The sequence below is a fragment of the Schistocerca cancellata genome, chromosome 10 (assembly GCF_023864275.1).
Source record: "Schistocerca cancellata isolate TAMUIC-IGC-003103 chromosome 10, iqSchCanc2.1, whole genome shotgun sequence".
NCBI lineage: Eukaryota > Metazoa > Arthropoda > Insecta > Orthoptera > Acrididae > Schistocerca > Schistocerca cancellata.
In genome coordinates, this window is record NC_064635.1 from 71,055,153 (window position 1) to 71,127,241 (window position 72,089).

At 44.5% G+C, this 72,089-nt stretch overlaps 1 protein-coding gene across 1 annotated transcript; it reads left to right on the top strand.

The window, feature by feature from the left end:
* Positions 1–10,525: 10,525 nt before the first annotated feature.
* Positions 10,526–57,829, top strand: LOC126106124 (myogenesis-regulating glycosidase-like). Its single transcript, XM_049912369.1, has 6 exons — positions 10,526–10,551; positions 29,246–29,358; positions 33,015–34,003; positions 46,609–47,043; positions 52,167–52,323; positions 57,630–57,829. Exons 2-6 carry the CDS (start codon positions 29,247–29,249, stop codon positions 57,827–57,829), a joined length of 1,893 nt encoding a protein of 630 aa, XP_049768326.1. The 5' UTR covers positions 10,526–10,551; position 29,246.
* The last annotated feature ends 14,260 nt before the right edge of the window (positions 57,830–72,089 follow it).

Below are 72,089 nucleotides of genomic sequence, written 5' to 3' on the forward strand. Positions count from 1 at the left end.
TCTCTTTTGGGACGAAAAAGGTGTCATTTTGGAGCATTGCGTGCCTAGAGGGACCACTGTTACCAGTGCATCATACACAGATCTCCTAAAAAATCATCTGCGGCCTGCAATCAAATCAAAGCGAGGTGGATTGCTGTCAGCAAGTGTTCTTTTGCAACATGACAATACAAGGCCCCACACTGCCCGTACAACAGTTGCAACAATCACAGACCTGCATTTTGAGTGTTTTCCTCATCCACCATACTCACCAGACCTTGCCCCAAGTGATTTCCACATGTTTGGACCACTCAAAGACGCAATGGGAGGAAAGGATTTCTGTTCTGATGAAGAGGTACGCCACGCAGCGCATGAGTGGTTGCGCGGATTACCAAAAGAATTTTTCTCTAAAGGAATTTATGCATTTCGTAAGCACTCGAGGACTTGCATTGACCGTGGGGGAGATTATGTTGAAAAGTGATACAGCTTTGTACCACTTCTGCACAATAAATAATATTTAAAAAAATATTTAAGGTTTTCATTTGACACACCCTCGTACGTACTACGCCTCAAACAATGTACAGTGCGCTCGCCTGTGAGGGATGTTGCTACCAGTTCTCGAATGAGGCGTCTGCTGTTGTGAAGTCTGTACGCAGCTTTCAGCGACACGAACAGCACTGACTAAATGTTCCAGTCAGATGTCACATTGTTAATGTTATAGCAACTTGCGAAAACTTCATAATTTTTTGGTATTTATCACCTGATTTCAGTCAATATGCTATACTAATCAACGTAAGTGTAGAGCTCTCCGGCACGTGAAGTGACTGCAAGTTCCTCTAAGATGCATGTTTTGTGTGTCTACTCATGAAACAGAAAGATGAGTTTGAGGACATGTTGCTATAAGTAAGAGAGTGAACAAGGGGGATAGTGACCAGAAGACAAGCTCTGGCTCATAGTGTAGATATGAAGGAATCTGTAAAAATCTTCATAACACTTCTGAGAAACCAATCTTCAAACATGGGATGGGAGAGTGATTTCATTATACGAGTATAAGTGAAATGTCAGTTAAATTACACCACCATCAAAGAAATTAGTACACCTGGGAAGACGACGTCGGTTTTGATCCAGTGACGGCATATGCCACCTAGAGGGATAGTAGATCTGTCTGTACCCTTTAATAGGGAATCTTCGTAGCCAGAAGACTCAGTGTGCTGCAGACGTGTGAAGCAAGCAGACAACCATGCCACAGAGACAAACTTGTGCTTCCTACAGCCAAATGAGCGAGTTTGAAGGGGATCAAACTGTGGCGGGATAGTCGTTTTGGGGAATAAAGACAAAAATTGAACGTGCCGCGCTGACAAACAGAAATTATGCGAAATGAAAGCAGCTGTCAGAAGAACAATAGATCCTTTTAACGAATTTGAAAGCAATATTTTATCTGCAGATTCTAAAAGTAACCCCAAAAAATTTTGGTCGTACGAAAAATCTATGAACGCTACAAATATTTCAATACCTTCTCTTGCTGACAGTACGGATAATGTAACTGATGATGATAAACAGAAGGCCGAAATTCTAAACCTAGCTTTCAAAAACTCGTTTACAGTAGAGAACTGCAGCACCGTTCCCCCTTTCAGTTATCGAACAAACGAAAGGATGGCTGCAATAGTGTTTAGTGTATCTGGGCTTGTAAGACAGTTAAGATCCTTAGACGCCAGAAAGGCATCTGGCCCAGACGGTATCCCCGTAAGATTTTATGTTGACTATGCTACAAATATAGCACCATTTTTATCCGTCATCTATCAGAGATCATTGGAAAGGCGGAAAGTTCCATGGGACAGGAAGAAGGTCCAGGTCCTAGCAGTCTATAAAAAGGGTAGAAAATCGGATGCACACAATTACCGGCCAATTTCACTGACATCGATTTGTTGTAGAATCATGGAACATATTTTGTGTTCAGACAAAATGTCCTTTCTAGACTCTGAGAAGCTCATCTGCAGAAACCAGCGCGGTTTTAGGAAACAGCAGTCATGCGAGACACATCTGGCCCTCTTTGTGCATGATATACAATAGGCTCTAGATACCGGTTCCCAGGTTGATGCCATATTTCTCGACTTTCGAAAGGCGTTCGACTCAGTTCCGCACTGTCGCTTGCTACAAAAAGTGCGCACTTACGGTCTATCCGATGACATATGTGGTTGGATAGAAAGTTTTCTAACAGTCAGGGAGCAGTATGTCCTCCTGAATGGGGTGACTTCAACAGAAACAAGCGTAACTTCAGGGTGCCCCAGGGCAGTGTAATAGGTCCTCTGCTTTTTACGATTTACAGAAACAATCTGGTTGATGGTATTGACAGCTGCCTTAGACTGTTTGCCGATGATGCTGCAGTCTACAGTAAAGTAGTATCACACGAAAGTTGTGAACAAATCAATGAGGATTTGCAGAAAATAAATGCGTGGTGTAATGACTGGCAGTTATCTCTCAATATTAGTAAGTGTAACCTACTGCGTATAACAAGGTGAAAATCCCCATTAATGTACGAGTACAAAATAAATGCCCAGTTTTTGGAAGCGATAACATCCGTCAAGTATCTGGGTGTGACTATTCGAAATGATCTCAAATGGAATGATCAGATTACACAAGTAATGGGTAAGGCGAACTCTAGATTGCGGTTTATTGGTAGAATCCTGAAGCGATTCAGTCCTTGAGCAAAAGAAATAGCTTACAGTACGTCAGTTCGTCCAGTCTTGGAGTATTGTTCTTCTGTATGGGACCCTTACCAGTTGGGTCTGATTCAAGAGATTGAGAAGGTCCAAAGAAGAGCGGCAAGATTCGTAACTGGTACATTTAACCATCGCGAGAGCGTTACAAATTTCATAGAAAGTTTGAAGTGGGACACACTTGCAGATAGACGGCGCGATTAACAGAAGGGGCTGCTCACTAAATTCCGAAATCCGATCTTCACCGAGGATGTAGAGCATATATTATTACCACCAACTTTCAAATCGCGCAATGATCACCATTCAAAGATAAGGGAAAGAAGAGCTCGTATTGAGGCGTTCAGACAGTCATTTTTCCCTCGCGCGATCCGCGAGTGGAACAGAAGGGGGGAAATACGAGGTGCATTCAAGTTCTAAGGCCTCCGATTTTTTTCTCCGGACTGGAAAGAGATAGAAACATGCGCATTGTTTTAAAAAGAGGCCGCGTTCATTGTCAATACGTCCCAGAGATGGCAGCACCGTATGGCAGATGAAATTTTACCTCCAGCGGCGAGAATGAGAACTGTTTTAAATGCTTAAAATGGCGAAGTTTTCCTTATTTGAACAGCGTGCAATCATTCGTTTTCTGAATGTGCGTGGTGTGAAACCAATTGAAATTCATCAACAGTTGAAGGAGACATGTGGTGATGGAGTTATGGATGTGTCGAAAGTGCGTTTGTGGGTGCGACAGTTAAATGAAGGCAGAACATCGTGTGACAACAAACTGAAACAACCTCGGGCTCGCACAAGCTGGTCTGACGACATGATCGAGAAAGTGGAGAGAATTGTTTTGGGGGATCGCCGAATGACTGTTGAACAGATCGCCTCCAGAGTTGGCATTTCTGTGGGTTCTGTGCACACAATCCTGCATGACGACCTGAAAATGCGAAAAGTGTCATCCAGGTGGGTGCCACGAATGCTGACAGACGACCACATGGCTGCCCGTGTGGTATGTTGCCAAGCAATGTTGACGCGCAACGACAGCACGAATGGGACTTTCTTTTCGTCAGTTGTGACAATGGATGAGATGTGGATGCCATTTTTCAATCCAGAAACAAAGCGCCAGTCAGCTCAATGGAAGCTCACAGATTCACCGCCACCAAAAAAATTTCGGGTAACCGCCTGTGCTGAAAAAATGATGGTGTCCATGTTCTGGGACAGCGAGGGCGTAATCCTTACCCATTGCGTTCCAAAGGGCACTACGGTAACAGGTGAATCCTACGAAAATGTTTTGAAGAACAAATTCCTTCCTGCACTGCAACAAAAACGTCTGGGAAGGGCTGCCCGTGTGCTGTTTCACCGAGACAACGCACCCGCACATCGAGCTAACGTTACGCAACAGTTTCTTCGTGATAACAACTTTGAAGTGATTCCTCATGCTCCCTACTCACCTGACCTGGCTCCTAGTGACTTTTGGCTTTTTCCAACAATGAAAGACACTCTCCGTGGCCGCACATTCACCAGCCGTGCTGCTATTGCCTCAGCGATTTTCCAGTGGTCAAAACAGACTCCTAAAGAAGCCTTCGCCGCTGCCATGGAATCATGGCGTCAGCGTTGTGAAAAATGTGTACGTCTGCAGGGCAATTACGTCGAGAAGTAACGCCAGTTTCATCGATTTCGGGTGAGTAGTTAATTAGAAAAAAAATCGGAGGCCTTAGAACTTGAATGCACCTCGTATGACTTTGGCGCGAATTGTGACCTCCGCCACACACTGCTTGGTGGCTAACGGAGTATATCTGCAGGTGTAGATGTAGAGTTGTGCAACTATGCAGATATCAGTGGTCACGTGAACATTCTCACACCTGTAGACGAGGTTCTGGATGTCCACACAGCACAAACGCTCGCCAGGATCGTCGTATTCCAACGGCAGCGCTGGCAGATCGTACAGTTGCCACAGCCCAGATAAGAGGGCGTGTGAACCCAGGCGTGTCAATACGAACTGTTGCGAACCAGTTATTGGCAGTGGGACTACGGGCACGCACACATCCAGCCCGTCTTCCACTCTTGCCACAGTACACGGCTTGACTGGTGCCGTCAGAGGATAACTGGGATAACGCTCTGTGGTTCAAAATGGTTCAAATGGCTCTGAGCACTATGGGACTCAACTGCTGTGGTCATAAGTCCCCTAGAACTTAGAACTACTTAAACCTAACTAACCTAAGGACAGCACACAACACCCAGCCATCACGAGGCAGAGAAAATCCCTGACCTCGTCGGGAATCGAACCCGGGAACCCGGGCGTGGGAAGCGAGAACGCTACCGCACGACCACGAGATGCGGGCTAAAGCTCTGTGGTCTTAGCGATGAAAGCACTTTCTGCCTGCACGTAAGTGATGGACGAACGCGCTCTACGAGACAGCGCCCATCAAGTTTACGTCGTACATACAAAGGACCAAGACACACTGGTCACACACCAAGACTTATGATCTGCGGTGCAACAAGCTACAGCACTCGTTCCCCTTTGGTGTTTCTGGAGGGGACGCTAACCAGCGCTCGAGCGTGCTGAATGTTGTTAGACCTATTATTTTGCCGTTCGTGCAACGGGAAGGTTGTGTGTTGCTCCGAAAGGAAAATGCCTGCCCACACACTGCCCATGAAAGTCAATGTGCTCTGCAGTACGTCCAGCAACTTCCCAGGCCAGCATGATTTCCAGACTTGTCTCCAGTCGCGCTCGTGTGGGATATGATGGAACGAGGAGTGACCTGTGCGACTTTTCAACCAATAACTCTTACAGAATTACTGGAAAAGGTCGAACAGGTGTGGCACAATGTAGCCCAGCACAGTATTCGCCATCTGTATGATCGACGGAATGACAGAGTCAGCGCCTGAGTTGCCACCCTTGGAGGCTACACTACGTAGTAAATGGCTGTTTCAGTTTGGATCGACTCCTGGTACCTCAGAACCGCTTGTGCTATTGACCTATGAAAGGAATCATTTCATGTATTCCATATGCACTGTTGCAAGAATTTGACTGAACTGAAAGCGTCTAAGATGGTGTACTGATTTTTTTCCGGTGGTGTGTACTTGTTGCCAACGGGCTTGCCGCAGTGGTAACACCGCTTCCCGTTAGATCACCGAAGTTAAGCACTGTCGGCCTGGGCTAGCACTTGGATGGGTGACCATTTAGTCTGCCGAGCACAGTTGGCAAGCGGGATGCTCTCAGCCCTTGTGAGGTACGCCGAGGAGCTACTTGATAGAGAAGTAGCGGTTCCGTTCTCGTAAACTGACATACGGCCAGGAGAGCGGTGTGCTGACCACATGCCCCTCCATATCCGCATCCAGTGACCACTGTGGACTGAGGATGGCCCGGCGGCCGGTCGATACCGTTGGGCCCTCATGTCTGTTCGGGCGGAGTTTAGTTTCACTGCATATTTATCGTTCTTCTAGTTTATTTTATTTTTTCGTGCACAAATAGAACTTTCTACGACAGGTGTATCTTGAGAACATGTTAATCAGTCCGAGAAAAAATAAGAACTCGAGTTATTTTTCATCAAGGAGAAGAAGCCATAGTTTGTAAAAAAGAAAAGTATCTACTGATGAATAAATTAATTCTAATTACCATACATTTTAATAGCACTGATAAGCTTGAAATTGTCTGCCACTACTGTTTCTTCCAGTCATACATAAAATTCTGACACCAAGGCTATTGTTAACTTCTTCCAAAGATGTACAGGGTTATTACAAATGATTGAAGTGATTTCACAGCTCTACAACAACTTTATTATTTGAGATATTTTCACAATGCTTTGCACACACATACAAAAACTCAAAAAGTTTTTTTAGGCATTCACAAATGTTCGATATGTGCCCCTTTAGTGATTCGGCAGACATCAAGCCGATGATCAAGTTCCTCGCACACTCGGCGCAGAATGTCCCCATCAATGAGTTCGAAAGCATCGTTGATGCGAGCTCGCAGTTCTGGCACGTTTCTTGATAGAGGAGGTTTAAACACTGAATCTTTCACATAACCCCACAGAAAGAAATCGCATGGGGTTAAGTCGGGAGAGCGTGGAGGCCATGACATGAATTGCTGAACATGATCTCCACCACGACCGATCCATCGGTTTTCCAATCTCCTCTTTAAGAAATGCCGGACATCGTTATGGAAGTGCGGTGGACCACCATCCTGTTGAAAGACGAAGTCGGCGCTGTCGGTCTCCAGTTGTGGCATGAGCCAATTTTCCGTGGGCTACGCGTGAAACTTGCCCACACGCGTTCTTCGCTCACTACAGGCCGACCCGTTGATTTCCCCTTACAGAGGCATCCAGAAGCTTTAAACTGTGCATACCATCGTCGAATGGAGTTAGCAGTTGGTGGATCTTTGTTGAACTTCGTCCTGAAGTGTCGTTGCACTGTTATGACTGACTGATGTGAGTGCATTTCAAGCACGACATACGCTTTCTCGGCTCCTGTCACCATTTTGTCTCACTGCGCTCTCGAGCGCTCTGACGGCAGAAACCTGAAGTGCGGCTTCAGCCGAACAAAACTTTATGAGTTTTTCTACGTATCTGTAGTGTGTCGTGACCATATGTCAATGAATGGAGCTACAGTGAATTTATGAAATCGCTTCAATCATTTGTAATAGCCCTGTAGATATGATGATTTCTATTACAACTGCACTATCGAGAATTCCGTGAATAAATTTTACATTGTGTAATCGTCTGGCAGTAAAAGAATCGAGAGGAGAATTGGAGATATGTTTTTGTAACTTCTTTTCTGTTAGTCAACTTAATGTGGCAATAGTTGATCCCGCTTAATTATTTGATCACAGAAATTTCAAAAATACGAAACATAGTGTTTCATTCTATCTTATAGATGCATCGCTGTTAATGGAGGTGAATACTTTATGTATTCTAGAATCTTGTGGTCAGAGAGAACAGGTGAAGTATTTGTTAGTGACACCAAGAGAAAAATTATTGAAAAAAAAGGTTTCTTAAATGTGAAAAATAGATCTACTGTCTATATTACAAGAAGCCTCGTTATCATTTGGTTGAAACTGTGGACAAGAAATATGGCAATTTCCAATATGTTCTCATGTACGACGAGGAATTATATAGCTTCTGCAAATTTTACTATATTTTCATTTGTTTACATGCTCCTTCCTATTCAATTTCAAACAATGGAGGACTATCCCCAACAATGATCACATTTTTTGTGTCACTTACAAGAATTTTAATCTGCGACTGTGTCTTGGGTGGGTCCAAAATGTTAAGGCTGACAGCACTCACAGTACAATCATGTCTAGAGGAACGTTGCTTGTTTTATAACTACACTTCAAGTTACTTACAGGTCATATTACAACTCGCGTACGTAACAGGCCTCTCCATTGATTCCTACGTTCAAGTAGTATGTCTTCAAGTTATCTTTGGTTTTTATTTAATCATACTAGCTGTATTTATTAATTACATACGCTCATTAAACTGTTCGTGCATGACAATTTCGTATTCAGGAATCAAACTGAAACTCAGTTGTGTTCTCTATTCGCTCAGATTAAACAATTCTTTGAAGACAATTTTACAATTGCGTTTGTATAAAACTTTTAAATCAGGTAAAATACTTTTCTTTTGTTTTCATAGATAAAGTAATGCGACAAAACTGTCTCCTTAATAAGTTTAGTGGGTAATTTCATGGCCGTCCGGGATGGCCGAGCGGTTCTAGGCGCTACAGTCTGGAACCGCGCGACCGCTACGGTCGCAGGTTCGAATCCTGCCTCGGGCATGGATGTGTGTGATGTCCTTAGGTTAGTTAGGTGTAAGTAGTTCTAAGTTCTAGGGGACTGATGACCTCAGAAGTTGAGTCCCATAGTGCTCAGAGCCATTTGAACCATTTTTGGTAATTTCACACTTGTCTTCCCACAGGCAGCATCGCTAGAGCCGTTATTCACTTACGACTACAAGAATTTACGGCTTTTTATCAGCTCTCGTGTAACCTTCAAGCTGTATTTTGTTGGAAACTGTATCGATAACTTGTCAGCTTTCTCGACTTTATAAACCACTGGAATTGCCGAGCTCTATTTATACACACTTAAAAAAAAGTTTTGCATCACCTCGGTTCCGAGAGTTTCGGAACCTGTACAGAATATTGGAATAGAGATCAACGTAAACATCATTTCCATCCTTTTTATTGCTCATGAAAACCACACACTGCATGTTGTACCACCATACAGCGAGAACTTCAGAGGTGGTGGTCCAGATTGCTGTACACACCGGTACCTCTAATACCCAGTAGCACGGCCTCTTGCATTGACGCATGCCTGCATTCGTCGTGGTATACTATCTACAAGTTCATCAAAGCACTGTTGGTCCAGATAGTCCCACTCCTCAAGGGCGATTCGGCGTAGATCCCTCTGAGTGGTTAGTGGGTCACGCCGTCCGTAAAAAGTCCTTTTCAATCAGTCCCAGGCATGTTCGATAGGGTTCATGCCTGGAGAACATGCTGTCCACCCTAGTCGAGCGATGACGTTATTCTAAAGGAAGTCATTCACAAGATGTGCACGATGGGGGCGCGAATTGTCGTCCATGAAGACGAATGCCTCGCCAACATGCTGCCGATATGGTTGCACAATCGGTCGGAGGATGGCATTCACGTATCGTACAGCCGTTACGGCGCCTTCCATCCCACCAGCGGCGTACGTCGGCCCCACATAATCCCACACCAAACCAGCAGGGAACCTCGACCTTGCTGCACTCGCTGGACAGTGTGTCTAAGGCGTTCAGCCTGACGGGGTTGCCGCCAAACACGTCTCCGACGATTGTATGATTGAAGGCATATGCGACACTCATCGGTGAAGAGAACTGGTCCATTCGGCATGTTGTTGGGCCCATCTACACTGCGCTGCATGGTGTCGTGGTTGCAAAGATGGACCTTACCAAGGGCGTCGAGAGTAAAGTTGCTCATCATACAGCCTATTGCACACAGTTTGAGTCGTAATACGACGTCCAGTGGCTGCACGAAAAGCATTATTCAACCTGGTGTCCTTGCTGTTAGGGTTCCTCCGAACCTAATGCGTAGGTAGCGGTCATCCATTGCAGTAGTAGCCATTGGGCGGCCAGAATGAGACATTTCATCGACAGTTCCTCTCTCTGTATCTCCATGTCCGAACAAAATCGGTTTGGTTCACTCCGAGACGCCTGGACACTTCCCTAGTTGAGAGCCGTTTCTGGCACAAAGTAACAATGCGGACGCGATCGAACCGCGGTATTGACCGTCTAGGCATGGTTGGACTGCAGATGAAACGAGCCGTGTATCTCCTTCCTGGTATGATGACTGGAACTTATCGGCTGTCGGATCCCCTCCGTCTAATAGGCGCTGCTCGTGCATGGTTGTTTACATCTTTGGGCTGCTTTAGTGACATCTCTGAACAGTCCAAGGGACTATGTATGTGGTACAATACCCACAATCAACGTCTATCTTCGGGAGTTCTGGGAACTGTGGTGATGCAAAACTTTTTTTGATGTGTCTATATTAGCCGAACAGGAACTAGACTGAATAGGTATCAGAGTGACAGGGTGTAATAGGTCGCCTGAAAAGTCCAAGTCGTATAAAATGAAATACAGAGGGATTCGATATGGTCACGAAACAGGAGCAAGCGACAAGATTTAAATTATCTAGTATAAACGCAGCTTTCCAAACGGATCGCTGAGGTTGAATCACGATAAGTCAAGTGGGTTTCTTCTAGTTGATATAGCTCCTGTGTAAGTATCTGATAGCAGTCATGATAAGATTCACTGATACGTAAGTGCTGCTTATAAAAAGAGATGAGATTGAAAACTTATCGCATTAGCCGTGCCTCATTGATCACCAATTGGAAGAGACAAAGGTGAGCTGCGATACTGAGTATATTATGAAGAAATTGACACGTTTATTTGCAGGAAACTATCGACTTTTTAGTTTTCAATATGAACTTCAGTAAGAGATAAATAACGATTTTTAATTTTAGTCAGGAGGTGTAATGTTGTAGCCATGTTACGCCTGAAAGGATTATGTAGAGCGACAACGTTTGCTAGCATCTGTTTCAGTTTCGAAGCAGAGAAAAAATGGCAGAGGTTTTGGACATTTTCCTTACCAAAAGTATACGGGAAGCATGTTCACTTCAACACAACACCGATTCACTGGACGTGGTGTTGCTGAAGATGATACGTTATTCTTCATTTACGCATGAATCGTGTTCTGTAGATCCCACGAAGCAATAAGTGCAAAGTGTTGCCGGTAAAGAACTTTGTACACGAACTGATCTCTCAATTACGTCCTATATTGGGCGATCTGGTGGCCAAATCATTTCGCTCGAACTGTCCAGAATGTTCTTGAAAATGATAGTGAGCAATTGTGGTCTTGTGAGATGGCGCACTGTCATCCATAAAAGTTCCATCGTTGTTTGGGAATATGATGTCCAGGAATGGCCGCATATGGTCTACAAGCACCCAAACAAAAGTATTTCCAGTTAACGATCCAAATGATTGGAAAAGAGCACAGGTAGCCCCAGTCTTCAAGAAGGGTCGTCGAGCAGATGCGCAAAACTATAGACCTATATCTCTGACGTCGATCTGTTGTAGAATTTTAGAACATGTTTTTTGCTCGAGTATCATGTCGTTTTTGGAAACCCAGAATCTACTATGTAGGAATCAACATGGATTCCGGAAACAGCGATCGTGTGAGACCCAACTCGCTTTATTTGTTCATGAGACCCAGAAAATATTAGATACAGGCTCCCAGGTAGATGCTATTTTCCTTGACTTCCGGAAGGCGTTCGATACAGTTCCGCACTGTCGCCTGATAAACAAAGTAAGAGCCTACGGAATATCAGACCAGCTGTGTGGCTGGATTGAAGAGTTTTTAGCAAACAGAACACAGCATGTTGTTATCAATGGGGAGACGTCTACAGACGTTAAAGTAACCTCTGGCGTGCCACAGGAGAATGTTATGGGACCATTGCTTTTCACAATATATATAAATGACCTAGTAGATAGTGTCGGAAGTTCCATGCGGCTTTTCGCGGATGATGCTGTAGTATACAGAGAAGTTGCAGCATTAGAAAATTGTAGCGAAATGCAGGAAGATCTGCAGCGGATAGGCACTTGGTGCAGGGAGTGGCAACTGACCCTTAACATAGACAAATGTAATGTATTGCGAATACATAGAAAGAAGGATCCCTTATTGTATGATTATATGATAGCGGAACAAACACTGGTAGCAGTTACTTCTGTAAAATATCTGGGAGTATGCGTGCGGAACGATTTGAAGTGGAATGATCATATAAAATTAATTGTTGGTAAGGCGGGTACCGGGTTGAGATTCATTGGGAGAGTCCTTAGAAAATGTAGTCCATCAACAAAGGAGGTGGCTTAACAAAACACTCGTTTGACCTATATCTGAGTATTGCTCATTAGTGTGGGATCCGTACCAGATCGGGTTGACAGAGGAGATGGAGAAGATCCAAAGAAGAACGGCGCGTTTCGTCACAGGGTTATTTCGTATCCGTGATAGCGTTACGGAGATGTTTAACAAACTCAAGTGGCAGACTCTGCAAGAGAGGCGCTCTGCATCGCGGTGTAGCTTGCTCGCCAGGTTTCGAGAGGGTGCGTTTCTGGATGAGGTATCGAATATATTGCTTCCCCCTACTTATACCTCCCGAGGAGATCACGAATGTAAAATTAGAGAGATTAGAGCGCGCACGGAGGCTTTCAGAAAGTCGTTCTTCCCGCGAACCATACGCGACTGGAACAGGAAAGGGAGGTAATGACAGTGGCACGTAAAGTGCCCTCCGCCACACACCGTTGGGTGGCTTGCGGAGTATAAATGTAGATGTAGATGTAGAAGTTAGAACAGAGCACCGGGTCCATTCTATGCAAACACAGCCCACACTATTACGAAGCCACCACCAGCTTATAGAGTGGCTTCTTGACAAGTTCGTCGGGTTTGCACCGCACTCAAACCCTGCCACTAAAATCTTACCAACTGAAATGTGGATCCATCTGACAAGGCAACGGTTTTCGTGTTGTCTAGGGTGCAAGCGATATGGTCACGAGCCAAGGAGAACCACTGCAGGCGATGTTGTGCTGTTAACAGAAGCATTCGTGTCGGTCTTTTTCTGACGTAGTCCATCTACGCTAAATTTCGCTGCACAGTCCTGACGAATACGTTTGCCCCTTGCGCCACAGTCGTTTCAGCTGTTATTTAATGCAGTGTTGCTTGTCTGTTAGCACTTACAACTGTACGCTAACGCAGCTGCTCTCGGTCGTTAATTGAGTGCCCTCGGCCATGGCGTTGTCCGTGGTGAGAGGTAATGCGTGAAATTTTGTATTCTCGATACCCTCTTGACACTATGGATTTCGGGTTATTGAATTCATTAACGATTTCCTAAATGTAATGTCCCATCCAACAGGCTCCCAACTACCATTCGGCGTTCAGAGTCTGTTAAGTCCCATCGTGCGGCCATAATCACGTCAGAAAGCTTTTCACAGGAATCAGCGGAGTACATAAGACGGCTCCGCCAATGCACCGCCCTTTTATACCCGCTGTACACGGTACTACCGCCATCTGTTTATGTACATATAGGGATCCCGTGACTTTTTCGCCTCAGTGTATGTATTCTGTATTTAACAGCGAAACATCACTGTAACGCTTGTTGCTATTCGCGTTTATGACAACTAGATTAAATTTCAAGTGGTCTTCTCTTCTGTATATACACTACCGGCCATTAAAATTGCTACACCACGAAGATGACATGCTACGGACGCAAAATTTAACCGACAGGAAGAAGATGCTGTGATATGCAAATGATTAGCTTTTAGAACATTCACACGCGACACCTACAGCGTGCTGACATGAGGAAAGCTTCCAACCGATTTCTCATACACAAACAGCAGTTGACCGGCGTTGCCTGGTGAAACGTTGTTGTAATGCCTCGTGTAAGCAGGAGAAATGCGTACCATGACGTTTCCAACTTTGATGAAGGTCGGATTGTAACCTATCGCGATTACGGTTTATCGTATCGCGACATTGCTGCTCCCGTTGGTCGAGATCCAGTGACTGTTAGCAGAATATGGAATCGGTGGGTTCAGGAGGGTAATACGGAATGCCGTGCTGGATCCCAACGGCCTCGTATCACTAGCAGTCGAAATGACAGGCATCTTATCCGCATGGCTGTAACGGATCGTGCAGCCACGTCTCGATCCCTGAGTCAACAGATGGGGACGTTTGCAAGACAACAACCATCTGTACGAACAGCTGGACGACGTTTGCAGCAGCATGGACTATCAGCTCGGAGACCATGGCTGCAGTTACCCCTGACGCTGCATCACAGACAGGAGCGCCAACGACGAACCTGGGTGCACGAATGGCAACACGTCATTTTTTTTTGGATGAATCCAGGTTCTGTTTACAGCATCATGATGGTCGCATCCGTGTTTGGCGACATCGCGGTGAACGCACATTGGAAGCTTGTATTCGTCATCGCCATACTGGCGTATCACCCGGCGTGATGGTATGGGGTGCCATTGGTTACACGTCTCGGTCACCTCTTGTTCGCATTGACGGCACTTTGAACAGTGGACGTTACATTTCAGATGATTCCTGCGAAACCCTACATTTCAGCATGATAATGCACCACCGCATGTTGCAGGTTCTGTACGGGCCTTTCTGGATACAGAAAATGTTCGACTGCTGCCCCGGCTAGCACATTCTCCAGATCTCTCACCAATTGAAAACGTCTGGTCAATGGTGGCCGAGCAACTGGCTCGTCGCTATACGTCAGTCACTACACTTGATGAACTGTGGTATCGTGTTGAAGCTGCATGGGCAGCTATACCTTTACACGCCATCCAAGCTCTGTTGGACTCAATGCACAGGCGTATCAAGGCCGTTATTACGGCCAGAGGTTGTTGTTCTGCGTACTGATTTCTCAGGATCTATGCACCCAAATTGCGTGAAAATGTAATATATTTGTCCAATGAATACCCGTTTATCATCTGTATTTCTTCTTGCTGTAGCATTTTTAATGACCAGTAGTGTATGTATAAATTGACGTTCCCTTCTCCCTTCTGATTGTATGCACGGGCCGATGTCAGAGATTTTGAACCGGTCTTTTTAGGGTCCTGCGCCTTAATGTGTAAAAACAGAACGCGTATGAGATTACTTTGTTGTCCGTCGTCTCAGGAACTGGGAGACGTTAAAGGTAAAAGTCTATGGCGTAAAAATTTTAAGCTGCTGAGTGAATCAAATGAAAAGATGCAGAGTTATATATCGTAGTAACTGACAGCAAATGAATATTTTCTTTTTTGCTGTCGTGTAATATTTATTATTATTTTTTTATTTTCTCAAATAAAGGACTGGTACTTTATTTCAGTTTCTCTAGTAAAGTGTCACATCATCAACATCTTTAATCTTGGCACAATTTAGTGCACATTATCCCAAACGGACACAGACTCTGATTCGTTTACTTTACGACGATTCCTTGTCCTATGAACCAACGGCATTGTAGACATATAGTGAGATGATCCACGATCTAATGGTTCAAATGGCTCTGAGTACTACGGGACTTAACATCTGAGGTCATCAGTCCCTTAACTAACCTAAGGATATCACACACATCCATGCCCGAGGCAGGATTCAAACCGGCGACCGTAGCGGTTGCGCCTAGAACCGCTCGGCCACTCCCGCCGGCGAACCACGATCTCTGTTATACACTTCACACATATGAAATGTACGATAAGCAATAACTTCTCGGCTGTTAAAAGTATCCAGCCCTGATACACTCTCCACTATACCACCACGAACTACAGCCACAGTAACCCAACCATTACCATGTGCACTAGCTTCAGTATTAGTAAGGGTAAAATTCAGTACGCATTCACAAAACACCGAAGGATGTGGCCAATACTCGCAAACTTAATCATCAAAACTCCCTTGATGGTGTAAAAAATTTAAGCTTCTGAGTGAATAAATGAATAGATTCGGACATTTACGTCACACACTTTGATACTCGCAAACCTAATCATCAAAACCTATAAGGTACTTTACATTGCCCTAGAATCATGAAACTGTGCAAGTTGCAAGATTTCACAGTACAAGTAAAAAAAAATCTGTAAATGGTTCAATTGTAATTACATGACATAAAAATACGTTTTTGCCATTAGAACGTCAAACGCATAATAGACGATCATTACTTCATGTAAACAGAAAACGTAATTTGTAGTCATGTTTTAGTGAGCAAATTAAAAAATGCTTCGGTAAATCTTCTCTGTTTGCATACTGGGTGTTCGGAAATACCCGTTACAAACGTCTGTGGCTTGTAAAAGGGAGTGATTACATAACATTTTGAATGGGAACTCTTGTCCAGAAAGGTACGGTTTTCGTTCTACGACGGTTTCATTTCAGATGTTTAACTCATCCACTTCTGCTGGAGGAACTGAATCAGGGGTGACGTTATACAATTATTAGGCTAACAATTCGAAAGGAAACGTAACGAAACGTTCATTTATCGCTAGGGCACATTTATTTGTATTACGACTTAAACATTACGGTAAGCTGGGTTCTCTTTTGTTTTGGAATAATGTAAACACTTAAAGTTTAAGTGTTGATGCAAACAAATATGCCTGAGTTATAAATGGATGTTTCGTTATATTTCTTTTCAAATTGTTACCTAACAACTGTACTGCTTCCTGCCTAATTCAATTGCTCAAGCGAAAATGGACGAGAGAAACCTCTGAATTGGAACTGTCCCAGCACGGAGATGGTACGTTTCTGGACATGCCTTCCTGTTCAAAATATTATGTACTTACTCCCTTGTACAAGCCCTAGAAGTTTGTAACGGGAATTTCCGAACACCCTGTGTATAAACCGGAGTAACCTGCTCGATACTTCTCGTGTGAGCGGGCTAGTTTGAGGAACTACACTGATACGATCTTGGGGCATCCTGGATCGATATCTTAACTGTATCGATGTCGATAGCAGGCAAATATCGTTGAGATGATTGATTCCCAGGATGGGTGAGTCTTCTTTGCACACACATCAAAAAATGTTTTGCATCACCCCGGTTCCCAGAACTCCTGAAGATAGATGTTGACTGTGGATATTGTATCACAGACACAGTCCCTTTGACTGTTCAGAGATGTCACTAAACTCTCGCAAAACTGTAAAAAACCATGCACGAGCAGCGCCTATTAAACGGAGGCGGTGCAACAGCCGATCAGTTCCAGTCATTCCACCAGGAAGACGGTATACAGCTCGTGTTGTCTGTAGTTCAACCATGCCTAGACGGTCAATATCGCAGTTTGATCGCGTCCGCATTGTTACGACGTGACAGGAACGACTCTCAAAAAGGGAAATGTTCAGGCGTATCGAAATGAACCAAAGCGATGTTGTTTCCGACGTGGAGTAGATACAGAGAGACAGGAACTGTCGATGACATGCCTCGCTCAGACCGCCCGAGGGCTACTACTGCAGTAGATGACCGCTACCTACGGATTATGGCTCACAGGAAACCTGACAGCAGCGCCACCATGTTGAATAATGCTTTTCGTGCAGCCACAGGAGGTCGTGTTATGACTCAAACTGTGCGCAGTAGGCTGCATGATGCGCAACTTCACTCCCGACGTCCATGGCGAGGTCCATCTTCACAGCCACGACACCGTGAAGTGCGGTACAGATGGGGCCAACAACATGCCGCATGGACTGCTCAAGATTGGCATCACGTTCTCTTCACCGATGAGTGTCGCATACGCCTTCAACCAGACAATCGTCGGAGACGTGTCTGGAGGCCACCTGGACAGGCTGAACGCCTTAGACACACTGTCCAGCGAGTGCAGCAAGGTGGAGGTTCCCTACTGTTTTGGGTGGCATTATGTGGAGCCGACGTACACCGCTGGTGGTGGTGGTGGAAGGCGCTGTAACGGCTGTACGATACGTGAATGCCATCCTCCGACCGACAATGCAACCATATCGGCAGCATATGGGCGAGGAACTCGTCTTCATGGACGACAATTCGGGCCCCCATCTTGTGGATGACTTTCTTCAGGACAACGACATCGCTCGACTAGAGTGGCCAGCATGTTCTTCAGACATAAACCATCGAACATGCCAGGGATAGACTGAAAAAGGATGTTTATGGAGGACGCGACCCACCAACCGCTCTGAGGGATCCACGCCGAATCGCCGTTAAGGAGTGGGTCAATCTGGACCAACAGTGCCTTGCTGAACTTGTAGATAGTATGCCACTACGAATACAGGCATGCATCAATGCAAGAGGACGTGTTACTGGCTATTAGAGGTACCGGTGTGTACAGCAATCTGGACCACCACCTCTGAAGGTCTCGCTGTATGGCGGTACAACATGCAATGTGTGGTTTTTCATGAGCAATAAAAGGGCGGAAATGATGTTTATGTTGATCTCTGTTCCAATATTCTGTACAGGTTCCGGAACTCTCGGAACCAAGGCGATGGAAAACTTTTTTTGATGTGTGTACATAACTAGATGAGCGCCCGCTTATTCGCTCGCGTAGACTGTATGGACAGCAGAGATTTTTCCTGGTTTTATTTAATCGAATTTTCATGTTGTTCACGAACCGTAACACCTTCTAACCTTCTCACGTTAATTAAGGCTATATAAGCATGTTCCATTTCGAATGTACTTCTGACCAAAAAGGGATTTGGTAGCTGGAGTTCAAAGTTGTAATCATAACTTTTGCTTTCTTGTGGAGATATTTCTATAGCAACTGTGATCCCCCAGCAAATCTTTCTTTATATCTAACCGAGAAGTGAAATACGAGTTATGACAAATTTAGCTATAAAATTTATTTCATGTACAGAAACACTTACTTCAAAATTTTGATTCACTATTGCATTGCCTTACGGATTGAATTTCCAAAATTACCAAAGAGAATGATTTGCATATGTTTTATTTCTAACAGAGAAGCCAAATACAAATTTTCATAGATTTAGCTTAAAAATGCTTGCGGCATGAAATATTTCCATAAAAACTTGCATCTCCCAATTCACTCCCATAGGATTTAAATTTTCAAAAACAATGAAACATATTTTTTATTTCTAGCTGAGAAGCCACATTTAAAGTTTCATATATTTAGTTTTCAAAATGGATCTAATGGCTCTGAGCACTATGGGACTCAACTTCTGAGGTCATTAGTCCCCTAGAACTTAGAACTAGTTAGACCTAACTAACCTAAGGACATCACACACACATCCATGCCCGAGGCAGGATTCGAACCTGCGACCGTAGCGGTCTCGCGGTTCCAGACTGCAGCGCCTAGAACCGCACGGCCACTTCGGCCGGCATATTTAGTTTTACAAATGTTTTCATAAAATAATATTTTCATAAAGAATCTAATCCGCTATTTCACCCCCTTAGGGCTTCAATTTCCAAAAACACTAAAAGTAGTATTTTGTATCTGTAGCCGAGAAGTCAAACACCATTGTCCATAGATGTAGGTTTAAAAATACATTTGCAGCTGTTTAATAACGATATATTTTCAAAAAACATCTTTCACCCACTATTTCATCCCTGCAGGGTTAAATTTCCAACAATTCAGAAACACGTGTTTCTTTATTTCTGACCGAGAAACCACATACAAATTTTCTTAGGTCTAGCTTCAAAATTGCTTTAATAGCGACATTTTTCAAAAAGTTTTTTCAGCCCCTATTGAAATTCGAAAAATCCCCTCTTAAAAACGACGCTTGCAGTGTAAGATCCACATCTTTTCCAAATTGCAATTTACTATCCTTAGCGGTTTGGGCTGACCAATGACGAGTCAGGCAGTCAGTTTGGACATTGAATTTTGCACTGAAGAACCAAAGAGACTGACACACCTGCCTAATATCGAGTAGGGCCCCCGCGAGCAGGCAGAAGTGCCTGCCGCAAGACGACGTGGCATGGACTCGACTAATGTGTGAAGTAGTGCTGGAGAGGACTGACACCATGAATCCTGCAGGGCTCTCCATTAATCCGTAAGACTACGACAGGGCGGAAATCTTTTCTGAACAGCACGTTGCAAGACATCCCTGATATGTTCAGCAATGCTCATATCTAGGAGTCTGGTGGCCAGCGGAAGTGTTTGAATTCAGAAGTGTGTTCCTGGAGCGACTGTGTAGCAATTCTGGACGTGTGGGGTGTCGACCTGCCCTGCTGGAATTACCCAAGTCCGTCAGAAGTCACAATGGACATGAATGGATGCAGGTGATCAGACAGAATGCTTACGTACGTGTCAATTGTCAGAGTCGTATGTAGACGTATCAGGGGTCCCATATCACTCCAATTGCACACGTACAGACCGTTACAGAACCTCCACCAGCTTGAACAGTTCCCTGCTGACATGCAGAGTCCATGTATTCAGGAGGTCGTCTCCATACCTGTACACGTCCATCCGCTCGATACAATTTGAAACGAGACTCTTCCGACCAGGTAACATGTTTTCAGTCATCAACAGTCCAATATCGATGTTGACGGTGACACTTCCCCTTTGTATGTAAAGAATGTCTGTGCTGGTAAACTTCTACGTTATATGATACAGAAACAGCTGAGTAAAACAACGTACTCAGACAGTTTTATCTTTACTCACTCTGATCTTCACTAAACTGACACACAATATTTTTAGCCCAACGCAATCTGACTTTCAATCATCCCTACAAAAGAACGTCCCTGACTAACAATAACCGATACCTTTCATGAATCATTTACCTCACAGAAATCTTCGTTACTCGAACTACTGCAATACAGCGAGCGCCAATACTGCCAGCTAAATAAAAGATTCTAACTACTGAAGGCACTAAATTCTCATAGGCATAGTTAGCAAATGAAAGATTTTGAGAGAGAACAAACAATGTATTTACCTTAATAGCGTTCAAAAGTCATAATATATGTAGATACAGGTTGTTTCAAAAATGACCGGTATATTTGAAACGGCAATACAAACTAAACGAGCAGCGATAGAAATACACCGTTTGTTGCAATATGCTTGGGACAACAGTACATTTTCAGGCAGACAAACATTCGAAATTACAGTAGTTACAATTGTCAACAAGAGATGGCGCTGCGGTCTGGGAAACTCTATAGTACGATATTTTCCACATATCCACCATGCGTAGCAATAATATGGCGTAGTCTCTGAATGAAATTACCCTAAACCTTTGACAACATGTCTGGCGGAATGGCTTCACATGCAGATGAGATGTACTGCTTCAGCTGTTCAATTGTTTCTGGATTCTGGCGGTACACCTGGTCTTTCAAGTGTCCCCACAGAAAGAAGTCACAGGGGTTCATGTCTGGCGAATAGGGAGGCCAATCCACGCCGCCTCCTGTATGTTTCGGATAGCCCAAAGCAATAACACGATCATCGAAATATTCATTCAGGAAATTAAAGACGTCGGCCGTGCGATGTGGCCGGGCACCATCTTGCATAAACCACGAGGTGTTCGCAGTGTCGTCTAACGCAGTTTGTACAGCCACAAATTCACGAAGAATGTCCAGATAGCGTGATGCAGTAATCGTTTCGGATCTGAAAAATGGGCCAATGATTCCTTTGGAAGAAATGGCGGCCCAGACCAGTACTTTTTGAGGATGCAGAGACGATGGGACTGCAACATGGGGCTTTTCGGTTCCCCATATGCGCCAGTTCTGTTTATTGACGAATCCGTCCAGGTAAAAATAAGCTTCGTCAGTAAACCAAATGCTGCCCACATGCATATCGCCGTCATCAATCCTGTGCACTATATCGTTAGCGAATGTCTCTCGTGCAGCAATGGTAGCGGCGCTGAGGTGTTGCCGCGTTTGAATTTTGTATGGATAGAGGTGTAAACTCTGGCGCATGAGACGATACGTGGACGTTGGCGTCATTTGGACCGCAGCTGCAACACGGCGAACGGAAACCCGAGGCCGCTGTCGGATCACCTGCTGCACTAGCTGCGCGTTGCCCTCTGTGGTTGCCGCACGCGGTCGCCCTACCTTTCCAGCACGTTCATCCGTCATTTTCCCAGTCCGTTGAAATTTTTCAAACAGGTCCTTTATTGTATCGCTTTTAGGTCCTTTGGTTACATTAAACCTCCGTTGAAAACTTCGTCTTGTTGCAACAACACTGTGTTCTAGGCGGTGGAATTCCAACACCAGAAAAATCCTCTGTTCTAAGGAATAAACCATGTTGTCCACAGCACACTTGCACGTTGTGAACAGCACACGCTTACGGCAGAAAGACGACGTACAGAATGGCGCACCCACAGACTGTGTTGTCTTCTATATCTTTCACATCACTTGCAGCGCCATCTGTTATTGAAAATTGTAACTACTGTAATTTCGAAAGTTTGTCCGCCTGAAAATGTACTTTTGTCCCAAGCAAATTGCAACAAACGGTGTATTTCTATCGCTGCTCGTTTAGTTTGTATTTGTGTTTCAAATATACCGGTCATTTTTGAAACACCCTGTATATCAGTTCATGATATGCAGTCTTACAAATTTCATTTTTCTGACGGACACACGTCCAGATCGTCCTCTCTCAAAACTCTGGCATCTCACACCACATCCACCACTGCTGGCGGCTCACCTCCATCTGCCCAACGCTACACGCTTTTCACATCCAACTGCCCAACACTACACAAGCGAATATTCCAACAATGAGTTCAACCAGCCACAGGCTGCACACAGCGCAGTCAGCGATTTTCATACAGCGCACTACGTGGCGTTACCAACATAAAAACCTAAACAGCCTACTTACAGTGGGCCCAGGCAAGGCGTAAAGCTTTGGGTCGTTCAGTCGTGCACTAGTGGGCCTTCGACTCCGGAAGCCCATATCGATGATGTTCCGTTGAATGATTCGCACGCTGACACTTGTTGATGGCCCAGAATTGGAATCTACAGCAATTTGAGGAAAGGTTGCACTTCTGTCACACTGAACGATTTCATTCAGTCGTTGTTGGTCCCGTGCTTGCAGGACCTTTTCCCGGTCGCAGCGATGTCGCAGAATCGATATTTTATGGAATTCCTGATACTGACTGTACACTCATGAAATGGTTGTACGGGAAAATCGCCACTTCATCGCTATAGATGCTGTGTCCCATCGCTCGTGCGCCGACTATAACACCACGCTCAAACTCACTTCAATCTTGATAACCTGCCTTTTTAGCAGCTGTAACCGATCTAACAACTGCGCCAGACACTTGTCTTATGCAGGCGTTGCAGACCGCAGCGCCGTCTTCTGCCTGTTTACGTATCTCTGCATCTCAATACGCAAGCCTATGCCAGTTTCTTTGGCGCTTCAGTATATATACATAATTAGTTTGTACGGGACGTTCAGTACGCGAGTCCTACTCGCGCCTGGCCAGTTTTCTGACTAATTAACAGACTGATTCACGACGAAGGTTCGTGTGTATATAATTTATAAATATTCCGTGCAAACTGTCTGAACTACGATGATTTACTGTTCCCTACGGTGCTTTTTCTTCTGTATGTGAAGGCTATTGTTAGGTAGTACTGTTAGGGATGTTGGTACTCGCGTCGGGTTATCGCGACCACCGGCGCCGCGCCTTTGACGCACAGCACGCACTGTGAGCGGATTGCGGCCGTTCAGTCCGCTCACGGCCTTAGGCCCTGGCAATGGTGGTTGCTGCTTAAACCGTTTGTTATGAAAGTGATGATATTCAGTTACCTAAGGCTGTTCTCTGATTTTTAAACAACATTACCGCTACGCCAGACAAGCGGCCCGGCCGTGTGCTACACGTGCAACACCAAGGTAAATACAAATAAAAAATGATTTTCGATAAATAAACCTCGTAGAAATCGGAATACCAACATGCAGAACAAAAACACTTCGAAATTATGCACCGATCTATCACCAGCGCAATTTTTCTTGTTAGACTGTGCCGAATGATGTGTAGTATTGCTTTCTGTGTGGAGAATGTGTGGTCCTGTCCACTCGTGTAAGTAGACTGTTTAGGTTTTTATGTTGGTAACGCCACGAAGTGCTCTCTCTGTATGAAGATCGCTGACTGCGCTGTGTGCAGTCTGTGGCTGGTTGGACTCGGAATATTCGCTAGTGTAGTGTTGGGCAGTTGGATGTGAACAGCTCGTAGCGTTGTGCAGTTGGAGGTGAGCCGCCAGCAATGGTGGATGTGGGAAGAGAGTTGCCAGAGTTTTGAGCGGACGATCTGGACGTGTGTCCGTCAGAAAAAGGAAATTTGTTTGGTTGGATGTCACAAAAAAAAAGGTTGAAATGGCTCTGAGCACTATGGAACTCAACTTCTGAAGTCTTTAGTCCCCTAGAACTTAGAACTAGTTAAACCTAACTAACCTAAGGACATATATATATAATGACTTTTGAACGCTATTAAGGTAAATACACTGTTTGTTCTCTCTCAAAATCTTTCATTACCTAACTATGCCTATCAGTATTTTGTGCCTTCAATAGTTGGAATCTTTATTTAGCTAGTAGAATTGGCGCTCGCTGTATTGCAGTAGTTCGAATAACGAAGATTTTTGTGAGGTAAGTGATTCATGAAAGGTATAGGTTATCAGTCAGGGCCATTCTTTTGTAGGGATTATTGAAAGTCAGAGTGCGTTGCGGTAAAAATATTGCGTGTCAGTTTAGTTCAAATGTTTCAAATGGCTCTAAGCACTATGGGGCTTAGTCGGGCTTAATATCTGAGGTCATCAGTCCCCTAGAATTTAGAACTACTTAAACCTAACTAACCTAAGGACATCACACACATCCATGCCCGAGGCAGGATTCGAACCTGCGACTGTAGCAGCAGCGCGATACCGGATTGAAGCGCCTAGAACCGCTCGGCCACAGCGGCCGGCGTCAGTTTAGTGATGATCAGAACAAGTAAAGAATGAAATGTCTGAGTGTGTTCAGTTTTGCTCAGCTGTTTGAAAATCACATAACTTAAGAGGTTTTCCTGCACGGTCATTAATAATTTTTCGAAGGGGACGTTTCATAAGGGTGCCTAAACGATGATGCGTTCCCGGAATGCTATATAACAATTCAAGCAAAATCACATTAATAATGAAACTTCCTGGCAAATTAAAACTGTGTGCCCGACCGAGACTCGAAATCGGGACCTTTGCCTTTCGCGGGCAAGTGCTCTACCATCTGAGCTACCGAAGCACGACTCACGCCCGGTACTCACAGCTTTCCTTCTGCCAGTACCTCGTCTCCTACCTTCCAAACTTTACAGAACCTTGCAGAACTAGCACTCCTGAAAGAAAGGAGCTGTAGCTAAGCCATGTCTCCGCTATATTCTTTCTTTCAGTTCACCTGATAATGGCGACATGTATGATCGCCGAAATATTGTGCGCGTTGGACACTATAGACCGGCAGCACACCCGTGGATATTTTGATTATCAAATACGCCGGGAGAAACTCAAGAATCACAATTTTGCGTTATTCTTGAAGCATTTTCATTTTTTCAACATAATACAAGAGTTTTGCTTTCTTAATGATACACTGGAAATTTTGCAATGCTGGTATGGAAATGAGCGTTTGGCGTCATTGGCCGGGAGGCCCTTGCAGGACAAGTCCGGCCGCCTTGGTGCAGATCTTCGACGCCACACTGGGCGACCCGCGCGTCAGATGGGGATGAAATGATGATGAAGACAGCGCAACACCCAGTCGCTGAGCGGAGAAAATCCCCTACTGAGCCGGGAATCGAACCCGGGCCCGTAGGATGGCAATCCGTCACGCTGACCACTCAGCTATCGGGGCGACTGCAATGCTGGTGACACAGAGTTTCAAATCTCGACCACTGCTTGTTATCTGAACTGCGAAGAGTTCCCTCCCCGATCTGTTCCGGTATCCTACCAACTCCCATTCTTTTAACATATTCGTACCATCTCAATCTTGTCTCGACTATGGTCTCTTGCAGTAGCTTCTCTTTCACTATTTCTCTCACCGTGTCATTCCTTGCGCTGTCCGTTTTGTTAGTCCTGTCCTGCTACCCTGAAATTTTCTCTCTTGAGCCTGGACCCTGTTCACCTCCAATTTCTTCATTACCTGCATTCCCGATACACACGTGAGTATGCTTGGTGTGACATTTATTTGCTTTCTGGTAGTACAGACCAGGTGCCTTACACTCTGCGGGAATCCAGTGCTTGCTTTCCCTTTTCACTGATCTTATTATCATTCCTCCACATGAATTTTCTCTTATGCTCCCCAGCTACTCGAGCCTTCGACTTTCTTTACTACTTGTTCTCTAACACGTCCGTTGCTACTCTTGTCTTCGTTCTCATCATCACTTCACATTTCTTTATGTTATACTTCAATGTATACTGCCGCACAAATTTATCCCGTCATTTAGCCTTTCTTGTAACTCTCCTTTTCCATTTCCCAACATCAAGAAGTCATCTGAAAACACTATTTCTTTCATACTTTTACCTCTTATTCGCGCTTTCACGCATATCATCCACAACGGTGATGAGACGTAGAGAGGATACTGTACTGCCTTGCGTCAGCCAATTTTTTTCTGCTTTAACCAGCCCGTCTTCCCTCCTCCTATCTTCGTACAACTTACACTTCCTTGTAAAATACCCTTTATTCTTCTCATAGTCAGGCTTGCAGTTCCCCTTTTATGAAGATATTCCTAGATCTTGTTTCATTTCACGGTACTTCTCACTATACAGGAACACTATGAATAAATCCTTACAATATTTGTAGTCTGTCTGTTTGAAGTGCTTAACACTAAAAATTAGTTCCATTGTCGACCTTTCTCATCAAAACCCATATTGTTCCTCTCTGTCCTCCTCCTACTATCTTTCGTATTTTCTTTTCCAGGATTTTCTCAAATACCTTCATAACGCGACACATTAAAGCCGCCATGATTCTGCCATAGTTCCCTGCAGCTCGTTTTAAAATTGACACAATGATTCCCCTTTTCCAGTCTTCAGGTGTCCTCCATTCTTTACATACTGTTCTCATGAAAGGATAGAGCCACTGCACTCTAGCAATACCAACTGCTCCCATCATTTCCACATTTACTTCAGCCAGTACACTCGCTATTTCTCCTTTCATGGCTTTATCTGCTTGAACACTGACGAGCCAAAATATTATGGCCACGTCCTTAATAGCTTGTTTGCCCGAATTCGGAACGAAATACATCACTGATTCTGCGTATCAGGGATCCTACAATTTTTCGGTAGATTTGTGGAGGTATGTGGCATGAGATGTCTACCCATATGTCATGTAATTCGCGTAAATACTGGGATGCTGATTTGTGTGCGCGATGTTGGCGTCCAATAGCGATGGGTTCCATAGGATTTACGTCAGGCAAATTTGGTCGTCGATACATCAACTTGAGTTCACTATTGCTCTAGCATGGTTCTGGCTCCGAGACACGACAATTATACTGCTGAAAGATGACACCTCCGTAGAGGAAAACATCAAGCGTGAATGGATGCAGGTGGTTCGCAGCAGTCAGCGTGTCTTCGATTACTACCACAGATCCCAGGACAGCGCAGGAGAATGTCTCCCATAGCATAATACTGCACCCACCTGCCTGAGTCCTGGCGCACGGCGCGTTTCTAGCCGTCGTTAACCTCGATGGCGGCGTTTGCGGAGACGACCATCAACCTACCCCTTTCAGCCCCACTGGCTACAATTGTGTACATTAAATTTTACTGTCTCTTAGTTGGAACAGAAATATTTTTCCTCATGGAAACTTCATGTACACATTTGTGAATGTTCGGTCTTTTTATCAAGTGCAAGTGCAGCCAACTGTTGGGCTTTGCTATAAAAATATCAACAAGTCATTGTATCAGTACGCAGTGCATTGTGACCACCAGATTATGCGGATGTGGTTGGTTAGTTATATTCCTCTGTATGAATATTATTATTTTGTGTTATACAGGGTGATTCAAAAAGAATACCACAACTTTAAAAATGTGTATTTAATGAAAGAAACATAATATAACCTTCTGTTATACATCATTACAAAGAGTATTTAAAAAGGTTTTTCTTCACTCAAAAACAAGTTCAGAGATGTTCAATATGGCCCCCTCCAGACACTCGAGCAATATCAACCCGATACTCCAACTCGTTCCACACTCTCTGTAGCATATCAGGCGTAACAGTTTGGATAGCTGCTGTTATTTCTCGTTTCAAATCATCAATGGTGGCTGGGAGAGGTGGCCGAAACACCATATCCTTAACATACCCCATAAGAAAAAATCGCAGGGGGTAAGATCAAGGCTTCTTGGAGGCCAGTGATGAAGTGCTCTGTCACGGGCTGCCTGGCGGCCGATCCATCGCCTCGGGTAGTTGACGTTCAGGTTTCATAATTAACCTTTTTCGTAGGACTCTCCATACAGTTGATTGTGGAATTTGCAGCTCTCTGCTAGCTCTGCGAGTCGATTTTCCTGGGCTGCAAACAAATGCTTGCTGGATGCGTGCTACATTTTCATCACTCGTTCTCCGCCGTCCAGAACTTTTCCCTTTGCACAAACACCCATTCTCTGTAAACTGTTTATACCAACGTTTAATACACCACCTATTAGGATGTTTAACACCATACTTCGTTCGAAATGCACGCTGAACAACTGTCGTCGATTCACTTCTGCCGTACTCAATAACACAAAAAGCTTTCTGTTGAGCGGTCGCCTAGTCAACAGCGCCTCAAGCGAACAAATGTACAACTAAATGAAACTTTATAGCTCCCTTAATTCGCCGACAGATAGTGCTTAGCTCTGCCTTTTGTCGTTGCAGAGTTTTAAATTCCTAAAGTTGTGGTATTCTTTTTGAATCACCCTGTATTGCATGGTAATTACTGAATGACCAGTTTATTCATTATAACAGTGAATATTTGAAAATTAGTTATTATAGTCCATAAAAAGAAGCCTAGTGTACAAAGTACATTTTGAAAAGGGCACATTTTTTGTACAAATATTGCATCTAAAACCATAAAAAAATCACCTAAAAGTATTACAGCACGAAAGAAAAGTTTTCTTCCTCCAGAAACAATTCAGGTCTGAAAGGGCTAATGCAGCAAAAATATGATCATCCGAAGAGCCGACACGTTTCCATTGATCGACGGTCGAATGCCGATGGTCGCCCACATACCGCTGTTGTAACCCAACATGATCTACAGCGTGTCCGCATGTTGCCTTGGCGTGCTCGATCACCAGATCTGTCCCCTGCCGAACACATATGGGACAACATCGGACGACAGCGTCATCCACAAACAGCATTAACGGCCCCTCTGTTGACCGACCAAGTGCATCAGGCATGGAATTCCATCGCACAAACTGACATTCGTCACCTGTACAACACAATGCATGCACATTTGGATGCTTGCACTCAACATTGTGGCGGTTATTAATGTACCAGCATTTCACATTTCCAATGACTTATCTCGCACTTTCATTAACCTGTGATCTTGCAATATTAATTTCTTAAATACTGTACCTAGACAAATGTATTCCCAAATTTCATCACTTACATTAATTATTTTTGTTGCTGCGATTATTTTTCTATCAGTGCATACACACATATGCATGTCAGGGCATGACGTTTGCTGTTTTTTTTCTGCAGAATGGGGGTGCCGCCATTGCTGTCGCTGCTGGTGCTGATGACGACAGTTGCGGGTCACGTCATCACTCGATACGACGAGAATACCGGCCGCACTGTCCTCTCCATCGAAAGAGGTGACGTCACTCCTCCATTGCAGCTATAGAAATGATACAACCCCGCTATTGCTTGAACAAAATTTAGTCACACACTAGGTTTAAATAACTCTGCATAGTGTAGATCACAGGGAGTTGCTACCTGCTCCGATTACGAAATTTCCAAATTAGGCCCCTATGTACATACACACAGATGTAACTGTAGTTTCACAATGAACTACCACAACTGGTTGTCTGCCAGTGAAACTGCACGATGCTTCGAATACTTTGTTTTTCACTATTTCACTCTAACGCAAAAGATTTATTGTTAATAAAGGACAATAAAAATAGAGGCCTCTTATTGTTAGAGGACCCGCAGAACCGACACGCAAGATGGGTTGCTTATCCCATTTCAGTAGCGCGGAGAGAAACGTCGCCAGCGGACAGAAACAGTAACAGACTTTCAAAATAAACACGGAACTACTTCGTTAGACAACATGTGATAGCGTTCCACCAGTCGGAACTATGACTGTTAGTTCTTTCCTGCCGACAGCAGGACACTACAGTTATTGGCGACGAGGATAAAACTTTCATTTTCGAACGGAATGGCCTCCTCTAAGCAGGTTCTTGAGTCCTTGGTGGAAACTCTACAGCAGCTTCAGGCAATGTTCACGCATTCAGAAATTAGCTCTCACTCGCCAGCGTTGCAAGAAATAGCCCATAGCGTCCCTTCCATCACAGGTGAATTGAACACGTTGCACATGCCTCCACCGACTTTTCCAGCTTTCGACAGGTCTGTCGAACCGTGGTCCAATTATGTCGAACGGTTGGAACAACATTTACTGGCACATGGTATCCGCGACGAAAATCGAAGTCGGGCTTTCTTTTTAGAGACAGTCGCTCCACATGTGTCATTGTAGCAGCGGTAACCGATCTGCCCCAGGCACTTGTTGTCTTATATAGGCGTTGCCGACAGCAGCGCCGTATTCTGCCTGTTTACGTATCTCTATATTTGAATACGCATGCCTGTACCAGTTTCTTTGTCGCTTCAGTGTAGATTTCCACTCTACATGTACTGTTGACTACGGATTTGATTTAGGAATAAATAATTAAACTTAATTTCTGTGAGACAATTTATAACACTGCAACTGGATTTACGTAGCTTGTGCAATCAAATAACAAATTTGGTTTATTACGTACAATGCCCCAACAGAACAAATAGTCCTGTCACGGAAGAGCCACGTATAACACTACTGCCTGCCACTGTTATACCATAACCTTAAAGTTTAATGCAGGTCATAAAATGGAACTATTTTGTTAAAGCAGTTATGATATAAAGCAAAACAGCAGTGTTACCCTCTGAGAGGAATTTTGTTATGTTGACCGTGTTGTACCTAACGGAGGTGGCTTATCGGAAGTGAAAGTCAGAATTACGTAAATATTTAAACAGTAACAAACAATAATTTACCTATCCACAGTGTCCAAATGATAACAAAAACGGTCGCCAGCCTAATTAGACATAAGAATGAGTAACATTCTTGTTCAAGAAACTGAAAATAAGTAACTTCAGTGGGCAAACACAGCCTATACTTTGTGACACGAGAGTGCAATGAACTCTGTCACTAGAAGATGTTACCGTTAAAGAAAGTGAAAGTGTTAACAGTTATAGAAGAACAAGGCTATTAGCATAAGTACAACAGATGACATCCACTTTTTGCTTTCAAGGCTTGGTCAAACTGAGTGGTTTCAATAATATTACTATTACAGTGCACTTTAGAATCATAAATTGGACATAGGTTCAATATAACTTTTTCAAACATATTCCTATCTGACATAAAATATGGATATGGTTCATAGGAAAATTAATTATTATGCATAGATTAAGTCTCTCACTACTTAACACCTTTCTACTTAGAATGAAAATTAAATGAAGCTCACTAAGAAATTACTTCTCACTGTCTTTTGAATAAAGAAATTACTGTTTTCATAGATAGTGGTCTTTCTATTAATCGTTAGGTAGTATGAGCACAACAGACAAACTGTGGATCCTGTTACACCATTAATATGCACTTTTAATTCACAAGAGGAACCAAATCTAGTACAGAATTTGACTTGAATAGCAAGAGTAATTGAAACTTTCTATAATTAAGTAACTTTGTGCATTTTAACTACTTTCAATGGAGGGGGGCCCTTAATCTTGACCACTGTAGCAGAGCAAACTAAACACACTTTCAATACACTAAAGAAACAAGCCCTTAACAAGCATGAACATGTAACTTTCAACAGTAATAGTTCTCAATTTTTACTGCAGTAGAACACAACTTGATGTGGTTATAAGACAATAGCTCACCTTTGGGTGATTTTCAACAGACTGCGCTGTGATCATTTAATTTGCAAAACTCTATAATCCACAGTTTTGAGAACATTCACTTTAGAAGTTGGCAACAAAATATTAATAAGCAGTTTTAATAGAAAACTTATTTTCAGTGAGCATCATTCACTATATTACTCAGTTCTGCTACATTAACTTTAACTGTTTCTTCTTAGTATCTTCAAGTTGCATTAATTATTAAAACACTAAGCTTTAATGTTCTTTCAATAAAGACACTCGGTAATCACTTTAGCATAGGAAGGATCCTAAGTGGAAATGTGATAGAGGATAAATCAAGGTAAGTTTTCATAAATAGTCTTTTGGTTACCTTATTATTGAAAACAAATGAATTATCCACATGAGCTGATCCTTCACTGTACATTTTTACAATTCCTTGGTTCCTTTGCAGTGATTGCGCAACGTGGTAGCGATTACATGTTGGTGGGTGGATTTGCAGGTAGAATTGCTGGACTCTGTCATTTCTTGGTGGCGATGATAAATACCAATTCCAGAATAGTTCCAGCTCTTTATGCATCCATCCGAGGCATTGGAAAGAGTCAAGAAAAGCCTCTCTCGGCACCAGCACAATACACAACTTTTACATGAGCAGTTGATAGTTTCGTAGCTCGTCCACGACTAACTCTTGCTTCCACCTTTCTATCCATGCCCACCACACTTTGCACGCGCTACACAGTTCCGTTCCCGAGGGGAACCACACCACCTTTTACATTTAAAATAACTCAGAACTCTAAGTGAAGGTCAGCAGTTTACATAACAGCAACCAAACATATTAAATAAAACAGAACATTTGCTCATACTGACATTTCTACAAAAAAAATATTTACACAGAAATCACAAGTATATACAGTAAGTTTTGTTCCCTCCCAATGAGACACAGAATTTCAATGACAGATACACTACATTGCATAGAATCAAACCATGGCGTCAAAGATTTTGCAAAGAAAGGAGTATACAATTTTGTGTTTGCCGGCCGGGGTGGTCGAGCGGTTCTAGGAGCTACAATCTGGAACCGCGCGACCGCTACGGTCGCAGGTTCGAATCCTGCCTCGGGCATGGATGTGTGTGATGTCCTTAGGTTAGTTAAGTTTAAGTAGTTCTAAGTTCTGGGGACTGATGACCAAAGAAGTTAAGTCCCATAGTGCTCAGAGCCATTTGAACCATTTTGTTTTGTGTTATCGACTCAATCAAACAACATTTACAGAAGCTCAACGATGGAATGTTGAACAAAACAGAAAACAAAATGAATCAACAAAAGGTATGCAGTGTCTAAGCTATGGTGTTACAAATTGTATTTTGATTTTTGCAGGTGGCGACAATGATGACGTCGGTTCGGTCGTTGTATTGGGATACGAGGGTGTTCCTAGTCCATGCGATGGTGCTGGCTCCAGTGACTGTTTCGAGTTCCAGGAATCGAGGGTTGTCGTCGAGCATTCTGCAAGGGCGGGAGAGTGTGTGACGACTTACATGTCGTTCAACGTCTCGTCAATATACTTTGTACAAACGTGCACCCCTTTCCGCGGTAGCCACCTCTACGGCGGTCCGGAGCAGTACTACCAGTACTGGCCCACAGAGTCGGTCGTGTACAGCAACTACGCGTACGTCACCAAGCAGGAGGACAACGTGGGCGTGGCCGAGCGCTACTGGCTCTTCTCCGACGGCAGGTACGTGCACGCTTCGCCCGACATGCAGCTGTTCGTCAACCAGAACGAGAACGACTCGGTCGGCTGCCTTGGCGTGGCGGCTCAGTTGGAGCCTCCGTACCCCTCGGACGGAGATATCATCGTGCTCAACGAGACGACGTGCGTGTTCGGGGACGCGAGGGAGGCCCACGAGGACGCCGTCGAGAGGTTCCTGGGCAAGCCCTCCGGCGTGCCCGACGAGCGCATGGTCACGCACCCCGTCTGGTCGACGTGGGCGCGCTACAAGCGGGACATCGACGACTCGACGGTGAGGCAGCTGGCCGCGGAAGTGGTCGCCAACGGCTTCGACAACAGCCACATCGAGATAGACGACTCGTGGGAGAGCTGCTACGGCAGTCTGACGTTCGACGCGACCAGGTTCCCCAGCGTGAGCAACCTCACGCGGGATCTCCACGACCTGGGCTTCCGCGTCACACTGTGGGTGCACCCGTTCGTGAACGTCGACTGCGAGCCGTTCTATTCCGAGGCCCTCGCCAGTGGGTACTTCGTCACCAATACGAACGGCAGTGCCAATACCTCCTGGTGGAACGGCGAAGCCAGCATCGTGGACTTCACGAATCCTGATGCGGCAGCCTGGTGGACCGACAGGCTGTGGGTGAGTACTCTTCTCAATCCAGAGTCGTAACTAGGTATCACGTGACAATGCAGTGCCAGCAGCCCTTCCTCCGATAGACTTTGAGAATTATTGGCTGTACTAACAGAAGGTGAAACGCCTGGTTAAATCCACAGGACAGAACAGGTAGCTGGAATTGTGGAAAGGAGCCAAAAATGAGCGGCTGTCAGTTACACTCGAACACATATAACTTTACATTACAGCGCAAATTTCCGAGCTTAACTATCGACTGAATATGTCACACTATCTTATGGCTTAACGGCACAACCTCTTTAATTTTTAAAATGGATGAAGGACCATGATTTAAAAACGCAACTACAATAAATTTTCAAAAGGCAAAAAGCGCAAGATTTTATCCTTAAATAATATTTCAAATGAGGCTGAAGGCCCAAACAATCTAAGACTTAACCATAAGTAATTTTACTTTTAAAACGGCTGAAGGCCCATGATTGAAAAACACAACTACAATGAATTTTAAATGAGGCTGAAAGCCCAAACAATTCAAGACTTGACAAGTAAGGAACTTTCAATTTTTAAACGGCTGAAGGCCCATTATTTAAAACCCAACTAAAAGCATCCAGATTCAAACAATCGGCTATGAGCCATTCAAATACACAATCAAACATCAATAAGAAAACGTAGTACAGCCAGCAGCGCTCAGAAGTTTCCAGGAGTCGGTCTGCACTTGAAATATTAATGTTCGCTTAGGGGAGACAGGTAGTCGGCCCTAGTATATCCGATTCGCCGGCAACCCAACCAAGAGATAGTCAACGAACCCACCGACAAGACGACTTGCTTTCCACCCGACCAGTACACAAGGAACTCCAAAACCAAAACGTAAAAGGCGTAGCCGCCCACAACCAAGTATGCATAAGCTGTCAAAACTACACACACGTGTTGGACAGTGACAACACGGTGAGGAAAGGACACTGCCTGAATTTTACGTCAGCGGCCAGGGTAGGTAACCGGTACACTAACGGCCACAAGGCAGAAAATTCCGCTGGTGCACTTGGACTTCAAATAACCAAAATACAGTTAAACTCCACCGGATGGTGGTCAAACTTTCGCCAACTCGAACCTCGCTGTTGCTCACGGGAATACCCCCAATAGCCAACCATGAAAACCAACGGCACAATGTGAACAGGCTTCGGTAATTAAATCACCACTCAACCTTGATGTCCTCGTCGGTGAGCCACGAACCTTGTAACAATCAGAGTAGCTCCCACACACTCCGACACTGCGTAGAGACCGCCAGCAGTCGTGGCCCTCTGCGCCCCGCGGAGATTTCCTGGCTGATCCACACCAACCGACCGACTGCCGCACACCCGCTAGTTGTAAACTATCAGCACCAGACCAAAGATAGTACAAGGTGCGATTATCGATACACACCGTTGCTGCTACACGTAGAAAGAGAACCATGGCATAACCGCAATAACCGCGGGAAACCAAATGCAGAGCGACAGTCAAGGTTTAAACCGACGCATAAGCTGAGGCCAGCATGGCTCAGTAGGATTGGGAAAGACAAAAATGCTTTTCTTGTGTTCCATCAGTCCTCTTTGCTCTGCTAAGAGGAAAGCCACAAGGAGGGGGTTAAAACAGGGAGAGGAAAAGGAGGAAATGACTGAGAAACTTTTTTTGGGGCATTAGAATCACCTTGTGTTCAAGCTCGTGGATAGCTGCTGTGAGCGTGTGAGCTCTCTGATATTACAGTACTTGTTCAAGCACCCTCCCTGTGTATCGATATAAACTTGAACTACTTAAATGAGTCATGACACTTGAGCCAATAATGGACAAATTTCCAATTTTGGGAGATGATAATACGCAATTGGGAGGTTACATAGATACACGCAATGTTCTCATATCAGATGTTGGAAATTGCGTACACCAGCGTCGACACCCAGCTGTACTCGTTTCACCATATTTCGCGACGTTCTGTGAGGAGTATTCTCGCCATTGTTGCTCATTTCCTGTGTAATGGCCTCGCAGAGTTCTGCAGTTGGCCATGTTCTATTCTTCTACACTCTTCTTTTAAGATACCCCTACGAGAAAATATGTGAATAATCTCAAAAAATTTATGGCTCCCTGATCACCTGACATAACCCCCCCCCCCCCAAGTCACCAAATAAACTGTTTACAAGTTGCATGAAAGCGTTAGACGTGTGACACATTGCTCCATCTTGTTGGAGAAAACCTTGTATAAGTTCGACGTCATCCATTTGCTCCACAAATGTGTTGAAGATGCCCATATAAGAAGTAGTGACTACGGTCGTATCAAAGAAAATGCAAACAATCTTCAAAGCTGTCACTGTGCACTCCACTCCAGCCTTTTGATCATGCAGTGGTGTTTCTTTGGATGATACGGGGGTTTACACCAACCGATTATCAGCTGTGTTGTGTGTAGATGTAACCTGTCAGATGGGACCATTACTCATTAGGCTGATAATGTCTGGACCTAGAATATGAAACCCCTGAAATCATTGACAGTAATGCATTCTTTTCTCACGATCTGTTTCCTGCAATGCTTGCATCATATGCACTCTGTACGGTCGCAGTGCCATTTTCTCCGCAGGTTTCTGACACGTGCCGTGTGAAATGCCTGTCTCCTGGCTCGATCTTAGTGAGTTCTGCAAGTGTCTTCGAACATTATCAGTAAGTAATGTTTTATGTTGACCACTGTCACTGTTTAGTACACCACTTGTCTCCAGTTTCCTGGCAATCGGTAAAATTGTTGCTTTTGTTGGAACATCACGCACATTGAATTCTGCGTGGAATGCCCGTTCTGTTATAACCAATGGATCTGCCTTCCAGTATGTTTTCACAGTAGAAACCATTATGTCTCTGTCCGCTAAAAGGCAGCAAACGAGTCACTGAGCTGCTCGTCATTGACCAGCGGCCCGAAGTAAACACTCGCCATATTCACAAACCGCGACCAACGGGTATATGAATCAACGAAGACGAGCCGAGCAAGTGTAGCAGCATACCGGACAAAGGACCTCTTGCGCAGAAACAACAATCAACTTTTCAACAACGGCGGCACTTCAGATTCCCTCAGAGGTACTGAGAACATTAAAACAACATTCTGGTGTCTACGAGCTTTCAAAGGGAAGTTAGACCCATTGAAGTAGTTCAGGTCATCCTGTACTAAGGGTGGCGTTCACCTGGACTTCCATGGGATTTGCGGTTGTAAGGCCGCCATTACACTTATCATATTTCTTTGTCAAAGTTGATGTCAAATATTTATGTCACAGAAATTTGATAGTGTAATAAGGAACTTTGTCGAATCTTGACTATCGTCAAAGAAATATGGTCCGCAGCTCGTGGTCGTGCGGTAGCGTTCTCGCTTCCCGCGCCCGGGTTCCCGGGTTCGATTCCCGGCGGGGTCAGGGATTTTCTCTACCTCGTGATGACTGGGTGTTGTGTGATGTCCTTAGGTCAGTTAGGTTTAAGTAGTTCTAAGTTCTAGGGGACTGATGAACATAGCTGTCAAGTCCCATAGTGCTCAAGAGCCAAAGAAATATGATCAAATCTAGGGCCTCGCCGTACATTTCATCATGAAAGTCGTTCGTCTTCTCTTCACTAAAGTGGGAAACGGAACGGCCTGGAGCATTGTCATCGCTACAGCTACACACATGAAAAAAAAGTTTTGCATCACCTCGGTTCCGAGAGTTTCGGAACCTGTACAAAAAAGTGGAATAGAGATCAACATAAACATCATTTCCGCCCTTTTTATTTACTCATGAAAGCCGCACATTGCATCTTGTACCGTCATACAGCGAGACCGTCTGTGGCGGTGGTCCAGATTGCTGTACACACCGGTACCTCTAATACCCAGTAGCACGTCCTCTTGGCATTGATGCATGCCTGTATTCGTCGTGGCATACTATCCACAAGTTCAGCAAGGCAATGTTCGTCCAGATTGTCCCACTCCTCAACGGCGATTCGGCGTAGATCCCTCAGAGTGGTTGGTGGGTCGAGTCGTCCATAAACAGCCCTTTTCAATGTATCCCAGGCATGTTCGATAGGGTTCATATCTGGAGATCATGCTGACCACTCTAGCCGAGCGATGTCGTTATCCTGAAGGGAGCCATTCACAAGATGTGCACGATGGGGGTGCGAATTGTCGTCCATGAAGACGAATGCCTCGCCAACATGCTGCCGATATGATTGCACTATCGGTCGGAGAACGGCATTCACGTATCGTACAGCCGTTACGGCGCCTTCCATGACCGCCAGCCGCGTACATCGGCCCCACATAATGTCACCCTAAAACAGCAGGGAACCTCCATATTAGCCGGCCGGAGTGGCCGAGCGGTTCTACGCGCTACAGTCTGGAACTGAGCTACCGCTACGGTCGCAGGTTCGAATCATGCCTCGGGCATGGATGTGTGTGACGTCCTTGGGTTAGTTAAGTTTAAGTAGTTCTAAGTTCTAGGGGACTGATGACCTCAGAAGTTAAGTCCCATAGTACTAAGAGCCATTTGAACCATTTTGAACCTCCATCTTGCTGCACTCGTTGGACAGTGTGTCTAAGGCGTTCAGCCTCACCGGGTTACCTCCAAACACGTCTCCGACGATTGTCCTGTTGAAGACATATGCGACATTCATCGGTGTAGAAAACGTGATGCCAGTCCTGAGCGGTCCATTCGTCATGTTGGTGGGCCCATCTGTACTGCGCTGCATGGGTCGTGGTTGCGAAGATAGACCTCGCCATGTACGTCGGGAGTGAAGTTGCACATCATGCAATCTATTGCACACAGTCTGAGTCGTAACACGACGTCCTGTGGCTGCACAAAAAGCATTATGTAACATGGTGGCGTTCCTGTTATGGTTCCTCCGAGCCATAATCCGTAGGTAGCGGTCATTCACTGCAGTAGTAGCCCTAGGGTGGCCTGAGCCAGGCATGTCATCGACAGTTCCTGTCTCTGTGTATCTCCTTCATGTCAGAACAACATCGCTTTGGTTCACTCCGAGACGCCTGGACATTTCCCTTTTCGAGAGCCCTTCCTGGCACAAAGTAACAATGCGGACGCGATCGAACCACAGTATTGACCGTCTAGGCATGGTTGAACTACAGACAACAAGAGCCGTGTACCTCCTTCCTGGTGGAATGACTGGAACTGATCGGCTGTCGGGCATCCTCCGTCTAACAGGCGGTGCTCATGCATGGTTGTTTACACCTTTGGCCAGGTTTAGTGACATCTCTGAAGGGACTGTGTCTGTGATACAATATCCACAGTCAACGTCTACCTTCAGGAGTTCTGGGAATGCGGGTGATCCAAAACTTTTTTGGTGTGTGTATTTGCCGTCCGTAGTGTGTTCGTAAACATGGCTGCAAAGCTTAATTGGATTCAGCCTACACGCGTTGACTTAATTGGATTATTCCTTCGACACTTTATAATAACCTTACTTCGACAGGGATGGGGGAGTGATCAAGGGGCGCAATGCATGCTATTAATCGTGCGCTGGTGGGGAGGTGGGATATGCTGCAAGTGACTTCAAAATCCAAATCACAGCTACAGCCATCCACCTTTACATCAGGAAACACCCGGGGAGCTTTTCAGCAAGCTGGAATAGAGGATGACACACTCTAAAATAAATTTTCTTCTCAACTCACCATTGTAGTTTGTCTATTTTTTAACTCTAGAGGCCACAAGTTAAAACGTGCTTCACCTGTTTCGCACTTTCTATTAATTTTGTAGTTGTTGAAACACTAATTCTATTGATTAAATTATTCAAAGATAAAAGTATTTCTTAATGCCCGCATAGTGCACTAAACATTTATTTATCTTCAGATATTCCTCCTTCAGTGGTTTACAAATCACTTCACACGTTTCTGAAGTTATTTTGGTTAAAGTGCACTGCGGTATTCGAGTGGTGCAGTTCTCTCCTAGATTAGATTAGATTAGATTAATACTTGTTCCATAGATCATGAATACGACACTTCGTAATGATGTGGAACGTGTCAGGTTAATAAAAGGTGTCTATATAAGATATTACATTAGACAAAATATTACATGACACTCAATAATATTTTTTTGTGCAGGTTGGGAAATTACCCACTTACTATATCCAAAAATTCATCTAATGAGTAGAAGGAGTTGCCATTAAGAAATTCTTTTAATTTCCTGTTAAATGCTATATGGCTATCTGTCAGACTTTTGATGCTATTAGGTAAGTGACCAAAGACTTTTGTGGCAGCATAATTTACCCCCTTCTGAGCCAAAGTTAGATTTAACCTTGAGTAGTGAAGATCATCCTTTCTCCTGGTGTTGTAGCCATGTACACTGCTATTACTTTTGAGTTCGTTCGGGTTGTTAATAACAAATTTCATAAGTGAATATATACACTCCTGGAAATTGAAATAAGAACATTGTCAATTCATTGTCCCAGGAAGGGGAAACTTTATTGACACATTCCTGGGGTCAGATACATCACATGATCACACTGACAGAACCACAGGCACATAGACACAGGCAACAGAGCATGCACAATGTCGGCACTAGTACAGTGTATATCCACCTTTCGCAGCAATGCAGGCTGCTATTCTCCCATGGAGACGATCGTAGAGATGCTGGATGTAGTCCTGTGGAACGGCTTGCCATGCCATTTCCACCTGGCGCCTCAGTTGGACCAGCATTCGTGCTGGACGTGCAGACCGCGTGAGACGACGCTTCATCCAGTCCCAAACATGCTCAATGGGGGACAGATCTGGAGATCTTGCTGGTCAGGGTAGTTGACTTAAACCTTCTAGAGCACGTTGGGTGGCACGGGATACATGCGGACGTGCATTGTCCTGTTGGAACAGCAAGTTCCCTTGCCGGTCTAGGAATGGTAGAACGATGGGTTCGATGACGGTTTGGATGTACCGTGCACTATTCAGAGTCCTCTCGACGATCACCAGTGGTGTACGGCCAGTGTAGGAGATCGCTCCCCACACCATGATGCCGGGTGTTGGCCCTGTGTGCCTCGGTCGTATGCAGTCCTGATTGTGGCGCTCACCTGCACGGCGCCAAACACGCATACGACCATCATTGGCACCAAGGCAGAAGCGACTCTCATCGCTGAAGACGACACGTCTCCATTCGTCCCTCCATTCACGCCTGTCGCGACACCACTGGAGGCGGGCTGCACGATGTTGGGGCGTGAGCGGAAGACGGCCTAACGGTGTGCGGGACCATAGCCCAGCTTCATGGGGACGGTTGCGAATGGTCCTCGCCGATACCCCAGGAGCAACAGTGTCCCTAATTTGCTGGGAAGTGGCGGTGCGGTCCCCTACGGCACTGCGTAGGATCATACGCTCTTGGCGTGCATCCGTGCGTCGCTGCGGTCCGGTCCCAGGTCGACGGGCACGTGCACCTTCCGCCGACCACTGGCGACAACATCGATGTACTGTGGAGACCTCACGCCCCACGTGTTGAGCAATTCGGCGGTACGTCCACCCGGCCTCCCGCATGCCCACTATACGCCCTCGCTCAAAGTCCGTCAACTGCACATACGGTTCACGTCCACGCTGTCGCGGCATGCTACCAGTGTTAAAGACTGCGATGGAGCTCCGTATGCCACGGCAAACTGGCTGACACTGACGGCGGCGGTGCACAAATGCTGCGCAGCTAGCGCCATTCGACGGCCAACACCGCGGTTCCTGGTGTGTCCGCTGTGCCGTGCGTGTGATCATTGCTTGTACAGCCCTCTCGCAGTGTCCGGAGCAAGTATGGTGGGTCTGACACACCGGTGTCAATGTGTTCTTTTTTCCATTTCCAGGAGTGTATATTGTGAGGCTACAGTGAAGATTTCTAGCTCTTTAAATAAGTGTCTGCAGGATGATCTTGGATGAGCTCCAGCAATTATTCTGATTACACGCTTTTGTGCAATGAACACTCTTGTACTCAGTGATGAGTTACCCCAGAATATGATGCCATACGAAAGCAGAGAATGAAAATAGGCGTGGTAAGCTAATTTAGTCAGATGTATATCGCCAAAATTTGCAATGACCCTAATAGCATTAGTAGCTGAACTCAAATGTTTCAGCAGATCCTCAGTGTGTTTTTTCCAGTTCACCCCCTCATCAGTGCATACACCTAGAAATTTTGAATATTCTATCTTAGCTACCGATTTCTGATCGAAGTTGATATTTATTCCTGTACCAAGAAATCGCAATCTTATTGTTAACCTGTCTTCTGCACGTGCAGTGAGTATTCTGCTTTGTAATATTAGGAGCCACTTCACTGAGCAAGTACTGAAATGTACTCTTTTCCATTCGTGAGCAATTTATATTTGATTTGACGTCTTCCACTTGGAGCTTTCGTAACAAATTTTACTGAATGCTTTTATTATCTCGACATAAAACAGACGGCTTCATTCAAGCAAGTTTCCTGTCTGTCCGCCGCTTCTCGTTAAAATGCACGCAAACTGCAGTAGTGGTACAAGCAGCTACAGCGCATAATAATTTGTTATTGTTGTCCGCCATCTCGAACTTTGACGAAAAATATGATGACAGTATAACAGCCCTTTTAAGCGCCACATCAAAGATCTTTGTCAAAGAAATTTGACGAATGCCTGACAATATTTCTTTGTCAAAGAAATTTTGTAGTGTAATACTGGCCTAATCGTAGGTTGTGTTCCAAAAATGAAAAGCATAGAGACATAAATGATGATACTTTCTGCAGGACCTGACCATCATTTTGCAGGACAATGCTCAACCACGTACAGTGCAAGCTGTTCCCGATTTGTTTGTCTGATGGGGCTGCTAAAGTGCTATACCACCTACTGCACTCCCCTGACTTAAGCCCTCGCGAGTTCAACTTGATTTCTAAACTGAACGAAACACTTCACAGCATTCGCTTCAGAGCTGCTACAAATTCGTCGGGCAATAGACCGCGCCGCTCGAACTGTCAACACAATTGGCACTGCTAAGAGTATCCTACGACTTCCACGTCGCTGGCAACGGGCTATACACAATGCTGGTGACTACTTTGAAAGTCAATAAAACATTGAAACACGTATCTATTTTGTAAAAGCTGCAAATACATAGTTCCCACTATTAAATTTCCTGCAACATTTAAGTGCGATGGACGGTTAGTTGGGCAACTAAACGTGAAATTTTGGTGTTGTGCTAGCTTATGGATAAGTTATCTGTGTGGTTTATGTTCTTTCGGACATGTCCGAAAGAATAGACATCGTTTTTGGTCTGCCGCCATTATGACTCAAGACACAAAAAATTTAAAGACATCAGCTGCCAGTCGCCATTGATGTAGGTCAATAGTGAAAATTTGTGCCGGATCAGGATTAGAACTGGCGTCTCCTGCTGACCAGTACGCCACCCAGCCACAGTGGCCATCGCAAGTGCGCGGACTATCCTAGCAGGCGTCCCGTCGGACTCAAGTTCACAACACTACTCATGTAGTGCCCCTAGTCATTAATCCTCATTACTCGCGGCATTTCGCCGATTCCCGTAAGAATTCGAGCTTGGTGTGCATCTGCACTGAAGGGATCATTGCCCATCCTCACCTTAATTGTAGAAGAGGTATCTGTTCTTTCGGACCACACCAGGCTGAAATAGTGAACTATCAGCTCATAGGCCCGTTCTTCAGAGAGGAAACACCCAAGTATCGCGGCCTCTTAACGGACCACCTTCCACGGATGCCTGAAGGCATTCCTCTGCAGACTAAGAGGAATCTGTGGCACTCAGCTGTCCAGGCCATAGTGGACAAAGTATTGCTGCATGTCTTTACGAATTCTTCCAAGTCGTTTGATTGGACGCAGAGGACCTGTATCTTGGCCAGCCCGTTCCCCGTATCTGACAGCTGCAGACTTTTCTCTGTGGGGAACACTGAAAGATGCTGTTCACAAGGACATATCAAATACACCGGATTATTATTATTATTCTCGTGTCAGAAACATACAGGTAGATGTACGTAAATTTTACACAGTTATGATTAAATTACTTTTGACCAAAACTTGGCCACTTCCAGTGTATTTTCTGTTGCTTGTTGAAGGTCATCTCCTGTACAGCAGACTGGACGCAATCGACACCGAAGCGTTTGCTGGACTGTCTGTTCTGCTCCACAGTCACACAGAATATCATTTTGCCAGGTTAACTTTTGATCTTCCAACTCCATACCTCAGTCTGTTCAGGGACTTCCAAGTTGTCCATTTCCTGTCATGGAGATAAAGCTTCAACAACTCTTTTCCATCCAAGGGAAGGTAGGTCGTAGCCCTCCATAGTTGTAACCTAGCTTTTTCAGCAGTGGTTCTAAGTTTATTTGATGTCCTAAGGAAACTCTTCCTTGACTTCAGTAGATGTGGACGCGGTTCGTGCCCATACAGGGGATGAGTAATTTCCTGTTCCACTGCCTTTCGTTCCTTGTTCACAGCTACCTCTCTTCCAACAGGTGGTTGTGCTATTCCTGCGAGGTGGTAAAGTCATTCGACTGGATTTTAAGCAACCTGTTATAATTCTGCAGGTATCGTTGAGAGCTATATTCACCTGTTTGGCTTGGGTAGAATTATACCAATCTGGATAAGCTTACTCTGCCGCAGAATAGCATAGTACCATTGCAGGTGCTCGGATTGTTTCAGGTTGGCTGCCCTACTGTGATCTGACCAGTTTCCGTAGGAGATTGTTCCTGGTGGAGACTTTGGACTTGCATTTCATGCAGTGCTTTTTGAAAGTGAGAGATCTGTCAAGTGTCACTCCTAAGTATCTTGGAGTGTTCCAGTTCAACCCCTAAATATACTGTTTTCAACCTGCGAGTGGCTTCCTTGTTTCTCAAATGAAAAGCGCACACTTGTGTCTTTGAAGGGTTTGGCTTAAGGTGGCTTGTGTTGTAGTATTTGGATATATCTTCAAGGGCATTCGTCAGGTTCTTTTCCACTGATTCAAAATCTGTGCTCTGGCTGGCTAGAGCGAGGTCGTCAGCATGTAAGAAGCACCTGGTGTTTGGGGCTATAGGTTGCCCGTACATCCGATGATATGTAACGATGTATTACTGCAAATTGCTCAGACATCTCTGCTGAAATCCTAGCATGTGTGCAGCAGTCGTTCCGTACTGGACTGGAAGCACGTATTGGCGTTGCCGATGGTCATTTTGCACACAATGTGTGATGATAATTTGCCTCGTTACTGGTCAGAATCTACATAACTAATGAATGTGCTTTTGTTGTTCTTTAGTGTGTGCTACCACAGGTATTGTGGAAATATTGGTGTGGGAACTTTTCAAAATGCGATATCTCGTGAACGACTCGCACTAGAATCCTGCAGTAAGCATCATTGACATTCTGGTTTACACTACTTTTAGTTTTTTTCTGTCAGTAGGCATTGTTCCATTTCAAAAGTGTATGTTTGCACGAAAATAAACTTTCTAAGTATTATTAAAATCTGTTTATTTGCTGACAATACGAACCCCTGACTACTAATTTATTTTGTGATAACCGTACATCAGTAGCATGTAATGTTATGTGTGCCTCACTGCTTGTTTTTCTTTAATTAATTTGTGCCTGATTTTATTTTGAGAAGCTCAGTAATGCATGTAAATACCGTAAATGTAAATGTGATTCAAAAAGTACTTGAAGTGAAGTGAAGCGCAGCTGGACAGCAAGAAACTCTTTAGCACGCAATCTCCGCAACGATACTATTAGAGAATCTTTGAGGATGGACTCTAAAAAAAAAAAAAAAGACAATTGATTCTATTAAAAAAGGACTGTTTATCTGTATCTTGTGGAAAGAGGACGTGTTGCTATGCCGTCGCTCAGAACGTATTGTTACATGTAATGAAAATTGATATTTTAGTGATAAATCCGAGTGAAGCATGTGTAATAGTAGCCAAATATTTATGTATACAAATTTTCTGGAAGTGAAGAATAGAAATATCTTGTTTTTCGAAAAGGAGCCGAACTTCATTGTCGTTGCCGTCTATCAATCGACAGAACTGTAAGTGTACAAAGTTCACTAAAATACAGGAAAAGAAATCCATTGTCTATAGTTTTTATTCAATAAGTAGCAAAGTAATTGGATTACGTTCTTGTACAATAGTATGGTGCTGAACTCCACTGACCAATTTTGATGTAGCAGGACGTGTAGTTTGAAGGAATTTTGTGTGCCAAGTAATCTCCTCTTCTCACGAAAAGCAGATTGCTGTTTGATCTTACTTACTTACAACAGTCGTCCCTTAGGTATGAAAAGCAATGAAATCTTGGACTCAAAGCTATCCGCAATACGGCCAAGTAACTAACAGAGTCGTTTTTTAAACCTTAAAGAACAATAACTTCCTCCAAATTGTAATACGTCACCAACTGGTGCAGGAGCTCATCATTCAAGGAGGCAGCAACCAAAATTCAGGTACCAGTTACGACTTAAAGTAAAAATCTCAATCAAAAATCTATCTCTCTCTCTCTCTCTCCCTCTCTCCAAACACATATATAAATATTCATATTACTAATATAAAAGTAATTTTATAAGCATTTTCCATTTCCGTAATATCTGCAGTGCAAGTTTTAGGTGATTCACTCTGTATATCTCAATACATTTAACTTCTACAATCAGTCAGCCTGACTATAGCGTTCGTCCACGATTCTCATTTTATTTCCAGACACTGCGAAACGAGACTGGGATCGACTCGTTCAAGTTCGATGCAGGAGAGACCAGCTGGCTGCCACAGTTACCTGACATACAGCCCGTAGAACTGAGTCCAATGCAGTTCACTGAGGACTACGTGAGGACCGTCTCGCAATTCGGCTCCATGATAGAAGTGCGCGTAGCCGCGCGAACCCAGGACTTGCCGGTGTTTGTGCGCATGCTCGACAAGGACTCCAGGTGGGGCTTCGACAACGGACTGTCGACGCTGGTGACGACTCTGCTGCAGATGAACATGGTGGGTTACCCTTTCGTGCTGCCGGACATGGTGGGCGGCAATGGCTACGGCAGCGACACGCCCACCAAGGAGCTCTTCACACGCTGGCTGCAGGCCACCGTCTTCATGCCGGCCATACAGTTCTCCTACACGCCGTGGGACTTCGACGATGAGGTACGTTGCCATCTCGACATCGTACACTACTGACCATTAAAATTGCTACACCACGAAGACGACGTGCTACAGACGCAAAATTTACCCGACAGGAAGAAGATGCTGTGATATGCAAATGCTTAGCTTTTCAGAGCATTCACACAAGGGAGGCGCCGCTGGCGACATCTACAACGTGCTGACATGAGGAAAGTTTCCAACCGATTTCTCATACACAAACAGCAGTTGACCGGCGTTGGCTGGTGAGACGTTGTTGTGATGCCTCGTGTAAGGAGGAGAAATGCGTACCATCACGTTTCCGACTTTGATAAAGGTCGGATTGTAGCCTATCGCGATTGCGGTTTATCGTATCGAGATATTGCTGCTTGCGTTGGTCGGGATCCAATGACTGTTAGCAGAATATGGAATCAGAGGGTTCAGGAGGGTAATACGGAACGCCGTGCTGGATCCCAATGGCCTCTTATCACTAGCAGTCGAGATGACAGGCATCTTATCCACATGGCTGTAATGGGTGGTGCAGCCACGTCTCGATCCCTGAGTCAACAGATGGGGACGTTTGCAAGACAACAACCATCTGCCCGAACAGTTCGACGACGTTTGCAGCAGTATCGACTATCAGCTCGGAGACCATGGCTGCGGTTACCCTCGACGCTGCATCAGAGACAGGAGCGCCTGCGATGGTGTACTCAACGAGAAACCTGGGTGCACGAATGGCAAAACGTTTTTTTCCGGATGAATCCAGGTTCTGTTTACAGCATCATGATGGTCGCATCCGTGTTTGACGACATCGCGGTGAACGCACATAGGAAGCTTGTATTCACCTGGCGTTATGGTATGGGGTGCCATTGGTTACACGTCTCGGTCACCTCTTGTTCGCATTGACGGCACTTTGAACAGTGGACGTTACATTTCAGTTGTGTTACAACACGTGGCTCTACCCTGCACTCGATCCCTGCGAAACCCTACACTTCAACAGAATAATGCACGACCGCATGTTGCCGGTCCTGTACGATCCTTTCTGGATACAGAAAATGTTCGACTGCTGCCCTGGCCAGTACATTCTCCAGATCTCTCAGCAATTGAAAACATCTGGTCAATGGTGGCCGAGCAACTGGCTCGTCACAATACGCGAGTCACTACTCTTGATGAACTGTGGTATCGTGTTGAAGCTGCATGGGCAGCTGTACCTGTACACGCCATCCAACCTCTGTTTGACTCAATGCCCAGGCGTATCAAGGCCGTTATTACGGCCAGAGGTGGTTGTTCTGGGTACTGATTTCTCAGGATCTATGCACCCAAATTATGTGAAAATGTAATCACATGTCAGTTCCAGTACAATATATTTGTCCAATGAATACCCGTTTATCTGCATTTCTTCTTGGTGTAGCAATTTTAATGGCCAGTAGTGTACTTTCCATGGATCCTCACGACAGCAGTACACGAGAAACCGACCACCTTCGTCGTTTCCGAAATGCTCGTTCCTAGGCTCCAAGCGATAGCAATCTGTCATCATCAAAATCATCATCTCCTTCCAGTGATTAGGTGTTCACCTGCTCTGGCCTCTATGATCTGTCCATCCAGCTATCTCTTCTGAGGTCTACCTAGTCGTCTCTTTGCAGTAGGCCAATAATTCATCACCCTTTTGGACAATCTATTTTCTGTTATTCCGTCAACACAATACTTCCATTTCCTTCTATTCACTTCTATATTGTCAGTAACTAAAAATATTTTAATTTTAATATTATTGTTTCATTCCTTATTTTATCCATTTTATTCCAGCCTCTTACATATATCATGAACTTCATCTGTGCTGCTTGTATACGTCATTTTTTCTTTCCTTGTTACTGTCCATGACTCGCAACCATAAGCAAGAGTGGGTACAGACATAACTTTATAGAGTTTCATTTGTATTTCTTTTCTTGTTTTTCTTCACAAGGTTCTTCCAATTGTTAGGTAGATAGCTTGATATTTATTAACCTTCTACTCAATGCCTCTGTCCCAGATAATTTTTCGTGGAATACTCGTTCTAAAATTTTCTCATTTATTATTTTTCGATCTGATTGGATTCTTTTCTTTCAGAGTCATTATCTTTGCCTTATTTGCAGATATAATTAAGTTTTAATATATTGTTTTAGATCAATCAATTTGCTGCTCTTTGTAAATTACTTTCTGTTTCCTCTATAATTATCTGGTAATCAGCGCATAAAAGAGTGTTAAATGGTATGCTAGATCCAGTTTTAGGTAATTCGTATGTGTATTTCGTCTTTCCAATTCGTAACTAGGTCGTCCTGAATATAGATTAAATAAAGCGGGAGATAGACTGCATCCTTGTCAAATATCTTGAGTTACTTAAGTTTCATCTGACATTTTCGAAAGTGAAATTATAACTGTTTTTGTATTTGCGTATAGATTCTTTTCGATATTAATATTTTGGAAAGCCTTTTATTTCTCATGTTCTGCACAAATAGGGTCTTTTGCCATATCAAAAACTTTCTCAAAATCTATAAATACTAAATGTTTTTATAAGCCAAATTCCTGATGTTTTTCAATAATTTGTTTTATTACAAATATACTATCATCACACGAACGTTCCTTTTTGAAGCCTGATTGTTCTTCTGAGATTAGGTATCAGAGTAAAGTTATTCCTCAGTAATTTCCTGTGTCTTTCCTATTGCCTTTTTTAAATATAAAAATTATTTTATCTGTGTTCATTCTTCAGTCACATAAGAGTTCTTCCAACACATATTTAAAAGTGGATGAAGCAGAATTCTAAAATGGTTCTTCCATATTTGATTAATTCAGAATTAATGCCATTTAGGCCACTAGCTTTTCTATTTTTTGTTATGTTTAAGCCTACTTTTACTTATTTTATATCTATTTGATCTACAAAATTGTTATTAATTTTTATAGCCTAACTTTCTTCACTATCTTCATCATACCATAAATTTCTGTAATGATGTATTCATTGATTTCCTGTTAAGGTTTGTAGTGTCTCTTCATTTTACTGATATGCTTCACTAATTTAAACACTGTATTCTGGCTTCTGTGAATCTGTGGTATCTTTTTATTAAATTCTTTGTTTTATTTCTTTTCTGTTGGTATATTTCACATGCTTCATTTCTTCGTGTTTGTAAATAGATGTTATAAGCATTTTGTTTTCCTTTAATATTGTTAGCCATTTCTGTATTCCGTACCGCAAGACCGCTACGGTCGCAGGTTCGAATCCTGCCTCGGGCATGGATGTTTGTGATGTCCTTAGGTTAGTTGGGTTTAACTAGTTCTAAGTTCTAGGGGACTAATGACCTCAGCAGTTGAGTCCCATAGTGCTCAGAGCCATTTTGAACCTGTATTCCGTATTTTTAGACCCCTTTCTGGTTTGATACTTTACTTTTCCTTAGTGCTTCAGTAGCTATCTTTAACATTGCTATTTTTTACCTTTCCATTTCTTCTCCAAAATTGTCTTTAATTTCAGACATTTGCAATTCCTGTGTGTGTTTGGCTTATGCTTTCTTCCTGTGGAAAATGAACTTTATGTTTCAAATTTTGATTTTTCTTTACATTTGTTTGTTTCCTCCGTCTTGTCCATATTTCAACAATTACATAAGTCTGCAATAGCTGGCACCCAAGCTACCTTTATACACACTTTCACTTTCCCACAGAGATAACCTGTCAGTGGAAACAGGTGTGTATATTGAAGGGTATTACATAAGTTATTTCGAGGTTCTCCAAAGCAGCAAAGTAGAGAAATTTGCGTGAGCTTTTTAATCTGTTCCAGATGCTAATTTAAAGATGACTTGGGGTAATAAGGAGGCAAGTGTCGAGTTCAGAATTCTATTCTTCAGGTTTGGAAAGATAGGTAAATGACTATAGAATGTCTGACAAGAAAAGCTTGTTGACTGTTCAAAACAAGTAACTTCTTCAGTTTTATGAAAGACGGAAATGGCTGATGAGGAAACTGGCATCCTAACAATAGATGTGTTCTCTATGACAACTATGTAGAGTAATATCCCAGTATAGCTCTCTAATCTTTCTAGTCATGCTCTTCCTAGACGAATAACTTTTTTTTTAATTTTTATTGGAGATAAGTAATATGGGTGGGCTTATAAAATTTTTATATGAGAGCTTTTGGGTAATTTGGTCCATAGAATTCGTTTAGTTCGAAAGTGATGTTTACAAAAGCAAAGATAATTATGGTGTCATATTGCTACCGTTTTTACTTAGCATGAGGAGTAAGGTGTTTGAACCACTTTTCATGGCCTGTATGGGTGTAACCAGGCAGTCCATTCTGTAGGGTAAGTCGCTGATGATGATGATGATGATGATGATGAAGATGATGGCCATCAGAGACGAATGGTGAATATTTCTAGCGATGATACAGGCCGCTAATGAGGAAATCCCCTGACATAGGTGATTTTGACAATGGACAGATCTTCACTGACAAGCTGGAGGACGATGACAATTATGATGACCATTTTTACTTAGCATCAGTGGTAAGGTGTTTGGACCACTTTCCATGGTCTGTATGGGTGTAACTGGGCGGTCCATTCTGTAGGGTAAGTCGATGATGATGATGATGATGATGATGGTTATCATCATCATCATCATCATCATCATCATCATCAACATCATCATCATCATCAACATCATCGACTTACCCTACAGAATGGACTGCCCAGTTACACCCATACAGGCCACGAAAAGTGGTCCAAACACCTTACTACTGATGCTAAGTAAAAATGGTCATCATAATCGTCATCGTCCTCCAGCTTGTCAGTGAAGATCTGTCTATTGTCAAAATCACCTATGTCAGGGGATTTCCTCATTAGCGGCCTGTATCATCGCTAGAATTATTCACCATTCGTCTCTGCTTCACTAATGTACTTTCCTTACCGCGTCTAGTACCCACAGTGCCATCAGCTGGGATTGTCTCGCGGTGTGCAGAGGTCGTAATGATCTAGGTCATCAGTGTACTCGCTGGACATCCTGTGTACATATTTCACAAGTGTCTATTCAGTTGCCTCTCCAGTGTGAATGTGTTTGAATTTCCTGTCCGCGCCTCTATCGGGTAGTGATCCACTCCGGCCCAGTGCGGTGAATCAGGGCCTCACTAAGTGAGTGTGTTTCAGACGGTGGAGCTGAGTCGTAATCTGACGGCGCTTCACGCAGCCTACGCACCACGCATCCTGGAGCTGATGGGCAGAGCCGTGGAGGACGGCAGCCCCGTCAACCCACCCATCTGGTGGATCAACGCGACGGACGCCACTGCGCAGGTCATCAACTCAGGTGCGACTCAACGGCCCTTCCGTAGCCACTCTCTACCCGCCGTTAAACACTGCGCTGATGAAAGTCATAGGATAGCGACAATCGCATATGTAGATAGCGGTAGTATCGCGTACACAAGGCATAAAACGGCAGTCCATTGGCGGAACTACGTTTTGTACTCAGGTGATGCATGTGAAACAGGTAGCGTCGTGATTATGGCCGCATGACAGCAATTAACAGACTTTTGACACGGTATGCTAGTTGGAGCTAGATGCATGGGGCATTCCATTTCGGAAGCGTTAAGAAATTCAATATTCCGAGATCCACAGTGTCAATAATGTGCCGAGAATACCAAATTTCAGCCATTATCTCTCACGATGGACAACTGGACAACGGAGCGGCTGACGGTCTTCACTTAACGACCGAGAGCAGCGGCGTCTATGTGGAGTTGTCAGTGCTGGGCTACGGCAGCATACAAGTAGCGCGAGTGCCTTTACTAACAGCATGACATCGCATGCAACGCCTCTCCTCTGCTCGTGACCATATCTGTTGGACCCTGTACGACTGGATAACCGTGGGCTGGTCTGATGAGTCACGAATACAGTTGGTAATAGCTGATGGTATGGTTGGAATGTGGCGCAGATCATAAGAAGCCGTGGATCCAAGCTGTTTACAAGGCAATGTGCGAGCTGTTGGTGATTCCATAATGGTGTGGGCTGTGTTGACACGGAATGGACTGAATCCTCTGGTCCAACTGAACCGATCATTGCCTGGAAATGGTTATGTTCCGCTACCTTTAGACCATTTGCAGCCACTCATGAGCCTAATGTTCCCAAACGAAGATGGAATTTTTATGGCTGACAATGCGCAATTGTTTGCGATTGGTTTCAAGAACATTGTGGACAATTCGACCGATGATTTGGTCACCCATATCGCCTGACACGAATCATATGGAACATTTTTGGGATGTAATGTAGAGGTCAGTTCGTGCACAACATGCTGCACCGCAGCCCTTTTGCAATTATACATGACTGTAGGGGCAGCATTGCTCAATATTTCTGGAGGAGACTTCCAGTGACTTGTTGACTCCATGCCATGTCGAGCTGCTCCACTACGCTGGGCAAAAGGAGATCCGAGACGTTATTAGGAGGTATCCAGTGACTTTTATCACTTCAGTGTGTATGGACTCTCTTCCTGGGTCGTTCTCTTTCCTCCTCTGTTTCTCTCTCCCTCTCCACCAGAACGCGTTTTGTAACCATCTGCTTATCTCCTGTTCGTCCATCACTATTACATCTAACTTTCTCCAGATTTCACTTCTCTGTATGAACTTGCCTTCCTTTTGTAGCTGATTTTTACGTTTGACGCATGCCCTGCTTAATAGCAGCTTTACTGTATGGTTAAACGATGATGGCGTCCTCTTGGGTAAAATATTCCAGAGGTAAAATAGTCCTCCATTCGGATCTCCGGGCGGGGACTACTCAGGAGGACGTTGTTATCAGAAGAATGGCGTCCTACGGATCGGACTGTGGACTTAATCGGGCAGGGAGTGTGTAGGTGCATGTTGAAAGACCCTCCTGTACGGTAAAGTTAAAATTTATTAAAAAATGAAATAGCGATAATAACAGAATCAAAGACCGACCATAAGCGTCGGCAGTGACATTAATTGTGAATGCGCAGTAAGGCGCAAACAAATGAACAAAAAACATCATTCACTTTTTTGTTTTCTGTTTTTGTTTCACTCTCTCGTATGTAGAAGGATGGTTAAGATGTATTCTTCCGAGAATGACGTGCTATGATTGTTTTGTATTATATGTGATTCTGAATAAGAGAAGACTTAATAATAGTGTTAAGTGTTTTTTACTGAAGCTCGTGGTCTTGCGGTAGCGTTCTCGCTTCCCGCGCACGGGGTCCCGGGTTCGATTCCCGGCGGGGTCAGGGATTTTCTCTGCCTCGTGATGACTGGGTGTTGTGTGTCCTTCATCATCATTTCATCATCATTGACTCGCAAGTCGCCGAAGTGGCAATACGGCGGCGGAACTTCCCCGCATGGAGCCTCCCGGCCAACAATGCCATACGATCATCACTGAAGTGAAGTGGAACCAAGTTGGGAGGAATTTCCTTCATGTTTTATATTACCTTCAGAGGCACTGGTGTTCCCTGGGGTGGCTGTCTGCACCTACAATTGAAATGTAGGAAAGGAAGTCCACAGGCATATTTTCGCAAGATTAACAAGAAGGAGAAGCTTTCAGAAGACGACAAATATAATTAAAATATATACAGTGATGGACACATAGAAAAAGAGAAACGACACAAGATGAAGTGAAGGAACTGTGGCAGTATACACGTAGCTGCTAAGTTTGACAATCACACGTCAACATTCAGAATATTATTTGAAGGCCTCACAATTGTCTGATTTTAATGTACTGTATACCAAAATGTTTAGGAAGGTCCAAAGCACATTATGGAGTAGAAAACAGAAAATGTCAAATTTCAACGAATTTCACGTACAATGTCCCCTTGACCACAGTTCTGATTTTCCTGCGCTCTGTAGTTCTGGCATTACTTTTAATTACAGTTTACCCGTGTGCTACTGGACGACAGCATACAGCATGAACGAAACTGGTATTTTGGTTAATACTATATCGACACACAACGTTCAGTATCGATCTGAGTATCTGACATCTGGAGGTTTGGGTGTAAGTGCTCGAAACAGGTACAGAAATTATATTAAAAAAGAAAAAATGGCTCTGAGCACTATGGGACTTAACATCTGAGGTCATCAGTCCCCTAGAACTTAGAACTACTTAAACCCGAGCCGGCCGTAGTGGCCGTGCGGTTCTAGGCGCTACAGTCTGGAGCCGAGCGACCGCTACGGTCGCAGGTTCCAATCCTGCCTCGGGCATGGATGTGTGTGATGTCCTTAGGTTAGTTAGGTTTAAGTAGTTCTAAGTTCTAGGGGACTGATAAGTTAAGTCCCATAGTGCTCAGAGCCATCTGAACCACTTAAACCCGACTAACCTAAGGACATCACACACATCCTTGCCCGAGGCAGGATTCGAACCTGCGACTGTAGCGGTCGCATGGTTCCAGACTGAAGCGCCTAGAACCGCTCGGCCACATCGGCCGGCAATTATATTTCTTTTATGCAACTGGTTGCTTATTATTTTTCTGGTACCGCGCGCCGCAGAATTTGAATCCGCGCCAGACGTCATGGACGTCGAAGACCCACAGAGGTCTCTACACCATCGCGCCGTAAGCTGTGGCGGCGCGCGCCTCCTGACCCGCTTTTAGTGTGGGGGCGCCACAGTGGAACACGTGGCCTCAGCTGCCAAAAGCGGCGCCCCCGATAGAGTACTAAAGCGCCGGCCTCTCGCTCAGCCAGTCTCCCCGCCTGTCCTCTCCCTATCTCCTTTCTCCCCCCCCCCCCGAGTCCTTTTGTACTCCCCTCCTCTGCCTTCCCCACTCCCTGGCACGTCTGCTCAGCACCCCCCACCCCTCTTATGGATCCTCCTCTTCCATTGGCTCCTTCCCCCCCCTTCACTTTTCCTCTTCTTCCCCCACCCCTTTTTCCCGTCATCTGACATCTGACCAGTTTCCCCCCCCCCCCCCCCTGCTCACGGGTGTGGTATGTCATATTTGTGCCAACTTTCAGCGCAGTGTTTAAGTGAGTGTTCAGTGTTGTGCATCCTTCCACAGTATTGCGAACAGAAATCATGCTGTCGCTGGGTGTGCTTTTTATATCTCTTGCAAACAGAACCCAGACTGTCGCCGTGTTTTTTAATTGTCTGTCTATTATTTTTCTGCTTCCTGTGTATTTTATTAGCATCATCCACCCTGTGTTTTATGTTTTAAGCTCTAGAATTTTCTGCCATTTTACCTTTAAGTCACCGATTTTCTCGCCAACTGTTATTATTTTTTTATTATCATCTTCATCTTTTTAAAACAAATTCTGTAGGCTGAAGAGCGGCGTAATAAGCTGCTGCCAACCCGCCCCCTTTAGGGGGAATCGAAACTCAATAAAGGAAAAAAAATAGCTCATCCAGTCAGTCTGATCTCGCTTACATCGGTTTACACCTCGCTTGCCCTAGACTGCTTTCTTCCTGGTTCGTGTACGAGTTTGTTTCTTTGTGACTCTGTTGTTCAGTCTTGTCGTATTCGTTCTGTCCTACGTTGGTCGTGTCCGTCCTTTTCCGTTGTGTTGTTGTTTGCGAGCTTCTCCGCGGGTCCCGCCGCGCCTTTCGTCAGTGCTATCCCGCGACCGTCCTGGTCGCAGTTACAACAATTTTGTTACAGAAAAGAACTATATTAAACTTGAAACTTCCTGGCAGATTAAAACTGTGTGCCCGACCGAGACTCGAACTCGGGACCTTTGCCTTTCGCGGGCAAGTGCTCTACCATCTGAGCTACCGAAGCACGACTCACGCCCGGTACTCACAGCTTTACTTCTGCCAGTACCTCGTCTCCTACCTTCCAAACTTTACAGAAGCTCTCCTGCGAACCTTGCAGAACTAGCACTCCTGAAAGAAAGGATACTGCGGAGACATGGCTTAGCCACAGCCTGGGGGATGTTTCCAGAATGAGATTTTCACTCTGCAGCAGAGTGTGCGCTGATATGAAACTTCCTGGCAGGTTAAAACTGTGTGTCGGACCGAGACTCGAACTCGGGACCTTTTCCTTTCGCGGGCAAGTGCTCATTCTGGAAACATCCCCCAGGCTGTGGCTAAGCCATGGCTCCGCAATATCCTTCTTTCAGGAGTGCTAGTTCTGCAAGGTTCGCAGGAGAGTTTCTGTAAAGTTTGGAACGTAGGAGACGAGATACTGGCAGAAGTAAAGCTGTGAGGAACGGGGCGTGAGCCGTGCTTGGGTAGCTCAGTTGGTAGAGCACTTGCCCGCGAAAGGCAGAGGTCCCGAGTTCGAGTCTCGGTCCGCTACACAGTTTTAATCTGCCAGGAAGTTTCTTAAAATATGTTACCCACTGGCCGACTGCTGGTGGTGTCACTCCTGTCTACATAACGGCAGGAAACTATGCGAGACTAACCCTTCGTATGGGCTTGAATAGCGTGCTGAGATCACGTGATTAGACGGCAACACCCCCCCAGCGGAGACCAACCGCGTTTAATACAGTTTCTTATATGTAATTACTAGTCACCTTGGTTTAACGTAAAACTTGCCAGGAAGAATACCGAATTTGGAGAAAAATAACAGCGAATTTGGCAAAAAATGACACCAAATTTACGGCGAACTTTGTCACGAAATAAAACGTTTTTTTCCTGTCCCTAATTGTTAGAAGTGGTCTCCGACTACAAGGAAAGGCTTTTCGCTCGCAGAGTTCCTGCTGGGCGAGGAGCTGCTGGTGGCGCCGGTGCTGGAGGAGGGCGCCGTGGCGCGCGACATCTACCTGCCCCCCGGCCGCTGGAGGGACGAGGCGGACCCGGACCACCCGGTGCTGGAGGGGCCCGCTTGGCTGGCCGACTACTCCGCCCCGCTCAGCGTGCTGCCCTACTTCACGAGGCTCGCGGAGGACTGAGGCCGCTGGCCCCGCCCTCGAAGGCTCTTCACACCGAGGTCAACCTCTGAGTCGGCGGAAAATGTTCGTCAGAAATGAATTAAATAAACTTCACTGACGACACTGGATAATTTTTTTATTTCGTCTTTATCAGTTGCACTGATATACAGGGTGTTACAAAAAAGGTACGGCCAAACTTTCAGGAAACATTCCTCACACACAAATAAAGAAAAGATGTTATGTGAACATGTGTCCGGAAACGCTTAATTTCCACGTTAGAGCTCATTTTAGTTTCGTCAGTATGTTGTATCACGTTGGAATGAAGCCCCATCCGTAAAGAGAACATTTGCACTGAAATGAGGATTGACACATTGTTGGATGAACCATTCGCAGAAGTGTACCCGTGGAGGCCAATCAGCTGCTGATAGTGCCTGCACACGCTGTACATTGTACGGAAACAACTGGTTCTCCCGTAGCACCAGTGTTCGATTTGCAGGGGGGATGGTGGGATTTCCCCCCCCCCCCCCCCCCCTCTGCATCAGACCATCCCCTCCTCTGGCTGTAGTTTATGCATCCCAACCTGGGATGTTTATTTCCCACGCACTGGAGTAAAACTTTACATATAATTTAAATTTGTGAAGCCGAACACTGAAAGTTTTTAATACAGTCTTACTATTAATACTATTAATATGTTTGCTTTTTAATTTTTCAAAAGTGTTATGTAGTAGTTAAGCATTTCAAAACATTTAGAACTAAATCATCATTGTCATGTTGTCATTGTTGCTTTCGTCTAAGGTGCATCATCCGTTTACTTGCGAGCTTGCGAGGAAAGTAGTGTGGCAGTCAAACCGCAGCAGTCGTACCGCAGAGTTGGGTGAGCTGGGTTGGTTGGTTGGTTCTGGGGAAGGAGACCAGACAGCGAGGTCATCGGTCTCATCGGGTTAGGGAAGGACGTCGGCCGTGCCCTTTGAAAGGAACCATCCCGGCATTTGCCTGGAGCGATTTAGGGAAATCACGGAAAACCTAAATCAAGATGGCCGGACGCGGGATTGAACCGTCGTCCTCCCGAATGCGAATCCAGTGTCTAACCACTGCGCCACCTCGCTCGGTAGGGGTGAGCTGGGGGCTGAAAGTCCCACCCACAGGGTGGTGACCGGCCCGGTGCCTGTGCGAACATTTACCGTTAGGCCATCTTTTGGCAATGGTATGGCGCGGACTAACGCGCCTGGGACGAAAGCACACATTACTAAATAACGCACCATCGTCTGCTTCTAGTTCCTAGGATACTATTTCTTGGACCTTCTTCAAATACTCTTCCACCATCGTTTACTTTTCCTTTGGTTTTCATTTCCTTTGTTAGCTGCATGTGCAAGTACCAAGTAGGCCGCCGCTGCGATACTTTATCATCCTTTATACTGCAAGACCGACACACGTGTGGCACAAATTCTGTTGCTTTGGTATAAATTAACCTGCCGCATGCAACGTACGCCGCAAGATGTTGCCTTTTGAAGCATGCTACAAGACGACGCACGCCCCATTTCTGTAGCATGCCACAATGTGGCAAGACGTCGCCCCAGCGTAAACGAGGCTTTAGATCCAGGTCTGTATTGTATGATGGAAGTGATGTGTTGCGTACGAAACTAAAACCTGCTATCAGATCCAAACCTCGTGGAAAACTGTGAAGAGGTGTCATCCTGCAGCAAGATAACGCTCGCCCATATTCTGCCAAACAGACAGCAGACGCAATAAAGGAGTTGAGGTTCGAGGTGCTGTAACATCCACCATACAGTACAGACCTGCCTCCAAGTGATTTTCACATGTTTGGACCCTTAACGGAAGCACTACAGCGAAGAAGATTTAAAGGTGATGAAAACGTCATTGCTGCGGTGCATAATTGGTTACAGATGCAACCGAAAAACCTGTTTTCCGATGAAATAAAAAAAAAACTCGTAAAACGTCCGGAAAACTGCACTGAAGTCCAGGGACATTACGTAGAAAAATATCACATGTTTCAGTTTTCTATCATCAGAATAAGTACAGCATTTCACAAATGTGCCTTTACCTCTTGAATTCCCGTCGTATACCTGTATGTAGATGATTTTGTAAATAAGCTTTACCTATAATGTACTTTTAAAGATATAACAAGGGATGGCTTCTCTGATAGTGCATACGCGTGAATAGTGAGTTTCGGCATTAACATCTACACTCCTGGAAATGGAAAAAAGAACACATTGACACCGGTGTGTCAGACCCACCATACTTGCTCCGGACACTGCGAGAGGGCTGTACAAGCAATGATCACACGCACGGCACAGCGGACACACTAGGAACCGCGGTGTTGGCCGTCGAATGGCGCTAGTTGCGCAGCATTTGTGCACCGCCGCCGTCAGTGTCAGCCAGTTTGCCGTGGCATACGGAGCTCCATCGCAGTCTTCAACACTGGTAGCATGCCGCGACAGCGTGGACGTGAACCGTATGTGCAGTTGACGGACTTTGAGCGAGGGCGTATAGTGGGCATGCGGGAGGCCGGGTGGACGTACCGCCGAATTGCTCAACACGTGGGGCGTGAGGTCTCCGCAGTACATCGATGTTGTCGCCAGTGGTCGGCGGAAGGTGCACGTGTCCGTCGACCTGGGACCGGACCGCAGCGACGCACGGATGCACGCCAAGACCGTAGGATCCTACGCAGTGCCGTAGGGGACCGCACCGCCACTTCCCAGCAAATTAGGGACACTGTTGCTCCTGGGGTATCGGCGAGGACCATTCGCAACCGTCTCCATGAAGCTGGGCTACGGTCCCGCACACCGTTAGGCCGTCTTCCGCTCACGCCCCAACATCGTGCAGCCCGCCTCCAGTGGTGTCGCGACAGGCGTGAATGGAGGGACGAATGGAGACGTGTCGTCTTCAGCGATGAGAGTCGCTTCTGCCTTGGTGCCAATGATGGTCGTATGCGTGTTTGGCGCCGTGCAGGTGAGCGCCACAATCAGGACTGCATACGACCGAGGCACACAGGGCCAACACCCGGCATCATGGTGTGGGGAGCGATCTCCTACACTGGCCGTACACCACTGGTGATCGTCGAGGGGACACTGAATAGTGCACGGTACATCCAAACCGTCATCGAACCCATCGTTCTACCATTCCTAGACCGGCAAGGGAACTTGCTGTTCCAACAGGACAATGCACGTCCGCATGTATCCCGTGCCACCCAACGTGCTCTAGAAGGTGTAACTCAACTACCCTGGCCAGCAAGATCTCCGGATCTGTCCCCCATTGAGGATGTTTGGGACTGGATGAAGCATCGTCTCACACGGTCTCCACGTCCAGCACAAACGCTGGTGCAACTGAGGCGCCAGGTGGAAATGGCATGGCAAGCCGTTCCACAGGACTACATCCAGCATCTCTACGATCGTCTCCATGGGAGAATAGCAGCCTGCATTGCTGCGAAAGGTGGATATACACTGTACTAGTGCCGACATTGTGCATGCTCTGTTGCCTGTGTCTATGTGACTGTGGTTCTGTCAGTGTGATCATGTGATGTATCTGACCCCAGGAATGTGTCAATAAAGTTTCCCCTTCCTGGGACAATGAATTCACGGTGTTCTTATTTCAATTTCCAGGAGTGTATTTATAAATAACTGTTTAACCATGGGTAACGCCACGGTCTAAGCTAGTGACATATGTAATTATACTAACCCCCTAAGACATCCCCCCCACTGGTAAAAGCAAAAATCGCACACTGCGTAGCACTCTCCATACAATGACGTGGTCAACGTTACCTTGTACAGCAGCAACTTCTCTGAGGCTGACATTAGGGTTATCGTCAACTGCACGAAGAATTGCCTCGTCCATTGCAGGTGTCCTCGTCGTTCTGCGTCTTGCCCAGTCACGAGTCATAGGCTGGAATGCTCCATGCTCCCTAAGACGCCGATCAATTGCTTCGAACGTCTTCCTGTCGGGACACCTTCGTTCTGGAAATCTGACTCGATACAAACGTACCGCGCCACGGCTATTGCCCCGTGCTAATCCGTACATCAAATGGGCATCTGCCAAGTCCGCATTTGTAAACATTGCACTGACTGCAAAACCACGTTCGTGATGAACACTAACCTGTTGATGCTACGTACTGATATGCTTGATGCTAGTACTGTAGAGCAATGAGTCGCATGTCAACACAAGCACCGAAGTCAACATTACCTTCCTTCAATTGGGCTAACTGGCGGTGAATCGAGGAAGTACAGTACATACTGACGAAACTAAAATGAGCTCTAACATGGAAATTAAGCGTTTACGGACACATGTCCACATAACATGTTTTCTTTATTTGTGTGCGAGGAATGTTTCCTGAAAGTTTGGCCGTACCTTTTTGTAACATCCTGTATAATACAGTTACCGGTTTCTGCCTGACACTCTCATTCTCAAAGCATACACCTAAATATTACGAAGTACGTGTCTTACAGTAATGTATGTCCATATTATTCGTACTCATATGCTTATAGACATATCTTGCTATTGACCGTAATTATGAATGCAATATGGTGCCAAACGACACAGCAAATTATACAGTGGGCAACAAGTTCCCAAATTAGTTTCAGCAACAATATCACCACGTCAGTGATTTCCTTAATTCTAAAAAATAGCTTTCATATGTAAATATTGTAATGCATTATTACATGTGTACTGTTTGTTTCCAAAATAAACGTTCTGTGAATCGTTTATTTACTTTACGTCGCGACATGGATTTTTTTTTTACGTTTGTAGTCGCTGTTTTCGGCATATTTTCTGTTAGTAAAGAAATATACCGTTAGTAAATAAATATGAAAAAGTTAGCCGGCCGGTGTGGCCCTGCGGTTTTAGGCGCTTCAGTCTGGAACCGCGTGACCGCTACGGTCGCAGGTTCGAATCCTGCCTCGGGCATGGATGTGTGTGATGTCCTTAGGTGAGTTAGGTTTAAGTAGTTCTAAGTTCTAGGGGACTGATGACCACAGATGTTAAGTCCCATAGTGCTTCGAGCCATTTGAACCATTTTTGAAAAAGTGAACTTCCGTATGTCAGCGTTATACTATTAGAATTGCGGTAGTGCTGCGGATACAGGTTTGGTGTGCAATAGGTTGCTGTGTAGTTTGTCATGTACTCACGTTCGTTGGATGGCTTGCAGCTGCTTTTAAACACAGAGAAATATAACTTTGGCACCTTGTTCGTAATCCAAAACATTACGCCTTCTGGCTGTTCACGTGTGTCACGAGAAAAAGGAGCGTATTACGAGAATATTTTTAAACTGAACCTTAATCGATGTTAATGGATGGCAGAATTGGGTGACTTTATCTGTTTTTCATGTGGAAAAGGTATTACAGCACTGGAAAACTTTCCTACGTGGGATGTAATCGCTTATAAGGCTACGATGTTGTGTGATGCTGTGTGGTCTTCTACTGCTCCTTCTAATACCCCATAACTAAAAACATTACTTTTGTTCTAAATAAATAAATGAATATGGATTTTTAAAGATTTCGATTAGATAATGTGGTGTACGACTTTCCTGCTGTTTGTTTAATGTTGGTGAACCACATCGCTACACTTATTACTCCCTGAAAGCTCTCTCCACTTGCACAGAACTCTAGAACTTATTCTATTAACGCATATAAGTAACACCACAGATAGGTGTTTGAATGACTGCGAATGAGAACATGAAATCGGTGCTTTACCTTACAGAAATGATAAGAGCGAGAAACTTAACATCAGGACTGACGATCACGAAGTAGGTGAAGCTAAGGAATTCTCCTACCTAGGCAGAAAACTAACCCATGACGAACAGCACAAGGAGAACATCAAAAGCAGATTAGCACTGGCAAAATGGGCATTTCTGGCCAAGTGAAGCCTACTAGTATCAAACACAGGCCTTAATCTGAAGAAGAAATTTCTCAGAATGTAAGTTTAGAGCACAGCATTGTTTGGCAGTGAAACGTGGACTGTGGAAAAACCGGAAAAGAAGAGAATCGAAGCATTTGAGATATTGAAAATTATGTAGACTGATGAGGTAAGTGACACACACAGTGGTCACGGTTACTACAAGCCACACCACAAGTTGGGAAACGGGACCAAATTTCTAGCAGTTTACTGTCGAGTTGAGATTTTCACAAATGTTTTATTTGTATCTTACAGAAACTAGCAGTACGGCAATAAACAGCCTTTTAAACACGCCGCTACCGGCAATCAAGTAATTTATAGCAATATAAAAATTTCAAAAAAAAATTTAAAGAACATTAGTAAACAGGCTACTAAAGTAAATACAGAACTGTGTTAATAAAGTACGGTGAGGTGGTGAATCTACCAACACCGCCATTAAAATTATTAAACAGGTCTCAGCAAACACACGATTAATGGCAATAAAAGGAATTTACAAACTTGGAGGAATTTAAAAAAAATTAAACAAAAGTGTCCTGGAATATCATTAGAACATAACGGATATGACGGACCCGTGTAAGGCGGCCACAGATCACCCACTCTGGGATGCTCAGGCTACACAGAATACTGACCAATTTATATACGCCAGTAAACACAATTGCCACTCTCAGGCTGGTCACTGCACCGACTTTTAGCCAGCGAAAACTTGTTACCAGATGACTTAGCTTGCTAACAGAATTAGCTAACCTCGTGCAAGGAAACATTACACCACACAGTCCTGAATGAGCGACCACATGATCAACTAACAAGAAGCATGAATTTACTGATAACCCACGACAGAATAGCGAAACAATTAAACTGCCAAAACTACACCTCCCATCGGACAGTAACGAGAGGAGGAGAAAAGATAAGTGTCTTCAATTACACCGGTGCCAGGGACAGGAAACCCAGTCTCCGGAGGCCACAAGGTAGAAGAGACGCTGGTTACACAAAATTATTACTTAAGGATTAAACCTTCCATGAACTTAACTCGCAATTACGCTCGAACAGGCAGTACACGATCTCCGATGACCGCGCACGAGTCGCCAGCGTACCCAACACGCCACGGTCACGCGACAACACGCTCTGCCACCGGAGTTCACGTCTTCTCTGCAACGTTGACTGGTAGTGACCGCTCCTTCACGTTAGGTGTCTCCTTTTAAACTCCAGTGTTGGAACGGAGGATTTAAAGAGGCTTGTTAACGTCCCACCAAGGCGAAATGAACAGCAACTACTCGTGGGGCGATTCTGTATACAACCAACACGCGGAGAGCTCTTCCGTCAACTCGACCCACTCGTGACACACAACCGACATACATCACGTGGCGACTCGGTACAACCGACCACGCCTGGTCCGCGCTGGCGAGCCAAACTGCCCTCCCGTGTCCACCACACTCTCTGCGCGCAACCCCCTCCTTCCGCGCCACCACACGAGGTTACAACTGGTCAAAGATCTCACTTCCTCCACAGCAGTTTCCCGGAAGCAGAAACGCAGACATCGATAGCAGAGGGAAAAGACAACCAAGCAGCCACTTAATGACAGACAACATATCAAACAAACATGTCAGGGGAAGAAAAGGAAAAGCAATGCCATCTAAACACAAGGTGTAGCACGAGTGGATACAGTAAGAAATGAGAAGGTTGTGCTAAAAACCGGAGGGGAAAGGAATATATGTAAAACACTGACAGGATGATAGTACACCTGTTTAAGACTTCGGTGTTTTTGTTTTGTTTTAGTGCGCAACTTTCATTTTACTAGAGGGAGCTGTCGAGGGCAAATGCTGTAGACAAATACAGAGATTGGAATACATCCAGCAAATAAAAGGCAAGAACTATAGAGGAAGACAGGTATTGGAATATATCCAGCAAATAATTGAGGACGTAGGCTGCAAGTGCTACTCTGAGATGAAGAAGTTGGCACTGGAGAGGAATTCGTGGCGGGTCGCATCATCCGAGACGGAAGACTGATGACTCAAAAAACCTTGTTTTATTCATATGTGAATTGACATGCATGCAATAATGATAATTTCGCATCATATCAAGTCCATAAGAAAGTGGGTAATAGCGCTGCTGTGCTCCGTGCATATAGGGATTATAATAATGAGAGCACAGAAGTTCGGTCATAAGAGGGCGTGCAGAGAAGTAACGGCTCCGAAATGTTTATTCTGTTCTCAATATCAGTTGACACATTACATGTCGCGCCTACTAAACGGTAGCTTACCTTCTTTGCTGAAGCAAGTTGCAACTCTCTGCCAGTACAGCACTCTGAACTGTAGCGTGTAACATAACGGTGTGTCAAACAACTATGTCGGTGTACTGTGAGAACCTCAGAAAACTGAAAGCACGAATTCTCGAGGAATTCGTCCACACATGGAGCACCGTCTCTTTCAGTGTGACAATATCAGACCACATATGATCACTGACCACACATGAGCGCTACGACATCTGCGACAGTACGGTGCCTAGGGTTTGTTGGCTATCGATCATCCACCAAACAGATCCGATTTGGCTCCATATGATTTTTATATGCTTCCAAAACTTAAATACACTATGTGATCAAAAGTATCCGGACACCTGGCTGAAAAAGACTTACAAGTTAGTGGCGCCCTCCATCGATAATGCTGGAATTCAATATAGTGTTGACAGCTTCTACTCTCGCCGGTGCTGGAAGGTTTCTTGAGGAATGGCAACCCATTCTTCACGGAATGCTGCACTGAGGAGAGGTATAGATGTCGGTCGATGAGGCCTGGCACGAAGTCGGCGTTTCAAAACGTCCCAAAGGTGTTCTATAGGATTCAGGTCAGCACTCTGTGTAGGCCAGTCTATCACAGAGATGTTATTGTCGTGCAACGATTCCGCCACAGGCCGTGCGTGTTAAAAGACGCAGTCGCCATCTCCGAATTGTTCTTCAGCAGTGGGAAGCAAGAAATTGCTTAAATCATCAATGTAGACCTGTGCCACACAAAACAACACCCGGGGTGCAAGCCTCCTCCACGAAAAACACGACCACACAATAACACCACCGCCTCCGAGTTTTACTGTTGGCACTACACACACTGGCAGTTGACGTTCACCAGGTACTCGCCATACCCACACCCTGCCATCGGATCGCCACATAGTGTACCGTGATTCGTCACTCAACAATGACGAAACACAGTCCCCTTTTTGCCCTCTGTTACGCTGAGATTAATTTATACAGATATTAGATTACAATACTATAAATTCAGCGTTATATTTCATCTGTTGTTAAATGTAACGACACCTGCATAAAAAAATTTATTTTTCATTAGTTAAACGTAACTAATGAGTACAATCAGGAAGAAACGCATTTCATTTTTCGAACATCTAATCAGAACACCAGCGAACAGGATCACCAGGAGAATAATAGAAAAATTGTGAAATAGGAAAAGCAACATTAAGTGGATTACAGAAGTCAAAGAAGGTATGGATGAGCTACAGATTACATTGGAAGACCTAAGAAACAAAACTGACAAAATCAGGAAACTCACAGACAAACAAACCAGACTGCAAACGAGAATCAACAAACAGACAATAGGAAGGGTGATTTCCCATGAAGAAAGGAGGATGAGATGCGAGAGAATGAAGAAGTACTGGTCTGACAGGAAACTGAAAAGGTCTTTGTATAAAGTTGGCTAGATTGGTCCAACGAAAGACATAAAATGTAAATAAATGAATAAATATAAACCTAACTACTTTTCCATGACATAAAAGTGTAATATTTTACTTTGTAAGCACTCTAATGTCATTATTATTTGTATCTTCTGTGTGCGTAATATCTGTACAACTTACACATCATTAAATCTGTTTTTCTGAGTGTCAGCTCTCACCTCAAGATGGCATAAGAATTTGAAAGCCGTTACGTAACCAAATATGTAAATAATATTTTGCAGGACATTAGGAACATTCTTGTTACGTAATATTTAAAACAAATTGAGGCAGAAATGGCAAAGAACTTGGAAGAGTAATTGCAGAGTGGATTGTTGTTGTTATTGTTGTCGTCTTGGAGCTTCACTCCAAGTTTAAACGCAGCCAAAACCTCTCAGACAAACAGAAGCTAAACGATGTCAAAGTTAGCGTAAGGAGGGCTATGCGTGAAGCGTTCAGTAAATTCGAAAGTAAAATACTAGGTACCGACTTGACAGAAAATCCTAGGAAGTTCTGGTCTTACGTTAAATCAGTAAGTGGCTCGAAACATCATGTCCAGACACTCCGGGATGATGATGGCATTGAAACAGAGGATGACAAGCGTAAAGCTGAAATACTAAACACCTTTTTCCAAAGCTGTTTTACAGAGGAAGACCGCACTGCAGTTCCTTCTCTAAATCCTCGCACCAACGAAAAAATGGCTGACATTGAAATAAGTGTCCAAGGAATAGAAAAGCAACTGGAATCACTCAACAGAGGAAAGTCCACTGGACCTGACGGGATACCAATTCGATTCTACACAGAGTACGCGAAAGAACTTGCCCCCCTTCTAACAGCCGTGTACCGCAAGTCTCTAGAGGAACGGAAGGTTCCAAATGATTGGAAAAGAGCACAGGTAGTCCCAGTCTTCAAGAAGGGTCGTCGAGCAGATGCGCAAAACTATAGACCTATCTCTCTGACGTCGATCTGTTGTAGAATTTTAGAACATGTCTTTTGCTCGAGTATCATGTCGTTTTTGGAAACTCAGAATCTACTATGTAGGAATCAACATGGATTCCGGAAACAGCGATCGTGTGAAACCCAACTCGCTTTATTTGTTCATGAGACCCAGAAAATATTAGATACAGGCTCCCAGGTAGATGCCATTTTCCTTGACTTCCGGAAGGCGTTCGATACAGTTCCGCACTGTCGCCTGATAAACAAAGTAAGAGCCTACGGAATATCAGACCAGCTGTGTGGCTGGATTGAAGAGTTTTTAGCAAACAGAACACAGCATGTTGTTCTCAATGGAGAGACATCTACAGACGTTAAAGTAACCTCTGGCGTGCCACAGGGGAGTGTTATGGGACCATTGCTTTTCACAATATATATAAATGACCTAGTAGATAGTGTCGGAAGTTCCATGCGGCTTTTCGCGGATGATGCTGTAGTATACAGAGAAGTTGCAGCATTAGAAAATTGTAGCGAAATGCAGGAAGATCTGCAGCGGATAGGCACTTGGTGCAGGGAGTGGCAACTGACCCTTAACATAGACAAATGTAATGTATTGCGAATACATAGAAAGAAGGATCCTTTATTGTATGATTATATGATAGCGGAACAAACACTGGTAGCAGTTACTTCTGTAAAATATCTGGGAGTATGCGTGCGGAACGATTTGAAGTGGAATGATCATATAAAATTAATTGTTGGTAAGGCGGGTACCAGGTTGAGATTCATTGGGAGAGTCCTTAGAAAATGTAGTCCATCAACAAAGGAGGTGGCTTACAAAACACTCGTTCGACCTATACTTGAGTATTGCTCATCAGTGTGGGATCCGTACCAGATCGGGTTGACGGAGGAGATAGAGAAGATCCAAAGAAGAGCGGCGCGTTTCGTCACAGGGTTATTTGGTAACCGTGATAGCGTTACGGAGATGTTTAACAAACTCAAGTGGCAGACTCTGCAAGAGAGGCGCTCTGCATCGCGGTGTAGCTTGCTCGCCAGGTTTCGAGAGGGTGCGTTTCTGGATGAGGTATCGAATATATTGCTTCCCCCTACTTATACCTCCCGAGGAGATCACGAATGTAAAATTAGAGAGATTAGAGCGCGCACAGAGGCTTTCAGACAGTCGTTCTTCCCGCGAACCATACGCGACTGGAACAGGAAAGGGAGATAATGACAGTGGCACGTAAAGTGCCCTCCGCCACACACCGTTGGGTGGCTTGCGGAGTATAAATGTAGATGTAGATGTAGATGTCTTCAGTCTGAAGACTGGTTTGATGCAGCTCTCCATGCTACTGTAATCTAAGCAAGCCTCTTCACCTCCGAATAATTATTGCAACTAACATCCTTCTGATTCTGCTCGCTGTATTCATATCTTCGTCTAACTCTACAATTTTTACCCCCCACGCTCCCCTCAATATTAAATAGGTGATCCCTTGCTGTCTCAGAACGGACCCTACCTACCAACCTCTACTTTTAGTCAAGTTTTGCAACAAACGTTTTTTCTACACATTTCTATTGAGTACCTCATCGTTAGTTATGTCCTCTACACATCTGATTTTCACCATTTTGTGTAGCACCAAACTTCAAAAACTTCTATTCTCCTCTCGACTAAGCTGTTTACTGTCCACGATTCGCTTCCATACAATGCTTTACTCCAGAAAATTCCTTCAGAAAAGAAATCCTAACGCTTAAATCTGTTTTCGATGTTAATAAATTTCTCTTCTTCAAAAACATTTTATATCCTCTCTAGTTTGGCCATCGTCTGTTTTTTAGTGCCCAAATAGGAAAAGTGTAGTGTCCGTACTGTAAGACCTTCAGTACACACACCATCAGATTATTTGACTTGTCGCTCTAACGAAGTAGGCGAGTGTCAGCAATATGTCTCGTGGTCTTATCGTGGCGTGTTTATCTTCTGCCGTTAGGTCAGACGATAGAAATGCCAATGGCACGCTTAGAGTAGCAGATTGATGGTGACCAACTTTAAACAGAACTTGATTAATTTTCACACACATTTATTAAAATAATAAAAATCGTAGATATTACGTAACTTGATTCTGGATGCTGTTTATAATTGACAATCTGAAGCTCCTTTGGTCTTGGTACATTAATCTTATTCTCACATATCTCTGATACTTGACAAAGTGTCTATACATTTATCTTCATGGCTATGTACAGGAATATGATTATCTCATTAGGCGCAGACTGAAACGACTGCAGATTAATGCAGACTAATACAGACTGACGAATCGGAGGTCTGTACACTCGTTATAATACCTCGCGCATTCAGGTATCACTGCGCGAGTGTCATCCGCGAGGAGAAAAGGTTCTAGTTAGCAGCAATCTCATTGGCTGCGTTACATATTAATACGCGGATCGTCGGAAGCAGAATTTGTCTGTCTCTAAGACAGCGCCATCTCGTAGTGCGGTGACGGACGAGCGCTGCGCCTGCGCTGTTGTGCTTAGCGGGGCGCGATCTAGTGGGAAAGTTGTGTACGCGCTGACTACGCGGAACTATGTACACAACAAAAAGTCATCTACTAATTTTTATGTCTCGCTTCCTAATCTAATGCGGTCAGCGTCACCTGATTTAATTCGCCTGCCTTCCATTACTCTAGTTCTGTTTTTGTTAATGTTCGTCTTATATCCTCCTTTAAAAACATTGCCCTTTCCATTCAACAGCCGTTCGAAGTCATTTGGCATCTCTGACAATTACAATCTCATCACCAGACCTCGAAGTTTTATTTCTTCTCCCTGAGCCTTAATTCCTACTCCAGATTTTTGTGTTCTTTCCTTTACTGCTTGCTCAGTTTACTAACTGAATAACATCAGGTCTAGGCTACAACCATGTCTCACTCCCTTCTCAACCACAGTTTCCCTTCCAAGTCCCTCGAATCTTATAACTGCCAACTAATTCTGTACAATTTGTACACATTGTAAATAACCTTTTGCTCCCTGTATTTTACCCCTGTTTCCTCCAGAATTTCAAATAAAATATTCCAGTCAAAATTGTCAAAAGCTTTCTCTGAGTCTACAAATGCTATTAACGTGGGTTTACCTTTCCTTAACCTATCTTCTAAGGTAAGTTGTAAGGTCAGTATTGCCTCGTGTATTCCTACATTTCATCAGAATCCAAACTGAGCTTCTGTGATGTCGGCTTCTACAAATTATTCCAATCTTCGGTAAGGAATTCGTATTAGTGTCCTACAATCGTGACTTATTAAACACATAGTTATGTAATTATCACATCTGTCACTACCTGCTTTCTTTGGAATTGGAAGTCTGCGGGTATTCCTCCTGTTTCATACATCTTACATGCAAGGTAGAATAGCTTTGTCATAGCTATCAGTAGTTGCGACGGAATGTCGTCTACAATAGCTTTTTTTCCGACTTACGTCTTTCTGTGCTCTATCAAATTCTTCGGACAGTATCATATCTCCCATCTCTTCTTACTCCATTTCTGCAATATTGCCTTCAAGTAAGTTCATTTCCCTTGTATAGACCCTCCATACAGGGGTTTCTTCCGTTACAAACTTGTAGGACTTGTAGAGCGGAGCTATTACATCATATTCTGAACAAAAACTCATGTCCGTAAACATACCATTTCTGTTCTACGGTGGTTTAAGTTCAGATGTTTAACTCATCCACTTCTAATCGAGGAACTGAATTAGGCGTGACTCAGTACAATTGT

Bases quoted from the DNA above. Each gene is read 5' to 3' on its own strand.
- LOC126106124 (XM_049912369.1), top strand. From the start codon at position 29,247: ATGGGGGTGCCGCCATTGCTGTCGCTGCTGGTGCTGATGACGACAGTT. The intron at 47,044-52,166 runs GTACGTTGCCAT...AGTGTGTTTCAG, and splicing joins CGTGGGACTTCGACGATGAG to ACGGTGGAGCTGAGTCGTAA. The intron at 52,324-57,629 runs GTGCGACTCAAC...TTTCGCTCGCAG, and splicing joins TGCGCAGGTCATCAACTCAG to AGTTCCTGCTGGGCGAGGAG.